The sequence below is a fragment of the Larus michahellis genome, chromosome 2, assembly GCF_964199755.1.
Source record: "Larus michahellis chromosome 2, bLarMic1.1, whole genome shotgun sequence".
Classification (NCBI taxonomy): domain Eukaryota; kingdom Metazoa; phylum Chordata; class Aves; order Charadriiformes; family Laridae; genus Larus; species Larus michahellis.
Genome location: NC_133897.1, coordinates 144,063,115 through 144,135,203, shown reverse-complemented (window position 1 = coordinate 144,135,203; position 72,089 = coordinate 144,063,115). Strand labels below are relative to the sequence as shown.

Here is a 72,089-nt window from a genome sequence, read left to right as displayed (position 1 = left end):
TATGAAATCCCAGCAATCACTTGCATGGATCAGAAACTAAGAAAGTTCTGGAAAGAGATGAGGTTTCAATTATTTTTGCCCCCAGCACAGTTTGTCTTTTGGTTCCTAGGTTATTGGCAGCCTCATCAGGGATGATCAAGCTGCTGAACGCTGCAATAACAGAAATCCCTTGCACTAGGAACCAGGTTTCCTTCCAAAAGGAAGGAAGGGAGGGAGCACTGTTGCCTAACTGGTGGTGCCAAGCAGCAGACCGTGCCCATCAGCTGCTCCCAAGGAGAAGTGCTGGGACCCTTTGCTGTGTTGATTGTCCTCTCTTTATGTGTCCTTTGCAAGCCTCAGGCTGACATGGGCACTGCTAGACTCTCTCCATCTTTGGATCCTATCATGATGGTCAGTTAACTGCTCACTAGAAAGCCCTCTCAGAAGCATTTGCACTGCAGGATGCACAAAAGTCCTGAAGGTGACCTCAGCTCAAATAGAAACAACACTGCTTCTGATGAAGCAGCACTTTTTTTTTACCTAAGTGGCTGAATCCTAAATACCTCATTCCATAAAATAAAATGTCACATGGAAACCTGACACCCTGCAGGTCATCTATTCCTGGAAGGCCACATGAAAAAAAAAAAAAGTCCTAAAGGAAAAAAAAGAGGGAAAGCTATCAACATATCCTACACAGAGTACTGAATATTTACATAACTGATTGGTAAGACAGGCAATACACAATGAACTCCAAGAGGTCTCTGAAGACCTGAACTCTCAGTGCTGATGAGAAGGAGCCAGAAAGTTGTTGAGATGGCTCCAATCACTAATCAGGTGAAAAACAACTTCCAACCAGAAGAAAAAAAATAATGTTGATTTTCTTTTTAGCAACAGCAATTTTTCAAGCCAGATGACTAGACAGAGGCTTTTACCTTCAGTGCAGTCATGTAGACGAGGCTCTGGTGTTCAGTGGGGCTGTACACCGGGCATCTCATTCCCGGCAGGAGGAAACAGCAGGTGTCTTGGACCTGTGGGTAGTTGCAACCTGCAGTGATGGGACTGGTGATACCTTTAGGTGTGCAAGATGTAGACAAGAGAAACTGAGGCTGTGGTTAATGCTGTGGGATGAGAGAGACACGTTCAGCTCTCAGCATCACCACTGAACATGGTTTGATCTCTGCCTTGCGTGTTGCAGCCTTTTTCCTATTCACCCGCCTCGCCTCTGTAGTCTATGGCAGGAATTGCTGTTGCTAGTCCCGTGCCCAATGCTATTCCACTGTTGCCTAGGGCCTCTAATTACAGAAAATAATAACAATCATAATCTTAGAAACCAGAGTTAAAAAAAAAAAATGGATTTCCAGAGATGCTTTGGTCAGCTTTTTACTTGCTCTATACATGCAGCTCCCTCAGTGCTGGCACCAATTCCACATTTGCCCCCGTTGGTAGGAGACAGAACTTTGTGTATAAAAAAATGAGGTTTTCACATAACTCTCTGCTTTTGTACAAGTGAAGTTTAAAAGACTTTAAAAACCATCAGAGGGGAAAAAAGAAAGGAGAAGAAGAACTTAGTCACCAGGATATGAAAAACTGCTTTTTCGAGACATCCTGGTTGACTTCCAAGCTGCATCTGACAGCTAGAGAAGCACAGTCCATCATGGCTCTTTTTCCATTTCCAGTCCTTTCCCTGAAGCCCTTCATTTCTGCAAAACATTCCCTCTCAGTGTCCCCCACACTTCATCCCACTCATGACTGGTTTAAGTGATGCATCTGAAAGATCTGAGCTGTGTGAAACACAGCTTTGTAGAAGTCCAACGCCAGGGATGGATGGAGGGACTCAACGCTTTTTTTTCTGCAGGTGTGGTAATTTGGGAAACTCACAGATGCTGAATCTGTCACACCAGATCCATTAGTCTCTGCAGAAAGCACTGAGTATGCTCGTGTGTGCACATGGTCATATAGAAACGTGCACATACAGGAGAAAAATCAGGAAAAATTGTAGACTATCCATTAACCTGATCTTTCAGCTATACCTTACCAGCCTGAGAGGAGTGGATACCCTAAGCCTTATAGAAAGACCAGCTTTGAGTGAGGGATTTATTTTGCTCTTAAAAACAACATATGTATTTTTTATTAATTCATCTTGTATGTTCTAGCTTTAGCAATAGCCTGTACTGTGTCAGGCTTCACTGAAGACCTCCCATTGGTGTAAGAATTGCTGTCCTCCTTCAAGCCACAATCTGCTTAGTCTAATATCTTGTCTTCAAGACTTGCCAAGATGTTTCAGAGGAAATTCCTGAAAATCCCAGTGGTACTTAAATTACGGAATAATCCATTTCTAAGATGCCACCTTCTTCTTAGCAGTTGGCTTATGTTCTTATTCTTTCTGCTCTCCATTTTCAATATTTATGTCAGTAAACAAGGTCAGATCCTCGTTATCTAAAGAGAGCATTGCTCCAACAATTCCAGTTGACATGCATCAGTTCATACCAGATGAAGATGTGTTTCCCTCTCCTTATTGTGCCCATCATTGCTGTGGTATCGAAGCATTCTCTTTTGAAACAGTAGGATTTTTTGTTTGGTTGGGTTTTGGCAACTGCTAATTTGGTAAAGGACTTCATAGATCTGTCTTTTGGGCTCTAATTTATGAATTATCAAAGTTCATTTTAAGTGCACCATAGGTCCTTTAAGTGGTTCGGGTGCCCCTTCCCAAGAGCTGCCACGCATGGCACCTGGTAGAGACCTCCCCTCACTGTTCACCTATTTCTGCAGCATCCTTGGTGATGATATTATACAGCATGGGTTGCACCTGTTCTCTTTCAGCCTGTCTAAAATCAGTCATTTTTCCTTTTTTTTCTCTTTCTGTCTCTTGGCCCAGTTCTAATCCATGACAGCACTTTTCTTCTTGTCCCATGACTGCTTAGTTTCTTTAATATCCTCTTGTGAGGGATTTTGTAAGAGACTACTTGAAAGCTTTGGTGATCTTCTCCTGAACAGAGGAGAATGACATCATTTCAGAGTCCAACCATAACCTTCCCCTGCCTCTCTGCAAAATCTGCCAAGGAGAGAAGGGCGGAGGGGACTGAAGAGCCATTGTGTGCATGCTGGCTGGCACAGCCTCCTCCATCTGATGGTGCTTTCCATGGAAATTGTGCCTGCATTCACTTTGGCTGAGTTTTGAGGGCTATTTTTGGAAGGCATAACAACCTGCGGAGAGTGATTTGTATTCATATAAAGGATCTTGACTTTCATTTATTAAAAAAATAAAAACATGCCTCCTCTGCTTAACTTTAATTGGCTTTCACAGATTATAAAGAAGGGGGATGGCTGGAGCAGAAGCCAGGTGGGTATGGATCCCTAGTTTGCTGGGATGGCTTTTCTGAACCAGGGCAGGATCACACAGCCTGAGAGGAGATGAGCGAGGGAAAGAGGAGCTGATGCTACCTGTGACCAAAGGGTCGTCAGCAAATGATGACTGGTCCTTTGGATCTTCCACAAGACTTGCCTCCAGGTGAGGGAACATGTCAGAAGAGAAGAAGGGTTGGAAAAGAGGTGTACAGAGGACCAAAGAGGAGAGTTTTTTTAATCTCCTCTACTCAAGTATACTAGGCTATGTGGACACATGAACAGAGAGAGAATCTAAGGTATAATTTTGGAGGAAATCAAGCCTTGTTGCCTTTTTAAAAGTGAGCAACCTGTACATTCAAAAAGTAGGCACTTGAGAGCATGCCAAATTTTGGTTTGATACACAGAGGGATAAATTTGCCACTGTTTGGGTTGGAAGAAATTGATTCTAGGGATTGCATAAGTTGTAAGGCTTTTAAATTTGGGCTGGGCTTCCCAAAAATTAACCAATGGCCTTAGAATCTGCAAAATTGTTGTATTTAAATAACCATTAGTAAGTAGCATCCAAAATCATCTCCAAACCATCCTTTCTCTCTCTTTATAACTTGGAATTCTTGGAATTACTTGATGGTATCTTCTATGGAGATCCATGGACTTTCATCTGCTGCCCTAGCTTCTTGCAGCTGAAGCTTTCGGTCACAGATGATGCCGTATCTTTTTCAATAAGCTCAAGTGTTGGCATGTAGGAACTGATGCTGCCATAGGGGTCTTGGGAAACTTTTGAAGACTTGGAACTAAACTTCCTTTGGCCACAGGTGAGAAGGCAGTGTGCAGTAATCGTCTAGCCAGACAAAGTGGGATTGCTTGGGTATTAGCCAAAAGGTGCGTGCCTCAGTACACTGTGCTAATGACACAGTCAAGAAATGCTACTGCCACTGTTTTCCAAGTTAACAGATGCGAGTGGAGAGGAAAACCTCAGAAAAAAACGGAATCGGTGGGAGTGAGGGATTCAACTGCCATTTTAATGCTGTAGATGGCCTTTCTGTAGTAAATCTAAGCCTCATTGGCGGTCAGGTTGTTTTTCACCTGCTCTTCAAACAGGAGATTTCTATCTCCAGCACTGTAAATCTGGTACTTCTCATGAATCATAAAATCTTTTTTTAAAACTATACAAGAAAAAGAAATGGTCACTCGAGGAACAACTAATCTGATATCATCCCATGAAACAGATAGGCATCTCCCATAATAAACCTTGATTGAGAACATGTTAACAAAATAGATGTGGTAAATCATACTCGGTACAAAAAGATGTGTTCTCCTTTCTAGCTAAATAGCCTTGTTCTGTGTTGTGGTATTTCCTGACTGCACGATTTGACTCATTGCACAAGCAGAACGATTCAGCATAGCTCCAAGAACTTGGAGGCAGGCTCTCTCCTCTGTCAACAGGCAACTTGAAGGGTTTGCCAGATCGACAAGCTACAGACCGTACTTTTGCCTCAGGGTACCAGCACACATGCCAGACCAGGTAACAGCAAACTCCAGGATTAAGCAAGCAAATAAACTACAATGTAAATAGATTGAGGTTTTGAACAAAATTAATAACACATTTGTTGAAGCAACCTTTCTTTTTCTTCTTGACCATTGACAATTTATCCCACCCTGAACTAAATTGCTTCCCTTTCAGATTCCCCATTTTCCTCCTTCTCTTTCCTCTTCCATCTAGCAAGCATTGTTATCCGCAGAACTTCCAACACTGCCATTATGGCAGTAACTCCCAGCATAGAGGTGCAGACCTCACCTCTGCCAGGTAACACAGACCTGAGACGTATCGGTGCTGGTAAGGCAGGCCGGTATTATGAGAGTACAGGTGTACCAGTAATTTAGGCATGCCTAGGTCTAACTGCCTAGGTCGATGAATCAACTGGAACAGCACTCCACGGCTCATGACACTGCCTGACCAAGTCCAGCAGCTGTCTAGGAGAATGGTCAAAACCACATAACAGTATAGGTGATCACAGTCGTTGTCCAGAAGTGTTCCCACCATTTTGATTTTCAGTACAGACTTAGCCTGGATGTCCTCTGTACTCCACAGCAAATACCCAAAGCAAGTGAATTGGTGGTGTGCCAGTCAGGGTGCTCAGTACTGAGGATGTTGTCGTTGTCTACTCGAATACTGCCAGCATGATCCCAGGCATACTTTTACTCTTGATGCTTTGAGGACACCCATACAAAGTCTGGTGGCCAGAGCTCAGGTGGGCTGCAGAGGAAGTTAGCAGCTCTTCTCCAAGGCAGGACTGCAGATGAGTTCTCTGAACTAGCGCCCCAGAAAAGAGGTCAGATCCTTTCCTCCAGCTATGGGAATGGTCCCTCTCTTCCCATCGTGAAATCTGTTACCAGATAATCAGGAAGATTATCTGACACCACCTGCAGTGGAACAGTAGTTGTGGATAACTGTGCCATGTTTTCGTGGGACTGAGGAAAGATGTGTGGATTTTTCCAGCAAAAAATGCATTCAGGTGTGCTGACCTAGTGGTTTGTGGTGGTTTTGGGAATGACACCAGCTTTGCAGGGCAGTGCCATTTCCTTGGATACAGGCAGCACCAGGCACAGACAAGGCCAGCACACACCAAAGCAAGGCAGGGCTGCCAGGGATAAATAGGGAGGAAAAGAGGGAAAAATGGCAGATAAAAGATGTATAAATATTACTTTAGAGATAGTAAAGGCTGTGGAGCAGACAAGACGATTAAAAGATAACACTAATGCAAGAATGAATTGGTATATGAATACAAAATGAGGGTAATTAAAAGGCTGTAATTGTCAGATGGCAGTGAGGTTCTGGCAGGCACTTCTAAAGAGCACAAACTGCATTAAAATGGGGCCAATTCAGTTGGAGAAAGTGATTATCTGACGTGACTGTGAGAGCAGGAGAGCTGCTGCGGTACTTCGAGGCAGCAAGCCCAGGAATGGCCCTGTTTAAATGCCAGGATATAAGCAGTGATATACCCAAGCAAGAGTCAAGTCTCTCAGCCAAAGAAGCTGACAGTCACCTGCTCTGCAGAGACATCCTTTTCGGACAGGCCAGTTTGGGCTGGCTTAGGAGATAAGCAAACATCCTTCATCCAACTCACCTTCTAACGGACTTAAGTTATCATACGTTATTCCCTACATCTATGTATAAGATCGATAAATCTTTGCTTAAGTCCAATTAAAAAAAAAAAGTATCTGGTCAATTAATGTATGAAAACACTGTTGTAATTTTATTTGATCGGTTCTTAAGCTAAAGTGCAACTGACTGCCATGCTCTGTTGGCACATGGATGCTATTCCCACGTGTGCAACCATGACCAGCCCAGAGCCAGCCAGCTTCATTAAGCCGCTCCTTAGTAACTCTAATCCTGGTGTTATATATTCCCCCTGGGACCAGCAGGCAGAACCTCTCCTTTTCCCAGAAGGTCAGTATTTTCTCTCGACTGTTTTCATTTCCATTTTTTAAAGCCCACATGGGGAAAGGTGAGATTAATGTGGCCTAATTCTGTGGTGCATAACCATAAGCAGCCTTTGCTAAAGGTAATGGGGATTGCTTGGGGCTGCAAATGCAGCACTGCATGAGCAAACCTGAATTTGGGCTGAAAAACAAGTATCCTGCACATGCTTGAGCACAGAAGGTCCCTCTGGCCTTAAGGCGTTACCTAAAATCAGAATGGCTGACAAGAACTTTGTAGAAGCAAATTTTAAAAATATCTGAAAACCTGCATTAGTGCAATCCTGCCATTAATGTAATTGATATTCTTTCCACCTGTTAGGCATCTGTTTTACCCACTCTGTGCTGTACTGCAGGTCTATGTGTGTAATGGGGATGTAGGACTGGGAAAAATGCATTCTGGAGCTTCTGGAGGCCCTTGGTCTCCTGAGACAACAGAGGACCAAGAGACCTTTGGTATAACTCATCATTTGCGTTCAGCATGCACCAATATTCCAGCCCATGTGCTCAGGACACATCCCCCCCCTTTCAGGAATTGTAGCTGGATCACCCGTTGTCTGGATCCTAGGAAGACACTCTGCCTTAGTGAAATCACTGTTACTTTTCCAGAAACTAACACACAAACTGTAACAGTTGTAATGAATCTTACAAAAAGACCTGGTGAGTTGGTGTAACACTCTCTGGAGCGAAGGAAAGTTGTGCTTTGCGATCTGCAATAGGCTGCAAACCAATTGGGAAAATTCAACTTCAGGGATGCAATTTGTTAATCTCTTTTCAGATGATTGTCTTGAAAATGTTCAAATGAGACCTCACTTGACCTAGATTTAGGTCAAAGGAGAAATAAGTGCTTCAAAAACTACAGTGTCGCTAATCTTGTGAGCACGACGGTATTTTTGAGCAGGTTGTCAACAACTAGAAAGCCAAGCCTGAGCATGTGCCATGAACAATAGTGCTGAAGTAAAAACCTGGAGCATCTTCTTGTGGGTGTAGTGAATAGTGTAAACTCACGGCATATCGAACCCCCAAATTAGACTTTGCAGTGTCTGCAAAAACTGACTGTGTGCATAGGTGTTGCAGAGGAAACCTGGATGGGAGGAAGTGCTGCACGAACAGGCTCACCAACACCTTTCCAGGCTGGTCCAAAACTCATCCCTCGGCTGTAGTGCCCTATTCCAACATCCCCCACATGGCTGTGAGAAGGACGTGAGCAGGTCCCAGAAAAATACAGCACAGGGGCTGTCTCCGTGGCAATGCTGTAGTGTACCCTCGTCTCTGAGCCAGTTTCAACTGGCTTATGTTTCTTTGGCACAATATGCCATTACTAAGGCAAGAGTGAGCGCATTTTTAATCTTTTCTGACTGGAAGTTATACTATGGTTTGTGACAACACAGTGGAGTTTATCTTCTTAAATAAATTCACCTTTCAGCAGAGATTCCTGGGAAGGAGGCTTCCTACAGGTGCCTTATTTGCTGCAAATGCCACGCAACATTTCATTTCCTCTGAATTTTCTGCAGTGTTTTTTGTCTCTGTAATAAAATTCTCCATAGCAGATGGGTGAGGGTCTCTCTCTTTCTTGCTGCTTTTAACCAGCAATTTCATTCTGGTTCAAACTAGTTTGAGCAGCGGGGCAGAAATCTGGATTTCCGCAGATTGGTGTTTGCCTGCAAAACCCAAGCGTGTTGTCTGACCTGCTCTGCGTCACCCACTGAGGACCTGGCCCATCGTTTGTGCAGGAAATGTTGAACTTGCATTAGGAGAGACTAAACCGTTTCATACAAGGGCCAGGATCACGCACCTCATTTTACAGACAAGGAAACGGAGCACAAAGAAGAAAAAAAAATACATTATTTTTTTCCTTCTGAGCCTGAAGACAGGTGCAGAAGGAAATTTTAAAAACATTATTGTGTTTTGTCTTTCACAAGGGATTGTTTTATCAGCTTGACCTTCAGATAGTAATGGCAGCAAGGAAGCCATGGTTTCAGCAGAATGGAAGATGGAGGATGAAAGTGAAAACTTTGAGCACTTATCTCCTCCAAAAACACAAAGATGAACATCCCCTAATTGTTAAAGGCTACCTATGACTCCCTTTACTTGCATCTGGCTGTGGTTGCTTATATATCCCCGATACAATTTCAGAATTTTTGCAGAGAAATACACAATATTTTCATGAGATTTCAATGAACCTCCTCATGTCAGGTTGAGTTAATTGTGACATGTAATGGTATTTTTTTTTCTCAGAAATTGCTGGTTTGCCAGAGGTAAAACATTATACAGGAAGTGTTGCATTCAGATTTTTCAACATTTTCAAGAGCGTTTTACTAAGTTTTTAAATTATCAAAATAAAAGGTCTCAGGAGTTTTGGTGTCCAAAATTCTGGTTCTCACACCACTACTTTGTTTCAAACTATAACCAAATTAATTTCAAACCCTTTACTCAGGGTGGAAAAAATGCTTCCACATCTGATAACCTGTTCCACACAGTTTTCATGAGCATCAATTACACCATAAAGCAAAGAAAAGTCAGAGCCTGTAAGCAAAATTCATCACTTCTCTGTGTCTTGGGTAGTCAGTTAAAACGGTGCAAAGTGGGTCTAGGTCGTGCGCATTATTATTTGTTTATTAGTACCATTGCTCAGCAGAGCACCATTATTTAAGTAGAAATATGTTCTAAGGAACAGCCGTAGAGAGCTGTTTTTCTACCATCTGGAAAAAATAAAGGAGCCTGATTCTAAGACATATTTGTGACATTTGTAATGTAGATGTGATGCTGTACGCCTGCAGAAAACGTGCAGGTAATGATTTTTCCTTGTGAGCGTATGAGGCATTTTTTGGTGATTTATTGAATTGCTTCTCTGCAAAGGTAAGGAAAAAAAAATTTATGAGGGTCTAAGAAGGGGAGTAAATCTCCCAAAGGTGCTCTCTGCCTCTCGGTGCAGCTCAGCCTCAGTGTCCCACTGAGGTGGCTTTTAGCCTCGGAGCACAGTCGGAGGCTGCTAATCCCCTACTCGTGGTGGTCCAAACCGGCGCCAGGGAAGAGCTGTGCTGGCTGCCCTGCTCCACGCTGAGCGGGATGGAGCCGAGGCCACAGGAAGGGGATGCAAGGAAACCAGACCCCCGGTTTTCTGGCCATGCTGCTGTCAGTCTGAGTGGACAATGGTTAAAAAACAAAAATAAGCACACCAAGGCATATGTAGGGTTGCAGTGAGTGACAAGATGGGGTAAGACCTGGGCAAGTCTGGGAAGAACCCAATTTTTCCCTGAATAACCCCAAAATCATCTCGTCCTCCCTGCTGGTATCTTTGCCTGCTGGGCAGGTTTAGCAGGCATTTACTGTTTCTGCCCTGGAGGCTCCTGACTAAAGTGGTGGTCCTGCTCGCCCTTCTTTCCCCATCCTCATCTCACCCTGGTTTCTGCAACGAAACACCTGGCTGCAAGAAGAGGCACCCGGGGTGTGCGTGTGTGGATGTGTGAACATGAGTGCTTGCTCTCCAACAGACGCAGCTCACCACGGTGGTTTCCTGGCACCTCCACCCGGTGCAGTCAAAGCCACAGGACCAGGCAGCCTGGTGTGTCCAAAACTGACTAAATCTTGATTTCCTCTGGCTCGACTCAGGGAATATTGCGTAGCCTCAAGGGTAACACCACTGGTGGGGTCAAAGCCCAGAGGAAGCTCTCTCCTCTCCCCTCCTGCAGACCAAGCCTAAACCAGAAGAGAGGAGAGGGAAACCCACATGCTTTGCTCACCAGAGCCAGTGTGCACCTAAAGACAAGGCAGGAGTGGTTGTAACAGGGCTTGCTGTGACTTTTGCCGTCTCTTCTGCCCACCCATCTCCCCGCCTGCAGCACCTGCCTGACCTCTGCCAGGCTGCAGGAGCTCACAGCCTCCCTTACAACACCACACCGGGCATCCTGGTACCCAGCCGCCAGGATAGGTGCCTGTGGTTGTAAGCACCCTTGGCCAAATGCACTACCTGACACGTTCAGCACGTTTAGTGTTAAAAACCCATTTCTGTCCCTAATCAGCAGCAAATTTTGCCAACAGCATGCTCAAGTCAAGGGTCTGTCCCCAGCTCTAGGCACTGAGCGTGGGCTTCATCATGCCTATACATCTGTGAGTGTGTTTTCAAGCGCTTACACACTTACGTGCAATACAGCATCATAAAATGAAAGGAAAACACTCATGTGTTCTGTGAAAGTAGACAGACATGGGCATTATCAAATAATCTGGCTGTAGTTATAAATATATAATAATATTTAAATTTACAAATCTGACCGCTTATATCTAAAAGCCATTATTTACTTTGTACATAAAAGCGCTTTACGTCATACACACATAATAAAGAAATGGAAAGTCTGAATTGCTCTACAAACGTGGGACCTCATCACCTTCTAAGATTTAAGAAAGAAAAAGTTCACTTGGAAAATTTAAACTCGGGCTACCAGGGTGGATTCGAGAGATCTAGTGGTACATATCAGAAAACTGAACTCTTTTTTTTTAACAGTACTCTTTGTATAATGTGGTTTATTTCATCTGAATTAAATTATACTTATCGCTGTATTCTTTCAAGTGCAATTCAGAAGTATCTTGTGATAGTTATTTTCAGTGTGAAAAAAATTCCTCTGGTTTACTGCAAGCTTCATGCTTCAGAGATATAAATGATAAAGACAAAATACGATGCACCTAATCCATTTCTATACATACTGATTAATACATTTGGGCTTCAAGAATCATTGGTTATTTTTTAAATCAGTTATTTATAATTTTTAGTATTTGCCTTAATGCTAGACTCATCTCCAAAGTTACTTTCTTAAAGTAAATTCTGTAAATGAGCAGCTATTAACAGGAAAGAATCAGGATACACTTATGTCACAGTAAACCAGCTTACTGACACCATAAAGGAAAGAAAAGCCAGAGAAAGTATTTCTGTAGAAACTGAATCCATTGGCACTTTGGTCTCGTGGATTTCTTCCTCTTGGCCACCTCTGCTTGTGAAACGTATGGGGACATCACGTGCTTGAAACCTTCATCTCTGTCAGATTTGGTTGCTCTACATTCAGGAGGGCTTATAGATAAAGGACGATATTCCCCTCAGTGCCTAAAGATACTGGATTAAAACTGGGATGAATGAGGAAAAGAAAACAAGCAAATCCTGCTTTATAGCTCTAGTTCGTCACTATTTAAGCACATTACCTCTCCTTTGGTACGTTTGTTCCTTGGCTTTGGCAAAATTTCATCATTACCGCCTATGATGATTTTCACAAATGTCAAACAGGTTAATAACCTTGGGAGGGAATGTGAGTATCCACCCCCTCCTCCCCAGGTGAGCAGCCCAGCTCCTCTTCAGCCGATCAATCCGTGGGGAGCAGGAGTCCATCTTCAGAGCCACTAATTGCCCTCCCCTCTCTCTGCCCCGTGACCACAGAGAAACTGCAGACCCTTACATAGACAGCTGGCTTTAGATGCCCAAGGAGGACAGCGTGCCCATCCTCCTGTGTCCACAGGCAGAGCAACGTGCTTTCGCATGTAACTGGGGAGACATTTATGCCTTGAGATTAATCATAGACATTCGTTTTGACATTTTACAGATAAATATGCAAAGTACTCTTAATATTCTAGCACTCAATTGTCAATCAACTGTAAACACTCTCATAATAATCATTTTTCTCTTGTCAGTAAATCAGTTTTACATATTTATGGGCCTTAGTGCAAAGATGTGAAGAATTAAAGTGCACATTGAAGCAGTTATGTAAGAAAAGGTTTTGATTTCTATACTACACATTTTTGCATACACCGATGTCTGTTAGTTTGCAATTTGAATGCAATTTTTTACTTGGGTGTATACATTAGAGTGCCCGATCCCTTTACAGAACCTTCACTCAGCACTTAGAAAATCCACTGAAGCCTTGGTTTTTTTACTTCTAAAAGCTGACCTTAAACTATCCCTTGCTTAGAAAGTCCTGTATGTCTCAGCAGCACCCAGTCTTTTTGTATCTCAAAAATGAAGTGAATTGTATCTCAAATGTGAAGTGAGAGATCCACTGTGTGGCACATTGTTAACCAAGGGAAGAAGAATGAGGTATCAGCCCTTTGGACACAACAAGGAATACTGGCCTAGTTATTTTCCTTTTGCAAGCTTGCATGCTCCTTGGTTGCTGGTGGATTGAGCTGGTCTTCAACAAAGTGTACATATCATTTTGAAATAGGTGAAAAGAGTAAGACATGAGAAGTTGCGGGGACAAGGGAGATAGTATGGATTTCAACTTGTAATTGCTTTGTTTAACCTTTCACAGTCCTGCAACTTGTCCCCCATATTCAAAAACATGATGTATTTCCTCCTATTTATTATTTGCACTGGGCTACTGAAGAAACAAAAACAGTGAAATATGCCTCTGAGTCAAAACGGTCTCTGCCAGGAATAACAGCAAAGCTCTTGCACCAGTGCCTCATTAGTTTATGGAAAACAGGTCCCTAAGGAAATGGTGCGGTGTAAATAAATTTAAAACAGTTTAGCCTTGCAAGTAAAGGGAATGCCAGATTTTTAAAACAGTGGTGGCTCAATGATGCCTTAACACTGTGTTGCACGTATCATAAATTTCAGCTAGGTTCTCCGGGATGTTTATAAGCACCATAGAGTGATAATATTACAGATCCATATTTTTAACCTGTAAAGAGTGTATGTGCTCTATGTCATCTCTAAGTGGTATTTTTACAAGTAGCAACAATACCTTTAGATATATTTGATAGAGACGCAAAAGGATCTCTCTGCCCCTTGACACACCACCCCCACTCTGTTCTGCCAAGCAAACTGACTTGCTTTGTGTTCATGCGACATCCGCAAACACCACAGGGTCAGTGCAGAGTGTGCTGAATAAACATCTCTCTGCATGAGCAACAAAGTTCATACTTCTGGACAAAATCCTACTTCTGGGAGAGACTCGCATGTAGATAGTTCATCCAGGTTTCTGAAGCTCCCATACCTGGAGTCAGCCTAAGAACAGCATCTAGTTCCTCCATGCTAGCTCCATGGATCTTGACTGCTGGTCTAGCTCATGATGGGTTTTCCCATATGGAAAACTCCCAGACTTGGACATCCTTCTTGGAAAGGCTATCAAGATGTCCTGCAGTCTCTCAGAAAGACAGGTACCAACTCCAGCCTAGGCAGTGAGACTTACTCTCATGTATCCAGGGGTCCTTACACAATTTGAGCATGTAATCATCTTTCAGCCAACAGACATCTGAAGATAGATAGAAAGGATTCGTTAGGCAGTCTTTAACATGGAGCTACATAAAATATTGTCTGAAATCCAGTCAAGATCATATGAAATGTTTATATTTGTTTAGGAAAGTAATTTACTAAAAGATAAGTGAAATTAGTGCCTAGAAGTTTAGTTGAGAAAATGTCCAACAGCATAAAAAAATTAAATATATCACCAACACCAGATCCTTCAATGATTTTAAGTCTAGTGGCAAATAAACGTCCTCTATGCAAACCCCAGCCAGGTCAGAGTCAATAAGGGAGAATACACCTTCATTATGTTTCAGATCACTGGAAAAAGGCATCATGCAGCATCACTTAAATGAGCTACCTAAGGCCAAAACAAGTCCGTGATACGCAAACCTCACAGGCTACCACTGCAGTAACTACTCTTGTGTACTCTGGTGAAGCAATAACCCTGTCCTGTGTTATATAGGCAGGAGGCAGTACCTTATTCAAAGGTGACATTCAGGCACACTTTAAATTCTAAGTCTCAGAATACCTGGCAAGTGTATTTCTGTGTCCATTAATAAGATATCTCTTATTGCTCAAGGCTTCAGTGTAGCGGTCTGACAGCAATAGGCCCTGTTTCTACTTAACACGTAGGAGCAAGATTACATCCATCCTGAGCTGCGAAAAATGTATGAAGCAAAAATTCTCCAGGGAAAGCCATAGCTTTAAATAACATTACTGGATATTTACATTTACAGTGGGACGTGGGACTTCCCCATTAGCAGATATGTGAGAGAAAATATGTGAATGCAGCCATCCTCCTCATGCCTGTACATCTGGGAAAGCTACTGCATATCTGTTATTTCATCTGAAGGCTGCAATAGCTGTTTTTACTGGCTCTGGTCTTCACCTAAGTCAATATCAGCACTGAAAGTTTGATTTTACAAAATATTTCCCTGTTTTGAAGATGAGAATGGGGTTAATCCCCACCAGCTCCACCAGGAATAAACTCAATAATAGAGATGTGAATACCTGCAGTAAACAACCATTCAGAGAATCACTCAGACCTCCCACGTTTCATTTTTGACACCCAAAGATGCCCAACACCAAGAATTCCCTAAGAGAGTACGTGGAGCTGTAAAAATTTGGCACCTTTAGAAAAGCCACATTTTTTAGGTGCCAATTTGAGCAGGACAGTTTGATACTAAAGTTTTTCATTGTGACCATGGGCAAGTTTCTCCCTGCCTTTGCTTGATGGGATGCAGGGCAAAGAGACGTCATGCTCCAGGACAGAGCATCACACCATCCCACAGGAGGAACTACGCAGGTTGTCCAACATCACCTGTGGCCCAGGCAGGGCAAGGAGGAGGGCTGGGAAAGTTCTGCTGTACCTGGCAAGGTGGAACCTCGTCAGCTCATAGTTTTTGAGATATTGCAGGGAAGATCTTTCTGCAGGAATAGGCACAGGTGACTCGAGTGTTGCTGAATTAAAAAAAAAAAAAGCATTTGGGAATCTTGACATGCGTCCACAGAGACAGCTCTGCAGGATAAGTGCTTTTCTTTTCTCATTAGGATACACTAGTTCAGGCAGACTGTATTAACGAACATGCATGGCAGCCTCTGTGCATGACTCCAGCCATCCCCAGAGAGGGGCGGGAGAGCCTGGCTATGCCTGTGCTGTTCTCTAGAGGAGAGGTAAAGGGCTAGGAAGGGCATTACTGATAAAGAGGAGGTTCCATAACGAGGGAAATGATACACTGCACGTATCTCAAATGGGGTTTGTTTCCCCTACAGTAAAATGAGATTCGTTTCAGCTTCTGCTGAAAGACAACAATCAAGTCTGATTCCAAACCCCAGACCCAAGAGCCTGAGATCACAAGTGATCCTTAAAATTGTAAGGAAGACTTAATTCAACTCCACTTCATGTCTAAACAATAGTTTGAACCTTCATTTAATAGGACTAGAATAGCCTAATGTATTCCAAGCCTCAGTGGGTTTCCAGTGACTAAACTGTACAATAAAATTGAATGAAAAGTGTTAAAGAGGTAGAACTCATGCAGTATTTGTTCCTCTACGTTTGCTTTTGTGTGTAACCTGGATTTAGCTGTAACAACACTACATAAAACACTGGTGCATGTTCAGCAATGCCTCTGGAACAAAAAAGGATGATGATAGGAGATCTCGCTACAGCTTCTGCTATTAAGTCTTTGGGAGAGCTGAGAAGAGATTGCTCATTAAATAAGTGTTATAAAGCATTCAGCACTGAGAGACTCGTTCAGAAGTAGAAAGTGAAAGGTCAACTGTTCCCACTAGAGAAGTATCCATCACAGCCAAGCAGTTATTACTGCCTATTGTCACAGCGCCCTTCCCAGAAACGTGGGAGAGATCTTGGAGTAGTGACAGAAACTAAAATAACAGTGATTAACCGGGACAGCAGTACATCATGGAGTCAAGCTGACAAGGCAATCCAGAGAGCAGTCCCGTGCCACAAAGAGGGAAATATCTGGAAGCTGCTTCCAGTGTATCCTTGTGCTGCTCACTGGTGAGCAAACAGATGCAGACCAAGGAGGAAAACGGGCCCTGGGTCTGTGTGTGTCAGCTGATGAAACAGACCATAGAAAAATGAGAGTTAGTTTTAATTGCTTCTTGAAGGTAACAAAAAAAAAAAAAGCACATTTCCTACAGTTTCATCTGTACTTAAAATATCTAATGTGCTCTACATCACAGCACACTGTAAATATTACTGAAAAGCAGAATCTAACTCATAAATTATTGGCATTCTGTGCCAGACAGGCTTGTACTAATGTTTAGAGAAGCAGATCACCTGGGAGAAATGTGCTCTACAAGCTGCAGGAGAAACTAAAGAGACAATTAATGGGCATTGGCTGTGCTGCACATATTGTTCCCATGTTGTTCGGGCCAAAGTTGACTGCCTGCCAATAGATATAGAAGTAATTGTCAACAAGATTTACAGTTACTTTTTCATTTGCACAGTTGAAGTAGAAAGGTTGAAAGAGTTATGTGATTTGTTGAAGGTCTGTGCTAACAACTGATAGACCATAGCATCCTGCACCAGTGATCGGTAAAGAACACAGACTTCACATATTTCTTGATTCTGGAAGCTATTCTTCATGGCAGAAAGCTAAGTGCCTTGCTATCGTCAGCAACTGTTTTTCATTTTACACATCCGCCAGAAAAGCCATCCTTCCTGCTGCCAAACTAGGCACCAGGCAAGTTATAATCCTACTAGTGGAGGAAAAAAAAAAAGTATTTCTTAGCAAGTTGCACTTTAATGTAATGAAATGAAGGATGTGGTGTTTCAGCTTGTGGCAGAACTGCTAGCCTGAATTGGACGCTCTTGTATGTGAACATGGACGGCATTCTTTAATTATCCGTGTTAGACTGCAGCCTGATGATATGCATCTCCACTCTGAAAAATATAAAATGGAAGAATAAACCCTATGAAAGTCCAGGAAATTGGTAAAAATAATCAGGTAATGGCAGAAGGTTAGAAGGATCTCCGCAATTTTTAGGAAGCCCTGTTGCCAATAATGTTACACGGGTATGTCTGTGTTTATCATTCAAACACAGAAAATAGAAAATACAAATTACTTTGAATGAACAACCTGGTCCAGAAGCCTGTGACTTTCTTCCAGGCTGCACAAGGGATCAACAACAATTCAGGATCAATCTGGAGATCCATGCAGTCAGTCTGTGGATGTATCCAGGAGGTGCTGGATTGAAGAAGGATTCGTAAGGTCTTCTCTTTGGTGGCTTTCTGGAATATCTCTAGAGCCTTGAGTATATGGAAGGCAATGAAACGCAACCATCCCATCAAGATCAAAGGACATCCACTACTAGACCACCTTTTACAAAAATGGCCGTGCCTCTCTCCTGGCTCCTTCACAGCTCACTCCTGGTCAGCTCCACAGGCTTCTCCTCTCGGCAAATCCTCCCACTGGAGCTCACAGGCATGGCAGAGGCAGTGCCTGTGCTTTCCTTATTCCCAGCTAACACAGCATCCAACAGGTTTTGGCTGGTTTGTAGCTGCACCCCGCTGGCTAGTGTTTGCCTTGTGCTCTGACAGTGTAAACTATGACACAAGTAGCTCTTTCAGCCTTTTCTGACCTGGGTCTTTAGTCCAGGAGAACACAGTTTGTAAATGTGGCTCTGACACAGTTTGGTGCTATCTGCACAGGTTTGTGAAAACATTTCATAAGCCATCTCAGCTGGAAGTAGGCTTAACTCTGTCCTCTAGCAGAGGTGAAGTCCTTTGTCACGGCCAGTGTAAACAGGGCTTAAGCTCAGCAGAAATTAATTGGGCTAATTAAGAGGTAACCCTAGATTTGTAGGATGAATCTATAAAGATTTGTATTCCCATCAGCATTTAAGACTGTGGCAAATGTTACTCGTTAGACTAATTGCTGTGTGACTGTCACAGAAATACTGCGAGCCAGAATCAATAGGCTGCAGCCACTGAGCAGTGCCAAACTCAGAAAGGATGGAAAATGTGATGTATCAAATTAGGGGCAATAAATGATGATGATGCTGAAAGAACATGATAATGGATTTGGAGATATCTGAAGACACTTTTCAGTCTTCAACCCCCATGGAAAGGAAATGTGAAAATGCTAATATAACCTCCCACGTTATTTTGAATAGCCATGGGGCTAAGGGATCCCAGGGCTGGGCTCCCTTGGTTTATATCAAAATAAAACCTGGACTTCAAGAGGCTTTTCATCATTCTTGTACTTTCTGATGCACTTCATTAAAATGAGTAACAGAGGAAAGAGGGGTTCAAGCTTCAGATACAAAAGCCAGCAGAACACAGAACAACTCCTGCATGTTCAGGCTGAGGTGAGTCAAGCTAACTCGGGACTTTTGGGTCAAGCCTGACCAGTTCATCTTCCAGAAATACCACTGGCATGAGGTCAGAGGGAGAAGAAGTCAGAGGGAGAAAATACAATTCATTTTTACTCCACTGCAGAGAAAGCTTTCACCCCAGCTATGCAAACATCGATTCTTAGTCCAGATCATCAGCACTGAAGCTCCATGACTCCATTGCGTCCATCCTCCAAGGCCTCCCAGGAAGGGTACGACCTAACTTCCCTCTTTAAGGAGGGATTCCTAGAGATGGGCTTCTTGGCAACCATGAAATGTGTGAACTTCTCAATCGATGTCATCTGTATACTAAATCTGTATAACTTGGCACGCATCACGCCTATTCACTAATACTTCCTCACCCTTCTACTTTCATTTTCCACACCACACAGTGGTTGCCTAGACTAACAATAGGTAACATGAGACCTTCAGGCAAGCATTAACTCAAAGATGGGTAACACTCTCTCTTAGGAAGGAAGAAACCTTCCTAGGTTTCAAGCAGGGACACACTGTGGCCAAATGCTGGGGAAATAATTTTCCCAGCACAACTGTCTTCCCTTTTACACGGGGGGGGGGGGGGGGGGAACCAACTAAGAATGTTAAGAGGTTTAGAAAACATGACCTATGAGGGAAAAGCTGAAGAAACTAAGTTTGTTTAGTCTAGAAAAGAGAAGACTGAAGGGGCATATGATAACAGTCTTCCAATATGAAAAAGGCTGTTGGAGACAGAGATGATGAACTGTTCTCTGTGGCCACAGAGGAACAGATGAAAAATTAATTTGTAGTAAAGGCAATTTCAGAGTGATGCAGGGAAAGAGTTATCAGTCTGTGAGATGATCAGAGTGAGCAGTGGACCAGAGCTTCAACCTATTGGGGAAGACAGTGCAGATCTTTAAAAACAGACTAGACATATATATCTGCTGTGGAATCTTGCAGTGGTGTGCAGGGGGTGGGACACTTTGTGACTCCTACGAGGCCTATGGCCTTGTGACTAAGCTCTGATACAGATAAGCCTCACGTTGAAGCCAATGGGTTTTTCTGTCAAATGACTGAGCAAAAAATTCAGGCATTAGCCTGGTAACTTCAAAATCAAAATAGAAGGTTGCAAGACATTATCAGATGCCAGTTAGAAACCAATTTTTGTTCGTAACCCTGACTAAATAAGGAATATTCATTAAAGGAAGCAAGAATTGGACATGCTTTATCTTCATGCTTTATCTTCAGAAGATAGACCGCTTGCTGGGTGACAATGCAGAAAGAAGTCTCCTGACTGTGCCTTGGTGAGAAAAACAATTCATTGGCACCAGCAGACCCAAAAAGACTGTGAGGCTGGTTACAATGCTGTAAATCCAAGGTAATGCAGAAGTAATCAGTAGATTTATAGCAGCATAATTGTGATCAGCGTAAAAGCCATTGTATTTTTGCTTGGGAAACAGTAGCTAAGCATTTAGAAAAGGCTCTGTTTTCTCCCATCAGGCCTCTCGTGTGATTCTGTGACACATTGCTGCCTTTTTCCATGCTCAGACATCACTTTTTTTCACTCAGAGAAAGCTTTAGGATGTCAGGGAAAAGACCGTGGGGGTAAACCATGCATCTGTTTGTTCAGGCGTTTTCAGATTTTTATTGTGGTGTGTTCTTTCTTAAGCCCACTTGCAAAAATGATGGCTTGCAAAAAAACCTGGCAGTGCCAGTACACTTAGGGCAAGCCTGGAGGACCTGGAAGGGAGGCAAAGACATTGACCATTTGCTCATCTGCGTTATTGTGCACATGTTCTTCAGTAATGGCTGCCTCCAGATCTGTTTTAATCTCTCCGCCGAATTAGTCCTATAGAGCATGTCTAATTGGCTGTTGTTTGAACACTCCATGGACCCCCTCTTTGAAAAGACCCATTTCAACTCACCTGTTAGTGTGTACCATAGAGTACTGCCATTCCTTTGAACATGCCTGTAATGTGAATAAAAAGAAGAGGCAGAAACAAAAGATATAACCTTAAACAAAAAGGATACTGTTTTCTTGAATCCTAACGTGTCATTAGGCTCCCTGCCTTCAGCTGTTCTCCAAAGGCAGAGTCAAGGGGCTTAGGACAAGGCCTTTGAAAAGGTTGTTGAAAAAGGACTCCATACCCCAAGGAAATCTGAAGTTAGAGGAACACTAGATCCTATTTCCTCAGTTAGACTTAGACAACAGCTACCTCAAGTGAGAGCAGCCCTGCCGAGAAGGACTTGGGAATACTGGGGGATGAAAAGCTGGACATGAGCCGGCAATGCGTGCTCACAGGCCAGAAGGCCAAGTGAATCCTGGGCTGCATCACAAGAGGCATGGCCAGCAGGTCGAGGGAGATGATTCTTCCCCTCTACTCTGCTCTGGTGAGACCCCACCTGGAGTACTGTGTCCAGCTCTGGAGCCCTCAGCACAAGTAAGACCAGGGTGGACGAGGTCCAGCAGAGAGACACAAAAATGATCAGAGGGCTGGAGCACCTCTCCTGTGAGGACAGGCTGAGAGAGCTGGGGCTGTTCAGCCTGGAGAAGAGAAGGCTCTATGGAGACCTTATTGCGGCCTTTCCATAATTGAGGGGGGGGGCTTACAAGAACGATGGGGACAGACTTTTTAATAGGGCATGTTGTGATAGTACAAAGGGTAATAGTTTTAAACTAAAAAAGGGAAGATTTAGACTAGATGTAAGGAAGAAATTTTTTACAATGAGGATGCTGAAACAGGTTTCCCAGAGAGGTGGTAGAGGCCCCATCCCTGGAAACAACCCAAGGTCCGCTTGGACGGGCCTCTGAGCAACCTGATCTAGTTGAAGATGTCCCTGCTCATTGCAGGGGGATTGGACTAGATGACTTTTAAAGGTTCTTTTCAACCCAAACTATTCTATGATTCTATAATTCTAAGTTACGTTGTTACCAGATTTAAGTAAATGTGGACTTGTTAGTTCCATCCTGCTTTTCCCTTTGTCCTATTCACAGAGCTCAACTGAATGAGCTATTTGTTTTATGGATAAGAAGCCATTTCTTTTGGTAGTCTGTGATCTTCCTGCTCTTGAACAAAATAAACAATCAAGACCTTCTTTCAGTGTAACTCTGGCAAGTTATGAAAAATCTACAAGTCCTTCTTGCATCAACAGCATGCTGCATCTAGAAGCTGCCACGTGGATGAACCTAAGCAAGCAGAACCCGCTTGCCACCAGCCCAGCTGGGACAAGTTGCCCACACACTGAAATTCTGCTTATCCTGAAGTCACAAAAACCTTAGGGAAGCATAAGCTGCAGTATCTCTTAGGCCTTCATTCAGATACAAATATTTCCAACCATCAGGACACAAAAATATGTAGGACCTAGAAGCTCAGAAGAGTGTCTTGAAAATTCAAAACTATCTCAAAGATAAAAAATTGCACTCATTTTTTTATAATTTTTTTCTCCTTTTTGAAGCTAAAAAGAGTGTGCTCCAACTTTGTGCACGTGGCCAGTGTAAACTGACCATGTAACCTTAAAAACATGCAGCTGTACTTAGGGCTCACTTGATTGTATTCCCACTGAAGTCATGGTAGTTATCTCATCCATTTCAACAGGCTAGAGGTAACAGTGGTTACAATGAGAGTTTTGGAAAATAACATAGAATGGTAGCTTGATTGCTTGGAAGCAGATTTCCCTTACCTGCTTAATAGGGATTCAATACCTGCCATTTTTTTCCCTGCCAGCCCTCTCACTGGTATTAGTCTGTCCCTCTTTTACCTTTCTACCCCCTCCCCAGTCATTTTCCTGTTGCACCTACCCACAGGAGAGTCACAAATTCCCCCCATAATCACTATAGGAATTGAGATATCCAAACAAACCAAGGAAAGCATAACTTGCACAGAGATGCCAACAGCATTTTTCAACATGGCAATAAGAATGCCAAAAATGTGTTTGGGAGGAGACTTGGTCCTCCTCCCAAAAGTTAATACCTCCAGGTATTAACTCTACTGGCAGGCCATGCATTAGGTTTTTAATCATACCTTAATCTTACATTTATTATTATTTTAATCACATGAAATCAGAAAGATTTAATCTTCTTTTAGTTTCAAAGGAGACCTTCAGCAATTAAAAAAAATTGCTAATTTTTCATCCACATAAATAGGTAAGCATGAGCTACCACCACTTAGTTTCTTAATCATCAAGAAATGTACTTCATGTGTTGCCACTGATCCATCACATGATAGTAGCTGTAGTGAAAAAATAACCAGAGGAAAGAGATTATAAAGTTTGGGTGTTCTGCATGTACACTGGTGGATGGTAGATGTTAAGAGTTCTCATTTCTTTTTGGATTCATTACATTCAGATCCAATTAGTTTGCAAGGTGCATGGCTTTTACAATGAGACAGAGTTCTGTAGGGCTGTTGTAAAAATAATTTATTTGTAAAGGGTTGAGGTAATGTGTGGACCAGCACATGAAGTTTCACACTCTTATAGGAAAGACATAGGGTAAAAACATGGGATTTCCAATGATAGATGCTATGATCATTCCCAGATGGTGTCAGACAATGTCTGTGCAGTGATACCAAACAAGGAACTGATCACTTTTCCATATATTGAAGAAAGAAATAATATGTGCTCAAAATTAACATCAAGTGAATCTTAAGTTTCTCCATGTGTTTGAGCAGTCAGATACATACTCTTTATGTACCCATGGAAATACATGTTGAGAAAAGATAGGCAGGAGGGAATTTCTTCCAGTTATGAAGCTGCTCATTAAACAAATCACACCCAACCTTGTGAGTATGTTAACGAACAAGTGGGCAAACTCCAAGGAAATGAAAATTTGAATGTACATTCAGTATGGTCTATTCTGGAAGGAGCCAGATGAGGAAAGTACTTTTAAATTACTTAAAATACTTCAAGTGTTTTTGTCAGGAGAACACTCTTGTGCCCCTCAGCCTTGCTGAGGTGAAGGCATCAGCAAACCTAGTGCAACTAAGACAATTGTGAGACAAACAATAAATATATCAAGCAACTGAACTTTGGAAAGAGTATAAACATGCAAATGAGTTTTAGTCACGTTTGGAAAAATAATTTTGGCAGTGATTAAAAGATGGTGGAGTTCTTTTTTAAGTTGAAACTTTTTATTGGTTTGGGAAATGTTAGAACATTGGGGTTTGATATTCCCAAACAGAAACTCATCAGCTCTTCATTTTAAACTGCTGTTTCTCTTTTTAACTTGTAAGCCTGCGTGGGTGACAAAAGGGAGTGGACGTAAAGACCACTTGACTCGCATTCACCAGGGAAAGAACTGTGGTGTGAAGATACAGCTAGGGAGCTGTAAGTTAAGATCTGCCCTGTAAAGGAGAAAATGTGCTCATTTAGGCCAGAGAGCTCTACAAAGCCGTTCTTTCAGTATGCCTACACATCCCGAGCTCCATCATGGATTCCAAAGGCTCCATAGTTTTTTAATACTCTCAAAAGTGTGTTAAAAGCTTAACAAAGACAACAAACGTTGCCTTTAAGGTTTTACAGGCCTTGATCACACAGTCTGTTACACAGAAATGGGCCTTTCTGCGCTCATCACTAGTGCACATTTATATAATATTAAGTATAAAAGTGGCCTTAAGAATTTCATACCTGTTGGTGAATGTGGGTGAAATCCTTTATCTCTAGGAATGCAGGAGTTCATAGCAATTTATCGTAATTGGCTTTTTGACATCTGTGACTTTCTGGTATTTTCCCAGATGTTCCATTTCTGAGTTACAGGTTTTTCACTAAATTGTTCTTCATACACCTTTTTATTATGCATAGAAGCAGGTAAGAGTGCTCCCGGAGAATACCACGTAAGCGTTCAAAAGGATCACATTAGAATCATAGAATGAATCACAGAATGTGTTGGGTTGGAAGGGACCTTTAAAGGTCATCTAGTCCAAGCCCCCTGCAGTAAGCAGGGACATCTTCAACTAGATCAGGCAGGTTGCCTACCTACTTACCTACTACTACATTAGTAGGTCAGGTCCCAGTCCTGAAGCCTCCTGTACCCCCGGGAGAGCTCCCTGGATTTCAGTGGCATTTCTCATGTCTGCCAACGTCCTCCTGAGTTACTCAAACTACAGGATCAGGGCCTTGGTCATAGGAGAGGGTCACAGGTTTTTAAGGGAACTGCACTGAAATTTTTGTCATAGTTTTTATGTCTCCAATGCAAGCGTGGTTAAATAACCCATGGACTACAGCCACTGAACATTTCACTTAGCTATCCAGGGGTGAATATTACCATTTATTTGGGGACTTGTCAAAGTATTATTTTCATTACGCTAATAAATACTGTAAAAGTCAAAATAAAAAATGTTATAAGTTCTGGAACATGTCTTATCTAAATCTATATGATCTGGAAATATTTAGCAAGGGAGTTCAGTAATACAAAACAGAAACAGAAAGGGTCCTGGGTAAAGCCTTAGGGAAATGCCAAACTATTAATTACACATTAAGTGGATGGTTTTTATTTTTCTGTTGAAACAGCAACTATTGAAAGTCTATGCTACAGTGCAACAAAAATTATTCTCTGGTATAACTTAGCATAGAAGTCCAAGCTATTTTGATCCCTAGAGTCAAAGTGCTTTAAAAGATGAAATAAAATTGTGTTGGGATTTTTTTAAATTAGGAAACAGAAGAGACAAATTCTGACCCATTAGCACAGAACTTGGCAAACACTAATGATAAATCAAAGCTATGCTCTGCGAATGTTCTTGCAAGTTTAACTGTATACTTGCAAATTCTTTTTCTCACCTAAATGATTTTCCCAACTGGAATTTAATAATGGTAAATATCACCAATACTGCTAACAGTTCTGATGAAGTCAAAAGGACTTTCCTCCTGTGTAAAACTGACCATACACAAGAATGTTTTCCCAATCAAGCCCAACAGCTGTTACATGTTGTTGCCTGCAATGCTGGCCATCCCTTTATATTAATTATAAGTAATGAAGATTATCTAAAAAAGGATCCCAAATACTTCACAAGGCATGGCCATAAGCCTGTTCATGCTCTGTACAAACATGGGAATCTTTCTTTTGTGTGCAGAGCCCCTGCAATACCCAAGTCTTTCTGTATAGACTTGTGTGTGTTTACACAAAAGGCACAAACTGCATCATCAAAACGCAGACACTTCCAGGATGGAGAAGAGCCGCTAATCAGAATATGGTATGCACCTTTGCTCTGGGGAGAAGGTTACATTTTGGAAAGGACGTGGGGGTAAATCCTCCCTAGTATGTAAAGCATCAAGGGATCCTTAATGTCTACGCTGAGCAGACATGACCTCAGTTTTCTAAGGTTTCCTTAATTCCTCAGCTCCCACCTGTGAAAGGTCACAGAGCAGTTCCAGTGTTATTGAATTTGTGCTTTGCTTTGCATTTTTGGGAGGACCGTTTTGGGGTTTAGGGTTGTTTTTTTCATTTGACGAACCTGTTTCCTCCCCAAATTTGTGTGGTCCTCAGAACCATGAAGTCAGTTTCTGTCAGTGCCTCAGAGAAGAGGTAATCTGAAATCTGAAAACAGACAGGACACATCATTCCATGAATCTGTGCTCACCTATCTCTGCTCATCTATGTCCTTTTCAGACTTTAATGGAAGCACCCTGGAAGCTGCAAAAGGAATAATATAAGCACAGATCAATTTGGACAGTATGGAGGGAAACTGGAGAAGTGAATGCTCGTTACCCACAAAATCAAGTGAAAATGAAGATATAAATCTCTCTTAGAGCAAAAAGACCTCCTCCACTAACTATCATCCTTCAGGTATCCTGTTGTGAATGAAAACCTGCATGTTGAACTCACTATCCAGCACTGAAAGGAACTTGGGAGCCCCTGAATGACCAAGAAAGTGGAAGACAACTGGGGAGAAATTTATAAAAGAAATCATCAAAGATTCTTGTTTAGTGGAGACCATTCTTCTTCTGAGGGTTCCCACCCAAGAAAGAGGTACATACCTTTTTGTTCATAGTGATTTCTACCAGCTGTTGCAAGTGAGCAACTGCCTTCCTCTAGGTATGATTAGTAACCTACCTAAGCGTCTGGGGCTCTTAGCACCGTCCAAAGACTGCTCCACAGAAGATGTACCTAAGATTTGCAAAGGTTTATGAAATGTATATGACTACAAATTGGTAAAGGTCCTGTTTCAAAGGAGCTGCAATTTTCAAGACAAACCTATGATCCCTTCCCAGTTATATCCTGAAATCCATAAAACTGCTGCGTGTGAAAGAACTGAAAAGCATGAAGTCCTGCTCAGCAGAGAATGCACTGTAATTCATTGACTTGGACTGGGATGCAAGCTACAGTGACTCTAACGCCCTGAAAGTCTTCTATCAGAAAGTAACACACCGGTGATGAACACTCCTTCCAAATGCACATTCTTACTTTTTTGTGTGTGTGAGCATTCTTCTTTGTGGTCTCCCTGAGAACCTGAGAGAGGATTTTCATTATCCACCCTCACCAAGTCCTCCCTCCACACCAGGATATTATCCACTTGACTCACTAGTTAAGGTCAACATAACCTTGAGGAAGTTATCACAGTAAAGCCACATGCATTTGTCTACAGCAGGAGGAGTGGCCCAGCACTCTGCAGAAGCAGGGGTTTGCTTTGAGGAACTTCACAGACCTGAATTAAGCAAGGTCTCATAAAGTGCCAGGGACAATTTAAGTCCACAGCTGATCTGTGTCCACTGACCTTGAGGGCTACCAAGGGAAAACGGAGTGGAAGTCATTGCATAATTGTGGAAGGGAGGGACTGTCCATAGTAGTTCACCCTTCTAGTTCAAAAAGTCAAAACAAGCTTGCCAGAAGATGTTTTATCTTTTCGCATTCTGTCTTATGTTGACTCTCCTCTGTCTGCCTCCTCCCCCGAGTTCCACTAGTTACATCCTTTTCTTATTACACTAAAGTCATAAAATTGTAAAAATACCTTCGTTTCACCTATTGACCACTCTTAGATCTCATAATCCATAGCTCCTTTAATGATGTCCTTAGGCAACATTTCCCTGTATTCTTATCTGAGTTTGGTAATAAAGCATATCTTAAGCCAACCTCCTTTTACAATATATGAACTTGAGCTGGGCAATCTTTTCATAGCACATGTTTTATTTAGTGGATTAAGCCTTTTGTTCTCTTTGTGAATTATTATGGACAAACTTTGACTTTAATTCATCTGGTTGTTATTCACAATTGTTCAAATAACTGTGTCAGTGAACATATTTCAGCTGTTTAGATTGTTCTCAAGTGATTCACTTCAGTTCTTTCTTTTGCTATTTGTTATATGCTATTTACTATTCAAGGGCTGTATTTGGTTTTACCTACCCTACCTGGTGACAATATTAGCCGACCCTTACATCACTGGAAGGTCTATGTAGAGGAGCAATATCAAAGCGATTTCATAATTCCCTCTTTTCCTACAGTTCTTTGTTCACAACACACATTTCTTACAAAATTTTGTACAAATATATAATAAGTATCTGTGATGATTTTCCATGAATAGCCTTTCAGTAAAAGTGATTAGGTATCCTCATGTTAACAGAAGCCATTAAAAGGTCTAAGAATGCTATCTAATTGGACTGACAGCTTCAGTCAAATATCTAAGATTCCACCTGGAAGTAACAAGGCAATGGGATACCAGACTTCATTAGTTCTGTACCTCACTGCACCTTCTTTTGTTGAAATGAGCATTACTAAATATTTTTGTACAATATTCACCTGGCTTTAATGTGAACTAAGTAGCATACATATCTTCAGATTATCCAGTATAACTGCAGAAATACACAGTATGCTCCTGCAAGTATAAATCCAGAGACAGAATGCATCTCACTAAATCTATTTAAAATTATTTTGATTTTTATACTTCATATAATAATATACTGTGCATATAGTAATAGATCATGCATCTCTTTTTTTGCATTTAAAGAGATTCCCAGAAACTGTAAAACTTTTATCTAAACCTAGATTTGACGTGCAGCAAAATTAGAGTCTACCGGTTCTGGTCCGTATAATCTGTATTATATGCCTCATGGCTCTGAAAATACAGTTTCTGTAATGGTTTTCTCCACACTTGCACAAACAAACAAAGCAATACATATTTGTCAACAAGAAAATGGGCTAAATGGGCCAAATTCTATCCTGAAGTCAAAACTAGAGCTGGAGGCACTTTTTTGTGGGGAGATTTTAGCATCTCAGTTCTCACATTTAAACAGAATATTTGGTAAACTTTTTCTAGGATTCAAAGCTTTTGTTTTGAACACTAATGAACTATGATTCAGTGAACCCAGTAAAAATACCTCGCCAAAATCTCTTCAGGTGCTGCAAATATTTGAACCTGTCTCCTCTATCAGAAGTTCTCACTTACTGTATTATGTGTTTGCGTGTTGTCCTTTCAATCTGTTAAAGTTATCAGCCATGAGAATAAGTTCTTCAGATTTCCGATGAAAAAAATTTAGCTTTAACAGTTACCGAATTTTTGCAGTTTATCGCTTTCTACCCATGTATAACATGAGCTCTTCAATTTGCTTAAGTAAATATTGGCAGCAAATCAAAGAAAGTACTGTAAGTCCATGGAACACAATTTTAAACTAACTATGGAAAGCGTGCCAGGGATAACCATGATGTTAAATGTGTTAGGCTCACTAATTTTCCTATGTGGTATATTCTTCCCTGACCATATGCACAAGGGGAAAACACAACCTATGAAATGTTACATTGTCTAGTTCCTACAACCTTTGGAAATACTCTATTCATTTTCTTTCAAGGGTCATTACAGCACTATTTAGACAGAGCTGGCAACCTGACTAATGACATTTGTTAATCTTAGTATCATATTTCTGTAATATTTTCATTAGTTACATTTTTTTCTTAGGTCTATATTTTCTGGAGTTGTACTATAGCTTTGTATTATGCTTCTTTAGTTACCAGAATGTCGAGCAGACCACCAGAAAATAGTACTGTAGAAGACAATTGGGATCCTGCCTGTGAACTTCTCTGGACTTGCATACATCCACCAAAAGATATTTCCACCAAAGGGTGGTTTGCAACATGCCACGCATAAGCTGTGTTTAATTCTGCAGCAGCGTGGTCAGGAGCCTATTAAGCTCCCTGTGGAGTTACTCTGGATTTATACCAGTGTGACTGTGATTAAGATTTAACTCAGATTGTGAGATGCAGCTGTAAAAATTTCTCTCCTTTGTTTCCAGTGGCTGTAGCACTCGGTGTTCTCAAACTCTTATCTTCTTTTCCATAAATTGCATGTAAACTACATGCAGGTACTCCAGAGCATATGAACACATTTAATACTCAAGACTACGGTGTTGCCCTAAAAGAATTTTAATAAATAATGGAAAACCCATAACTTAACAAAAAAAAAAACCCAAACCCAACATGTAGTAATCCATGATCCACATTTTTCATGAGATCTATACAGAAAATACAGCCTCACTGCAGGTGCAGTTTTACAGACATTGTCATTTCTTGCCTGGAAAACAATCACAATTCATCATAATGATTATAAAACGCATGATTGTGTAAAACTCCATTTTACATTCATAGGACAACTTTGTTTTGGCAGCTCAGCTTTCATTGGCTAGTGTTGGTTTTCCCATGCTGGATATAGCATGGACATTTTTAAAAACAAACAGTAGAAGTAAAATTGAAACTCTTCTAAAACTAATAACCTGCCTTCGGAACTGTACAGGAGCTTGGTGCTTGGGTGGTAGGCATAGACAACTGCTCACACTTCGGTCTGTGTCACAAACAGCAAATCCTCCCAGTTTTTGTCCTGGAGGAAACTTTTTTTCCCCTCCTTGGTTTTTGGATAAATGTAGCCTGTGATAAAGTCAACAAGCACCAGCCAAGTCCCTTCCCCACCCATCCCCCCAGCTTCTTTGTGAAAGTGTTCCCCTCATTGAGATGTCTGCCCACCTCAGCCACCCTCGCTCCTCTCCCATTCCTGCCTCCAAGCACAGCATCTTCTCCTCCCTCACCTCTGCCCCTAGCTCCACTAGCTATGTCTTATCTCTAGGAACAAATCTTTACCTTTCTTTCTCCCATAAGAATCCCAAAATATTGCCAGGTCTCAAGGCTGGGAGGTGAAATGCCAAGGATATGAAGTGGACATCAGTGGGTGCCCTGAGCGGGTGCCAGGGTAGGTGATGATGATGGCCGGATGAATAGCCAGTGTGTGCAGGAAGGGAACGGGAGCTCAGCAGTGCCAGGGACTTGTGGCTATGGATGTACAGAACCTTCAGCAGTAGGGTCCTGTGCCCAAAAGGGGCAAAGTGGGGACAGGGCAGGCTGGGGGCAAGGCCTTCAATTCAGGACAGTGTTTGGCTGGAGGGGCTGCAGGGGACACAAAATGAAGGAGTAATTCGGTACCTATGGGCAGAAAGCTACTTAGGAAAAGGAAGAAAAGGAGAGAATGAAGAAATTGGTGGGGAAGAAAAAAGTCAAGGAAGTCAAAATCAATACTACAGATACACAGATATTATAGGAGTATTTTAGCGGAAGGACACAGCTCTTGAATCTGGTCAATGCCCAACCCAGAATGTTTTATCTTTCTGAAACTAGTATCTCTTGAGGCAAGTTATTTTCTTCCCTGGACAATAACTGTTCAACCCACTACCTTTTGCTCCAGTGGCTCTGCCCAGCAATTGCCAAAACTCTGAGTGAAAGATCATTGCTCCTCCTCCTCCATAAGATCCTTGATCCTCACGGAGGAGCTGTAGCTAAAAATACTTTATTAAGCTAATGATCCAATGCCATTCTTTTCCTCAGTCTTGAACTATGCTGCATTTATTTATCCCTTTGCCAACTCCAGTTTAGATTCCTACCACACGTTATGCCAGGGCCAACTGGAGAGGCCTCACAGAAGCCTGGGTGAAGAAGACGGAGCCTGTTTCAGGGTGGACTTCAGCAGTACCCACAGAACAAGTAGATGGTTATGCCTTGCAGGTAAACAATAGTTACAACTTGGATTGTCTACAAAGAAAAATACTATGGAGCTGGACCTTCTCTCAGATGTATTCCCCAGATAAATGGTATAGAGAGGAAAGGTTCATTAATCCCAACCCGTTGAGATAGACACCATCAGATGCAAATCTGAACTCTAGTCTTGGGCACCTACCACGAGTGTTTTATACAGTAGCCTACTGGATAGAGCACTTCAGCAGTTCTTTCCTCTGCCTGAAAGGTTCAAGCTCCCTACCCTAATCACAAGATATCCCTCCAGGCTCTCAGGTGAAAACCACATAAGCATAGCTGCATATCCAGCTGGGACACTCACCTGGAAAAAGTGGGACTCAGGTTCCAGTCTGTGCTCCAAAGCCTACAGAGATGTTTTCCTATCCGTGAATTATTCAATATGAAAGGAAAAAAACACTCAAAACACTCTTGGAGAAGTGTATCCCTAAAAAAACCTCAAAGCTAACTCCATTAATATAAAAACTAACAAGCATTAAATCACAGAATCACAGAATCATAGATTCATTTAGGTTGGAAAAGACCTTTCATATCATTGAGTCTGACCATCAACCTAACACTGACAAAAACCGTCACTAAACCATGTTGCTAAGCAGACATCTACATGTCTTTTAAATACCTCCAGGGATGGTGACTCCACCATTTCCCTGGGCAGCCTGTTCCAATGCTTGACAACCCTTTCAGTGAAGAAATTTTTCCTAATATCCAATCTAAATGTCCCGTGGTGCAACTTGAGACCATTTCCTCTTGTCCTATCACTTGTTACTTGGGAGAAGAGACCAACTCCCACCTCGCTACAACCTCCTTTCAGGTAGTTGTAGAGAGCGATAAGGTCTCCCCTCAGCCTCCTTTTCTCCAGGCTGAACAACCCCAGCTCCCTCAGCCTCTCCTCAGAAGACTTGTGCTCCAGACCCCCCACCAGCTTCGTTGCCCTTCTCTGGACCCACTCCAGCACCTCAATGTCTTCCTTGTAGTGAGGGGCCCAAAACTGGACACAGTACTTGAGCTCCAGCCTCACTAGTGCTGAGTACAGTGAGACAATCACTTCTCTAGTCCTGCTGGCCACACTATTTCTGATACAAGCCAGGCTGCTATTGGCCTTCTTGGCCACCTGGGCACACTGCTGGCTCATATTCAGCCAGCAGTTGACCAACACCCCCAGGTCCTTTTCTGCCAGGTGGTTTTCCTGCCACTCTTCCCCAAGCCTGTAGCGCTGTGTGAGGCTGTTGTGACCCAAGGGCAGGACCCAGTACGTGGCCTTGTTGAACCTCATACCATTGGCCTCAGCCCATCGATCCAGCCTGTCCAGATCCCCCTGCAATGCCTTCCTACCCTCAAGTAGATCAACACTCCCGCTCAACTTGGTGTCATCTGCAAACTTACTGAGTCATCTGCACTCAATCCCCTCGTCCAGATTGTTGATAAAGACATTAAAGAGAACAGGCCCCAATACTGAGACCTGCGGAACACCACTTGTGATCGGCCGCCAACTGGATTTAACTCCATTCATCACAACTCTTTGGGCTTGGCCATCTAGCCAGTTTTTTACCCAGCAAAATGTACACCCATCCAAGCCACGAGCAGCCAGTATCTCCAGGAGAATGCTGTGGGAAACAGTGTCAAAGGCTTTACTAAACATCCACAGCCTGTCCCTCACCCACTAAGTGGGTCACCTTGTTATAGAGAGATCAGGTTAGTCGAGCAGGACCTGACTTTCATAAACCCATGCTGACTGGGCTTCATTGCCTGGTTGTCCTTTACGTGCTGGGTGATGGCACTCAAGGTGATCTGCTCCATAACCTTCCTCAGCACCGAGGTCAGACTGACAGGCCTGTAGTTCCCTGGATCCTCCTTCCAGCCCTTCTTGTGGATGGGTGTCACATTTGCTAACCTCCACTCAACTGGGATCACCCCAGTTAGTCAGGACTGCTGATAAACAATGGAAAGTGCCTTGGTGAGCACTTCTACCAGCTCCCTCGGTACCCTTGGGTGGAGCCCATCCTGCCCCATAGACTTGTGTGTGTCTTAAGTGCTCTAGCAGGTCGCTCACCATTTACCCTTGGATTATGGGGGCTTCATTCTGCTCCCTGTCCCTGTCTTCCACTGAGTCTTAGTTTCTTTTTAGCACCACAAGAGGAACTGAGAACACCTCTCCAAACAAGAGGGACTAAAGTCTTTTCCTGAAATGGGTGGGAAAAATATTTCTGGATTTTTTTGAGCAGGGGATGGAACTAAACCTGGATTTTCCACATCCTGGGTAAGGGTATTAATCTCTAGGTTTTGAGGGTGGGGCTGGTAAAAGAAGATAAAGGCACAACCTTTGAAAGAAAGGAGGCTCTGTTGCACCCTTTTCAGGATTTATTGATGTTGTCCTGAGCTGGGCTCTGAGAACATCTAGAAGACCTGTCCTGTTTGGAGACCTAGTTCTAGATCCCCACCTGGTTTAGGTGCTAAGACTCAGATGGCTGTGAGCCTGCCTACCAGCAGAACTGCAGGCAACTGAGGAAATATGAGATTAAAAAAGAATAAGGCACCATTTGCAAAATCCCCAAAACTCCTGCTCTGATGCTGCTGCCTCCCTGAGGTGCTTAAAACCCATCTAAGTTTTGGGAACCTAAATCTAACTGGAATGTAACCTTCAGCTGCAGACATGCCGATTTGTTTATGTTATTGAGAAATGCTGACATTTAGTTGAGTGAAAGTGATGTGCTCTGTCATGCTCACAGTAATATAATTCATGTCAGTGCTCACAGGTGGCCATTATGTAAAGACTGGTTGGGTGACTTTACCCAACAACAGGAAAACATATACTACCTCATCCTAGCTACCAGCAAGTGTTTGGGAGACCTGTCCAGTTTCCATGTTTCCTAGAATTATCATTGGGATTGCTACTACAGAGACATGTATTATGTTTGCAATTCCACTTACTCAGAAGACAGAAAATGAGATTAGGTTTATTTCTCGTTAGGTTTATTTCTCTTCATGCTGCTTTTCTGGGTCATGATTCAAGTGAAATTGCAGTAAATTTGTGTTCTTTTTGTCCTGTAGACCTTTTCAGACTGCTGATAAACCCACAGAAGTCAAGAAGAAAAAAGAAAGCCCATAAAAAGATATATTCTAGAGAAAACAGATCTATCATCAATAAACAAACAAACAAGAGAAAAATGTGAATTCATTTTGAATCAGAATATTAATTTAAAGAGTTTCAAAATAACAGCCTGCACTGTCCCAGACACAAGCAATTTTCAAAATGTAAAACAGGTTTGGAAGGTGTCATTCACTTTCGGTGGCATAGCCATGGAAAGCAAGGAGCAATGAAGTAAAATCAAAATTGACATAGATCAGGAGCACTTAGAACTTTCTATCTATAGAAATGTGTGCTTTATTTCCATCACAGATTAATGAAACACCTCACAAATGTTGTGCTTTTGTGGAGATCACGCAGGTCTGTAGGCAGCATACATATTACATAGCGTGCACTACTCCTGTGCATTGCTTTCGAGCATCATCACCAGAGGCTTTTTAAGACTCTGCAGCCATGGAATTAGCTGTGGTATTGCCAGCCAGCTGTGTATCCTCCATGGACTTTGGAACAAGCTATAAAAGTAAAAAGAAAAACATACTTTGCCAGCTCCTCACAAAACAGAGCCAGCACTTTAAAACCAAGTGGGTCCTTTTCCGCCCAGCAAATCTCGAGGTCGGCCTCACAGGTCACCATTCGGGATTACGTCAGGGACCAACCGATTGGGTTCAGGCAGGCTCGGGTTGGTCTGGCAGGCCGTGTGAAGCAAACAAAAGCCAGACCAAGACAAAACGTTGAGGGAGTGGGATAGGAGGAAATGAAGAAGACTGTTCCAAAGGCTTTTAAATTACGATGGCCATGTTGTTGCAATACTATTGGAAAACTAAATGAATTGCTCCCTTCCTTAGCCCCCTCCTGCTGTGGCTATATTTCTTTTAGCTAAGGGCCTGAGTCAGTAAAGATGCATCCAATTTCCATGCTGTCCAAATGCTTGTAATCACTGCAGAAGCCAGATAGAGATTTCAGTAAACTGGGCTTTCATGATAAACAAGGCTGTTCATTTGGTGGTTCTTGGCCTTCAAAGTTTACAAGACAACAGAACTACTAGGAGAAAGTCATAAATTTACCCTAGAAAGGGCTAATTTCCTCAAAATTCTACTCACCTATTTTCTTAAAAGCAGAGGACTTTAAAGAGTTTCTGTTCAGGAACCCAAAAGCTGAGGCACCTTGACTCTACAGTCTACTACTGAAAAAAAGCAGACTATCTTTATTATGTTTTAGTTCACAGTTAAATTACTGGAAAGCCAAAGGTTTTCTAGGCACTGTAAAACCACATAATAAAAGCAGTGCGCATTTTCTGTAGAAGCCAGGGGCTCTGTAACTTCACAATCCATAACACAATTTGCAAGGATGCAGCTACATAGAAACCATTTTTTTTTAATACGCTACAGTAAAAATCATCGCAATTTTGCACGTTCGAGCTTCACCTGGCACAGCTTGCCAGAATCTCATTGGTAGTGTTCCAAGAAAACACTGCTCATTACATACGAGATCTGTCACCCTTTCTTGAGTTGTTCTGTAGCCATTAAACACCCCATGAGTGCAATGACAGCCATGTAAGAGAGCAAGTTCTCTGTACAGCACAAAGAACCATGTTAAAAGAAACTGAAATTGTAGAGCATGAGAAGCTGTGAATTTCATGGTGGGTTCCCCATTCCTTCGTTTGCCCTTCTTCTCCCCTTAAACACTCAATGTGTCTGTTTAAAGAGTGAGAGTTGTTTTCTGTTTTGCATTTTGTTTCCTCTTACTTTACTCAGATAATTTGTTGCAGACTTCAGGACAGTAACCCCTGTAGAATTTGCTAGTGGCCCACAGAGCTAGCATAAAATAAAAAGTTACAAGTCCACATAACCTTAATTTTATGGTTATAAGCTATATTTACTGCTATATCATAAGTTTGAAAAGACTGCTAAATGTTCAGTGTGGGAATGCAGGGAATTTCTCTTAAGTTAGTTTTATGGAGAAATGTGTTGTTAAACTGTAGGAAAGGTTATGGTCCTTTCAAGTCCTCCAGAGCAGAATGCCTATTACGTGTTTTTAGGGTATTTATAAAATACCCCAACCACTCCCTCAGTATCGTTCATTGAAATTCAAATTCAAGACCTTTGCTCTCTTCAAGTCCCTTTGGTTTTAACACTGTAAACTAACCTGAGTGAGAAGGCTATCAAAAATCAAGCTGGGAGAATTTGCTTTTTAACTCTTGCCCACCTGACTTTTTTTAACTTTGCAAGTGTTTCTCACCACAGCACATAAATACGTTGCAGCCCAGTGAGTGTACAACGTACTAAGCTGAGACTTCAGCAACAGGAGAGATGAGAGTGCTCTTAGTACTTCTATCCTCATTTTATCTGATGAGCCCAGGCAGGATACAACTTCCTGAGTGCCTCAGTTTCCCCACCTGTAAAACTACAATGACAGTACTGACTTCCGAACATGCTGAATCCTCTTGTGACCTGCCAAAAAAATGCTAAGCAAGAGGAAGCACTGCTGCTCCACACACTTCTCAGCCTCCCCTTCTCCCCTCAGTCCTTCACTGTCCTCTTCCAAGGCATATGCCCACTCAGTTTGCTGGGTGGACACACAATAAGCTGGACTAAACACTGCCTGCAGACAGAGACCTAACAGGATGCCTGTGTGGTGGAGTCAACCTGATCATGTACAGTAAATCCACTGCCTCCAGAAAGTGGATTGGCGCTACTGTTAAGGGACAGGACTGGCCAGGGTGTGGAGACAGGGTCAGAGGACACTTCATCTGCCCTGTGGGGTAGCTACATCCCTGTCTGACCCCTGGATGTTCTCCTGGCCTGTAATGTTGGGGGCTGCAGGGCTTGGGGCAGAGATGGCAGGAAAGACAGAAACCTGGCATTGAAGGCTATGCACTGCCCACAGATACCTGGGTACCCTGTAGCTTCTTGGTTTGATACACAGCACACCCCTGTCTTTTTAAAAATCTTCTCCTTTCTTACACCCACTTTTTGAAATTACATTTGTCATTCACATCTACTGCAAATGATGAAGTTTCGCTCTTCTCCTTGTTACTCACATCATTTTTACTTTAATTCTGCATTTCATTTTTATAGGGAACAGGTCATTATTTTTTACAGTATGTCAAGAGGATCTCAGCCTGAAACAAGCCTTTGCAATTCAACCTACAGTGTCATTTAAAACAGGAAAATAAATTGTCTGGTAGAGACACTGAAGAGCAAATGCTTTCTGGCATTAGTTTCCTCTTTCAGGCATAAGGGTTTTTCAGAGTGCAAGGAAAAATTCCTTTTATCTTCCAACTACAGAGTTCGCTAGCAGCATCTTTTGGTTTTAAATGACTGATAATCTACTCTCCCAGTGGAGGTCATTAAAATAAATTTTAGACCCGCCAAGCAACCCCGTGAAGTTCAGCTTACATTCCGCCAGCTTGTCCTAAAACACAGTTATGTCACCCTGCAATGCCCTCTGCTGGGAGACGCCACTTGGAGCTGGAAGGAGAGCTACCAGTTCGTGTTCTCAAGCAAGGAACAGATGCTTGCAATGAGATGGACTAGATTTTCACCTTCTATGTGAAATCCTGACCCCGCTGAAATCAGTGGGGTTATAGCTTTTAATTTTCACTTTGGCCTTAATCATTCCCCCTTTTGAAAACAACACTATTACTAACTACACTGGAAAAAAACCTCTTTATTTCAAGTCCAAATGAAAATTTCATTACTGACTTACAGACATGAAGATCTCCTTTAAGCATTTATTGAGCTCCTAGTGAGAGGTTTTATAAGGAAGCTTTTAGCTGCAAAAGACATTGTTCCTCTTGATATTCTTCTAAGTCATTTTAACTGTAGCCTACACAAAAACACACATGCAAATGGCATTCACATTACACAGGTGTGATTCTGTCTAACATACATTTTCACTGAACAGGATTCTTTTACTGAGAAAAGGAAAATGTTATGCAGTAAAACAAAGGAGTGTATGCGGAACCTCATGTGTGAGGCCACCAACCCTGTCAACCGCCACCTCCCACTCCCTCTGAAATGCAGCATCCTGGAGCGTAAGGAAGAAAAGCCTGAATCAGCCCTGCTGAGGAGTGGGATACTAGCATGGAGTTCACACAAACAGCAATCTTCCCCCTCACATGCATACTCACGCCACGACCCCATGGCTTATAGGCTAGTTATTCCCAGCTCACAACTCATCTGGAGAACCATCCCTGAAAAATATTTTCCAGCCTTGGCAAGAGTGATGTAACACTATCGCTGCTTTGGTTTCAGCTCCCGTGTCCCTCAGCTAGGATGGTCTTGCGTGTTGTTTGACTCCCGCTGCAGCTGTGCAATGGGCAGCAAGTAGGAAGGATTTTTCCACAATAGCCCCCAGTCCTCTCTGCTGGACGCCTGCTCCTTGACTGCTCATGTACCACAGCTTAGGTCCTTCCTAGCAGGCCAATTATTTTATATTTACTACTAATTATTCTTTCAATCTTTTAAATGGAAACATTTTTTCCTTGTGATGAGATGTTTCCTCTGCGTTAACCTGCTTTATCGCCATGTGCCTCCCTCTGCCCCACTTTACAGGGACAGACACCCTTGGTGCCAGAGAATGCAGGTGCAGTAAAGCCACACAGTGCCTGGCAACACCATTTTTATTTGAAGTTACACATAATTATCATTGATTTGGAAGTGTGACCTCCTTGATACACAGCCTTACAAGCTAACAGGTTTTTTCCAGAATCAACTTTACAGTGTTTGTTATGCCCTCACAGACATCAAAATGTCATGGTTATAAGCAGTTTTCAGGACTACACCACATTCATTAAAAGGCCCCCAGACAAGTATTTTTTTGCTTTGCATACTGTTTTTGCTTTGCATACCTTCCCTTGGTAAGCACCACAATGTCGCACTCATTTGAAAATGAGCACGTGTGGCTACGAACATCCAAAAGTATGTTTACCCCTGACAGCAAGGGCTCAGGTTGTCACTCTGGACACTTACCTGCTCTTCTCAGGAATATCTTCCTTTGCAAGAGAACTGGGTAGCCCAGGGACCAGGTGGTGGGTGCTCACATACCCTAACCCTGAAATGATTATTTCGAGGGAAGGTTGTAAGTAACTGAAAGTTGTTCCAGTCCTGATGCCAGTCTGGTCCCCCGTGGGTGAAGCAGCTGTGCCAGAAAACCAAACTGAAAATCCACTCTCTGAGCTGGCACCTTTGACGGAAGGATTGGCAGTGAAGTCCAAGACTGAACTGGCCTCCAGCTTAAACTGTCCTCTGATCCAAGGCTGTCTCTCAACATCACGAATAACGTTATATGAGGAATCTTGCACACACTGCTATTTTTGTTGCCAAGCGGTCTTTCAAGAAATTGTCTCTCAATCTGATATCTTTACACAGAATAATTTAATCCACAGAAATGCTTGCTAGTGGTTAAATTTTGGCCAAGAATCTTCATTCGGCCTGAATTTGCTTATATCGATGCATTGTACCACTACTGGAAAATAAGCGTGGTGTCACTCAAAATGGTATCATACTGGAGTGTGACCAGAAAAGGGATTAGAGAAATATCCTGTGGCTGGGAGCAAGAAGTTGAACTGGTTCTGTATTTGCTGGAAGCAGTAGAACACCTTGCTGAGTGGCAGTCACTGTGCTCCCTTCCATACCAGCTTCTGGGGCAAGAGATGGGAAGACAGAAAGGGCTGCAACGTGCTGTCACCATGTCAAAAGGAAGAGTGCCTCCCTGCGTTCCTTTCCCTCCTGGCTGGCAGTGGGTAGCATTAGGAAATGACAGCTTTGGTATCCCCTGGCTCTGCCAGCCTCTATCATTGCCTGAACCCTGGAGAGTTCATCATTCAGAGAAGAGGCCTGAGGAAAGCTCTGCTCAACCTCAATCAAGGCTCTTTTTGGTTCCCAGAGAAAACAAAGGAGGCAAATTAACATCCTGCCCTAGGAAGTGGGTTTTTTGTCTTCATCACTGTGGTGGCAAAATCCAGTTTTATCAATGCCGCTAAGGCTCGCAGTGGTTTGAGGATTAGAGAACATGACGGCTTCCACCCAGGACAGCCTTCCAGCTTCCTGTCCTCTCTTCCTAAGGATACACTGAGAGAGTACCAAAAAAAAACCAAAAACAAACCATCATCATCAGACAAAGTGGTCATTCTGTACTTTTCCAGCCCTCAGCAGTCAGTAACCTTTCTGTTTGCACCAATATAAGTCCCAAGCAGTCAGAGAGAGACATGATTTGCACAAGCAAATGCACTTATTTCCTAAGAGAGGGCAAAATTCAAGGCATGACCTCAACTCCTTTCTCCGGGCCACAGCTGAGCTGAAGGCCCAGTATGTCAGATTCACCTCAGTGTGATTCCAGGGAGTGGTCTGGAATCAATTTGACCCAGTAAGTCTCTTTGATTGCATCAGGCCTTTCAGAAGTTTTGAACAACAAGGATCTAAACAGCAGGCAGCAATCTGCACAAAAACAATCTTTGCAGTTTAAGGAATTTTTAAAGGTCTGTGCCTTTTTTCTTTCTTTCCTTTTTTTATTTTTTTTTTTGTTTCAAATGCTTTCCAACTGAGCAAATGCTGCAACGGGTTCATGGGAGAAGGCCTTGAGGCACCCTGACTTTGGCACCATTATCCCATAGACACTCCATACATTTTTGGCACCTTGCAGCAGACGCATTGACAGCCACAGGATTGATGGAAAGGGAAAGAAGCTGTTTTGCAGTCAAAAGAGAATGTACTCAGATTTCTAAGGCCATTTGAAAGAATGCCAGAATGATACAGGATTTTGGCATTCTTAAGCTCCTTTAAGATGATGCAGCAAGTGGTCTTTTCCACATGTGATGATGTATTTCAGGACAAGAGTTTCTTCAAGATTTTCCAAGCCTGTGGGCTCCTGATCCTTTTTCAAATTACAGAGATGATAGCATACCGGGGAGAATTGTGATTAGCTTAAACTCTCCACAGCTGCAAGAGATGAATGTAAAAATTCCACCAAAAAATCCACTTCTTCTGGATTGAATTTACCTACACGACACCGAGTCCTGACCAAGGGACCACTTAAAAGAGCTGGAGCAGCATCAACACTATTTAGTTTCTTCCATCACATCAACCCAGGGAAGGCTCACAACTGTTCTACACTACACATCTCCCCCATGTGCCATGATACAGGGCTGGGGCACTAACAAAGCCCTGAGATGCACGGTGAGGGAAAATGGTACGATGAAATAACAGCTTAAGTACGAGGGAATTCAAACAGGGCTTGCAACCCATTACTTGGAATACCAGGAGGATTGTAAAACACCTTGTAACCAAGAGGCTTTGCTTGGAGACGTTGAGGACTGCGGCCCCCACTTCATCATGGGCTGACAAATTTTGAACAGTCTTGGCAATGGGGGGGGGGGGAAGCGCGAGCACAGAGCTTTCTGTCTCAGCTGAGCTGAGGAGACGGCAGTGCTTTGTTTTGCTTAACAGGACCTCTCTCTAAATTGCTTCCTTAGGTTTCTAATCAAATATAGTAATGCACAGCCTTCAGCTGCACCGTTTGTCGCAAAGTGTCAGCAGTGATGGCCCTGGCAGTGTGCCCACCCTGAGGCATTTCACCTTCCACTTGTCACTGAAGGCAGAGGAGGCCGCAGCACACCTTGGCTGACCAGTGACCCACACCTCCTACGCCTGCCTGGATACTAACAGCGAGACCCTGTTTTATCGGGCTTTTCTCAAAAATACTAAATGAAGCACACAAAAAATAGCCCGCTTGCTTAAGCTATCTCTTTGTCCAGGAAATGCAGTATTACTACACGAAGACCCACAAACCCCACGAGCAGGCGGGGCTGCAGCCGCTTCCCTCAGCGCCCCAGCTGAAACCAGCCAGAACCGACCAGAACCGGTCATCCCCAGCCCAGTACTGCCGCTCTCTCCCCGACTGCCCGAGTCTGCCCTGGGCTCCCCGAACGCTGTCAAGGATGTCTGCTTGTGAGCGTACCGGGTTTTAAGGGGCCATTCTCTGAACAAGCGTTTCTAATCTACGCAAAAAGACAGGCTTCTCCTGCGGGACTTAGTGAAGTGCAACCATTTCGTTTTGCTCTAAACGGACCGATATACCTCATACTGAGTTATATTACAAATACGTTAGGCATAAACTCTTATTTTATGTCGTTTCTATGCTATAATCCTCACAGTTGTATCGGGGAACGTTTCGCTGACGGCGGCCTGGCCGTCCCCCGGCGTCCCGCTGCGAGGCAGACGGCCGGCTGCGGCAGAGCGCCGCGGCTCAGCCCGATTCGGTGCGGCGGGGGCCCGGCCGGTTAGACCTAGTATGGCGGAGAAACATTGTTTCAACATGTGTAGTCGTGGCCGAGTGGTTAAGGCGATGGACTAGAAATCCATTGGGGTCTCCCCGCGCAGGTTCGAATCCTGCCGACTACGGCCGGAGTCTAGCGGCTCGGTGCGTTTTTTTTCCCTTTTTTTTTTTTTTTCTCTCCTCCTTTCAACCCTCGTCTGCCGGGGCGGCAGGCGGGGTGGGCCGGGGGCCCGGCGGCGGGCGAGCTCCACAGGCTCCCGCACACACCCCGCCGGGCGCGGAGACTCCGCCCCTGCCCGTGCCTAGCCGCGCGGGGCCGCCTTGGCAACGGCCGGCGGCGGCAAGATGGCGGAGGACCTGGACCAGTTACTGGATGAAGTGGAGAGGCGGCTCTGCCGCCTGCCGGGGCAGGGGGCGGCGGGTGGCCACCGGGACGGCGATGGCCAGGAGGAGGAGCAGACGGCGAAGGAGGGCAGGTTAGCGACCCTACGTCGGTCCCGGCGCCCTCAGGCACCTCCCCGCCGAGCGGGCTGTCCCTCCTGTGGGGCGGGAGGGGGTCGGCGTGCGGCGAGACCCCTCCGGAGCCCAAAATAGCCGGGTTCGGGAGCCGAAACGCTGGCTGGCGGTCAGCGAGTATCGCCTGTCTTACTTATTTTTAAACACCCAAGTCCTGGGCCAGCGAGCTGAGTTACTTCAGATAGTCTTTGTCTCTTGGAATTATCCCAACCTCGGATTAAATATGGCGTTAAAAGCTGCACTAATTTGCTCCTGAGTTAGGATCAGGGGTTACTGAGTTCTGTAACTGACCTCGTGGTGCATCATAAAATATCTATAAATCTTACAGTTTATAGCAGGAAGAACTTTAGCAGTACTATTATCAAACATTTTATTCTGTTGATACTTCAGTCATTTATGTATTCCGTTCATACTTTCTCTATTAACCATATCTTCTGCAGTAAGCGCCTAACTTACACTCTACACGGGCATGTATCCACCTCAAATTTCATAATTTTCAAAATGACGGTCTGAATACTGACAGTTTTTGGTCGGGACAGGGTCACTGCTGACGGTACCAACAAGCCGTCTGCCGCACCGCTGCCGGCCCGCAGGGTTCCATCCTGGCCCTCGCTGGTGTCTTTGCCTTCCCTCAGGTTTCCATCCCAGCCCTCCCAGGTGTCTCAGGCTCCTGTTGGAAGGTCTGTGGACCAGAGGGGCTTGGCCAGATGTCTCCACAGGTGGGCTGCTGAGTGCTTACCCAACAGGCATTTCAGAGTCCCAGGCAAGGATCTTGGCGAGCCAAATGACTAACACAAGACCCACAACTCCACTACTTTTGGCCACATTACTGGACTTCCCTGTTGTTGATATAAAGGTTAGATGAGCACCCAAATAGAGACAATCCAATTACAAGATTTTAAAAAATCACACAGTTTTCTTCTTTCTCAGGAGTAGATTTGTTCTTCATTGGTTGATGCAGCAGTACTACAGGCCTCCTTTTCTTTGACAAAGAGCTAGCAAACAGCAGACTTGAGACAAGACTCCTCACGTGAATGAAAGCAAAGTGCAGGTGATCTCTCTAAATGCATACAGTTTGGCAGGAATTCCTTCAGAACCCCTGCAGTTGTATATAGCATGAGGAGAGAATTCCCTCTGACCTTTTTATATTCCTGCTGCTGAAGATTAATGTGAAAAATCAGGGCTGTCCAATCTGGTGCTCAGTAAGTGCAAAATGGGTTATATTATAATTTTAATTCAGGGTTGGAAGTGATTGGAAATGAAAGAAGCAAGCAAAAATAAGACCTGTGATGGGACAGTTCAACAGGGGCTGAAAGGCGTCATCCTTCAGTTTACGTGTGTCCAGTCATTATTTGGATGGCCTACCTTAGGTACTACAGAAATATTAGAGGAAAAAGGCTGTAACTAATTTTATGTTTTAATTTACAATTCTTAGAACTGCTTTGGTTATGCTACAAAATGGAGCCTGTTTTGTTTGTTTTTCAGATCAGCTAAACTGTTAATGAGTGCTGGCAGCAGTGAAGAAGATATAGATGACATTATTGATGAAATCTGTAATGACAGCAGCTTTGCCAAAACACCTCTGGTGAGTAGGAGTCTGGAAAAATGCAGAACAGATGAGGTTCAGCGATGGAAAGGAAAGCACCATAAACTGTTTTAAAGCAAAAAAAAAAAAAAAAAAAAGACCTAAAACAAGCTGTAGGATAAACTTGGAAAATAAAGCAGAAAGGAAAATACAACAATCCTATAGTGAGGAACAGGAGAGATATAAAGAAATGGTCTTACCCAGGCAATAACAGGCAATTAAAGGAAGTGCTAGTTCAAGATAGAGCATAGTGTCAAATATTGCAGAATCATGGAGTGGTTGAGGTTGCAAGGGACCTCTGGAGATCACCTGGTCCAGCCACCTGCTCAAGAAGGGCTACCTAGGGCTGGTTGCACAGGACCATGTCCAGATGGCTTTTGAGTATCTCCAAGGGTGGAGACTCTGCACCCTCTCTAAATAACTTGTTCCAGTGTTTGACCACCCTCGCAAGAAGTAAAGCAGCTTTTTATATGTGTAACTGAAATTTCTTGTATTTCAGTTTGTGCCCATTGCCTCTCCTGGCAGTGGTTCCCACTGAGAAGAGTCTGGCCACGTCTTCTTTATTCTTCCCCATTATTATACGTTGATAAGATTCTTCTGACCCTTGTCTTCTCCAGGCGAAACAATTCCAGCTCTCTTAGCCTCTACTTCCATGTCAGATGGTCTAAGTCCTTAATCACCATTATGTCCATGTCTCTTTTGTACTGGGCACAGCACTCCAGACATGTCTATGAGGCCGTATCTGAGTACTGTGTCCAGTTCTGGGCTGCCAGTGCAAGAGGGAGCTGGAGCTACTGGAGAGAATCCAGCAAAGGGCTATGGAGATGATTAAGAGGCTGGAGTATCTTTCATAGGAGAGGCTGGAAGATCCGGGACTGTTCAGCCTGGAGAAGAGAAGACTCCAGGGGGATCTTATCAATGTGTGTAAATATGTGATGGGAGGAGTAAAGAAGGGGCGAGACTCCTCTGTAGTGCCCAGTGAAAGGACAAGAGGCAATGAGTGTAAACTGAAACACATGAAATTCCATCTGTACATAGGAAATCACTTTTTTACTGCAAGGGTGGTCAAACATTGGGACAGGCTGCCCAGAGAGGTTGTGGAGTGTCTGTCTGTGGAGATTTTCAAAACCCAACTGGACACAGTCCTGGGCAAGCTGCTGAAGCTGACCCTGCTTTGAGCAGGGTGGTTGTCCTAGATGATCTCCAGAGGTCCCTTCCAACCGAAATGATTCTGTGATTCTGTCTCACCAGCGCTGAGTAGAGAGGAAGGATCACCTCCCTCAGCCTGCTGGCAATGTCCCTCCTAACGTAGCGCAGGATGCTGTTGACCTTCTGCACTGCATGGGCATGCTGCTGGCTCATAGTTGACTTACCATCAACCGAATTTCCCACGGCCTTTTCTGCAAAGCTGCTTTCCAGCTGGTCAGCCCTCAGTGTGTTCTGGTGCATGAGGGTTATTCTTCCCCAGCAGTGGGCGTTTGCATATCCCCTTAGTTGTACTTCTCTCAGGTCATTTCTGCAGTCTGCTGAGGCCCCTCTGAATGGCAGTGCAGTCGTCTGGCATACCAAGCACTGCTCCCCGTTATGTATCATCTGCAGATGGCTTCTGTCGTTCAACAGCAGGAGATGGAGATGAAAATAGATATTCATTTAGGTATCATCATTAGAAAATTGTGGTATTTATGCTTCATAGAAAATTGTGGTATTTATGCTTCATAACCCCCTGTGCAGATTCTCTTATTCTCATCAGTGACATCGGTTTTGCTTTACTTGTCTTTGATTTCTTACAGAGTTGCTAAATCTGAACCAACAAATAACACTTGTATGCTACAATACATGTGTCAGAGTGAACGAAAATTATGTCAGTAAATTTGTATAATTTTATCATTTTACATCCCTAGGATTTCCCATTTAGGATCTAGAATTCTAGTATTCTAGAATTCAAATGACCTGTTTTATGTGCAGCAAATAACAAACTTTTCAAAGACACTATCTTTTTTAATAATATAAGTCCTTAATGTGTTTTCGGTAAAACAAAAGCTCCAAAACACTGAGGCAGAAGTTTCCTAATTTAAAATTGCTTTTAAAAGCATAATTAGGGTAGGGCATGAAATACTAAGTCTTGATTGTAAAGTCAAAGTGATCATGTGGTGTTGAATTCCTTCAGGCGGAGCTGGGAATTCAGTATGGGAAGAGAAGGCTCATTCCTCACTTACCTGTTACTTCAGCAGCCTCTGCCTCAAAGAGCCTCACAGAAACCCGAGCAAGAAAATTCCCAAATTCTTAGTCCCCTTCTTCCGTGACTGATATTTTCTGGCTCCTGCTTATTAAAAAAACCAGAATGTTGTTACCTTGCTGTAATGCTACTTTTTATTCTTTAATTGCTTTTTAAATAGAAATTGAAGTCTAAGTCTGCAAGTCTCACACCTGAAAGCAACAGTGTTGTTGTACAGACTCATAGGAAAAGGTAAGTGAAAAGTGTTTTGGCTATTTGAACATAGCTTGATTATAGCTTGGTGTCAGTCGAATAATATTGTTACTGATTAATCTGTGTTGGCATTAACTAAGAAAGAAACTGATTATTTAGAGAAGTATTCTTTTTACAGAAAAACAAAAGATAAACATTATTTTGAAGAATTACTAATGTGCTTTAATGTGGTCAAAATTATTTATTATAAATTTATTAATTATTTAAGTTATTGAACTTCCTTTGCCTTATGGATATAAGCATTTATCAAAAGCTGTAATGTATAGTCCATATGTATTTGGTGTAGAGTGGTTGTCATACAGTTTTTCTTTTAACACCTTGGTAATGGAAATTTTAAAATTCTATAGTTTGTAAACATTTGGATGCTTTGCCTGTATTTAATAAATATTATTTTAGAAATATCATGCTGTTAAACTAAGAGAAGCATTGTACTACTTTCTCCAAAATGTTTTGTTATAATTTAATATTTTTTAATGAAATCCACATAGATGCTGTCCAGTGTATCTGGGTGGAAGCTCTTCACCATGTGGCATAGGAACAAATATTTCAAAAAGGTAGGAAATGTGAAAAAAAAAAAAAGTTCTACTTCCTTTATCATTATTTTTAATCACATCTGTGTTTCTCTGGTGGTACAGAGTTCTGCATTCGAACTGGACAGGGACACCTTATATTCACCTAAACATATGGCTGCCTGTAACTACAGTGAAGTCAGCTGGTCCCTTCCAGTCCTCTGTTGTTGACCACTAAATCTTTTGTTTGCTTGAGCAGTTGAAAGATGTGTGCAAATGAGACACAAGACTCCAAAAATCAAAACCATGTAGTTAAGGAAATTGCTGTTGTAGAATTTTTTTTTTCCCTGCCTCTCTTCAGCTTTCTGTGTGATGGCACATATGTCACTTAAAGCAATGGGCTGGTTTAAATCATCCCAGAGCCTGAACTGAAAATATCCAGAGTGCTTTGGAACTGCAGCTGAACTTAGTAGTACTTTAAACATTTATCCCCAACATCCTATAGAACACTATTACATTTCGATGTGGGATTTTTTGTAGTAAGTAACTATGCACTTGATGCATATTTGGATGCTGATCAGGTGTCATAGCAGTGAGGAGGACCAAAGAGAATATATCAAGAGAATATTAGTTTATTCTGTGTGTTCAGTGAGGTTAGGAACCTGTAAAAATAATACATGATCATATAGTTAAAACACATACCATAATGAATGTGCGCTAAATGTAAAAAAAATAAGATTACAGGGTAACCTTGGTTCTGCTATTTCTGAGTGAGCGCTGTACTTTAAAAAAAGTTACAATCTGTGTAGCTTCTCTGATTGTAATAAGCTCTTGAAGGTTTTTGTTCTTTTTTGACCAGAACTTGTGATCAGCTTCGTTGTACTGCTTGTGACTTCCGTGTGTCACTTTTCAATGGCTACATCTGGGATCAGTCCTGTGATTACCTTTTTTTCAGGTATGTCTGAGGTGGGTTTGATATTAGTATTGTGTTACTGTGCTTTGGGGTTTGATAGGAACAGAAAAGATGAAAAGTCCTGAGCGCTCCTGTCTTACCTAGAAAGGAGCGTGTTGCAGCTTGTTTGGTGGTCAGGTAGGAAAGTCTGCAGGGAAAGGGATGCAGCATCTGCCATAATCTGTGTTCATGCCTGTCCATTTCTTTCCCTATCACTCTTCCTCTCTGTTTTTAAAAAGAATTCAAGTTTCATGGATCAAAAGGCAACTTTACTGCTGAAATAAGCAGATAATCTGTGCAGTGGGTTGGCCTCTGGTGTGCCGTTGCAGAATGCCTACAAAATGAATGCAGACGGTTCAGCGTGTACTTCTCACGATACCTTCAGTCACAGACTGTGATTGTTTCAAGTCAGATTTTCTTTTTTCCAGTATCAAGTATTATGCTGTCATTTTCAGTGAAAATCAAATAGTTTTGTTTCTTACCAGACTTCTGGTTGAAGCAAGGTTTGATTAAATGGAGTAGTGGGATTTTTGTTTTCGTGTTATATTGTGGTGTCTTTAGTTATTTCAACTTTTTTTGAAGACTTAAAATTAAGGAGTTCTTATTTCCAGTTTCTCTAAAACTGTATCACTAAAACTTAGTGAAGGGTAGTGTAGTAGGCATGCTTATAATACAGACTTCAAATTTGTATTCCTTTTATTTTAGTAAAGTCTCAGTTCATGCCCATTAGCTGATGGAGGTAGTGGATGTGTTCAGAGTATGTGGTTGGCCACCAGGGGGTGTGACAGCTGGAGCAGAACAGTGATGGATACATCATCTCCTTTCGCAATATTTTTCTTGTATTAATTACATGTAAGGTTTTTCCTGTATTTCCCTTCCAGTTTCAAAATTTGTGTTTGTCTTTGAGTGCAGATCTTATTTTCCCATTATTTAAAGCAGTAAGAGATGAGTTTGGTAGCTGGAAAGGTTAAATAAAAATAAAATTATTTTATTTAATCAAATATTTATTTAATCAAATATTTAATCATATTTATTACTATAATCATATATAATCATATTTATTTAATCAAAGTCTAAATTATTCTGCTTCTGAGATCTTGAAATTAATAATTTTTTTAAAAGGACATGAAAGGTGTTATTATCAGATAACAGATAATTATCAGATAACTGATAATTATCAGGTAACTGATTAAAATCTGTAATCTTTAGCAAGATATTTAGCTATTTATTTTGACTAACCTGTTTTTTAAAAAGCAAACTTGGAGATTAAACATTTGCCTTCCATTAATAGATGTCTGATCTCTTTTTCTAAAAATTCTTTTGTTGATGTTTGGCTTGTATTTTCTTTATTTAACTGGGCTTGTTAATGTTTTTGAGCAATTCAGTGGCCCGTAATTGGCCAGGAGGAGGTCATGAGAGCAGGGATAGTTAAAATGCTAAATTTTCACTTGTTTTTTGAAACAACTTGTTTTTGTAATAGCCATGCTGATTTTTCATTTGTTGTGGTTGATGCTTGCACAGGAATTATTTGTGGTTTGATGTACATTCTTTCCTTTTATGGCCATTTAATTTCAGTCACTTTAACAACAATCCAGTAACAGTTCCTGATGAAAAGTTTAACTCTGTAGTTTTACCCATTCTGCATAGGGATTCTTACAATAACTTTGATAAGATAAACACATTTTTGGATAATTTCTTAACACTTAATTAACTTTACCTGGTTTTCTTCCCAACTCTTTCTCTGGAGGCTGATACAGGGTCTCTAAACAGAACATTGCTTACAAAAACATCAGATCTCCAGCTGATCTGAGAATACAGCAATTATGTACTGAGACTGCTCTCAGGAAAGAATTGCGTTCAAAACAGAATTTAAACATATCCCTAAATTCATTCATGATAGTGGTACTCAAAAAACGTTCTTAAGAATTGAAATGGCCTTGTGAGTCTTTTTTCTTTTTAAAAAAAATGCATGCTCCTAAACTGAATTCACTTGATTGGCAGGAATAACATGCCTGAGCTCAGTAAACTAAGAGCAAAGATGATAAAGAAGAAAGGAGCACGAGCATATGCTTGTCAGTGCAGCTGGAGATCCATTGATGAACTAACTGACCTCCAAACAGACCAGCAGCTTCGGTGGGTTTGTGGTAAACATGCAGAATGAAGTCCTCCTGTGTGTGGTACCTACTTGTGTGGAAGCAGGTCATAAACTCAATTTGATTCCCATGCAGTTTTCTGAGAACAGATGGAAACCTGAATACTTCTATCTAGAAATAGATGATAACACCCAGACTTCAACCTGAAAACTATTTTTTCAATTTAACTGTATCGCAAGCAATATGGGGAGTTGAATTATTAGAAGAAACAACCTATTTGAAGGCTTTCTGGAAGCTAAATGAGGTTAAAGCTGATATTCAGAAGCGTTAAAAAGAGGAAGACGAAATCGACAGATTGAGGCATGGGGCAAAGCACCTTGAGACTGTTCCTAATATCTAGCAGAGATCCTTATTTCCCATGTCTGCAAAATCTTGGACTGAAAATGGTGACTTGGGATGCAGCCATGACACACAAACGTATGAATTTCTGCATGGAAATTAATACTGCTTTTCTGCTTTGCTCATAGCTGTTAATGAGCAAGTGGTTGTAGATCTCTCAAAAAATTACTGCAAGATCAGCTCTCACCTCAAAGGTTTCAGCACACCCCAAAACTTTACTTTCTTTTACCCACCAGTAGCCAAAAACTGCAGGTGCTGGAAATTTCCTTCCAGTTTCTACTGTTTTCTTCAAAGCATTTTCTGCTGACTAAAGACTTTTACCAGAGTGAATTTCTTGGATCTCCCTTCAGCCTTCACTGCAAGAGGTGAACAAGTTATTGTGCAATTATTAAATATTGTGCAATTTAAAAGAGATTCTGAAGAATATATGACTCTTCTATCAATATTTTCAAGGGAAAAAAAGGCTCAGGCTTTTAAGAGTGAGAAAATATATATCCCCACTGACGTTCAAATTTGGATTTTTTTCAGTTTCACTTAGCTTTCACTTCAGCTTCACTTCAAAATATTACATATTCAGAAAGTGTAACTGTCCTGTTTCAACACATTCCTTTCCCCCAGTAACATCGTAAAAGTACTTCCAGTATCACATTACTTGGTGAATTGTCTTGATTACAGTTAATGTCACTATAGTTTATGAGCTCTTTCTTTTCATTATGTATAAATAACACAGGAGATGGATTTAGGTTTTGGGTGGGCAGAGAGGAAGGAAAGGATTACCAGTCCTGGCAATTACTACTTTGAAAAGTGTCTCAAAATGGGAAGTCTGTCAGTATTTTTGCTATGCAGTGTGTGATACTGTACAGATAAATTCAGAATTACTTACTTTGTGCAATTCTATACAGAGCTATTTCTTTTTTTGTGAAGTTTTGTTCATGGCCCTACACTGTACATTGTCATTCTCTTTCTTTTTTCCAAAACAATTGCGTGCTCTTTCTTATAGAGGTCATCTCTCAAATCTGTCGCCTTGTCTCTACCCCTCTGAAAGAGTAGATCCCAGTAGTAACCAGAGGCATAGTGTACTCTGCATCCTGCTCACGTTCCCCAATCCGTGAGTGTTTTTTTGGAAGGTGCAGAGGACCAGCAGTGTGCCTGGGAGTCCTGGCAGCTCTTACATATGCAGTGCTTCGGTGCTCTGGAGTGCGTGTTCCAGTGCCACATGAGGCCTTGCTAATAGGTTCAGAGGTGAGTTGGCTTTGGAGTGGTACTCCTTGGCATAATGCTGTAGACATATTTAGGGTCATGTATTGTCTTCAGTGCAATTGGTGTTTCAGGCTGAAGTTTCAACTGCTAGAGTCTAAAACTGCAGGTTCAGGAGACAGAGAGACCCAGAAACCAGTTGATTGATGCTCAGTCAGCTCCTGGAAGAGGTCTACTTGCCTTTCTGTCCTTTGTGAAGAGATAGCCCCCGTGTGGACTAAGCAGTAAGTGTTCCTGAGTGTTCTTCAGGCAGGCCTGAGCGATTTCCGTTCCCAAAGAACATTAGTGCTAATGGTAAGAGAAGAACCCAGCAGTAGTATGTATTTTATTAACAAGCCCTAGAGAAGAATAAACCTACTTTCCACTCTTCTTCTTGAAGAGGAATACATTTCAAAAAGTGCTGAGTTGCCTTGGCTTGCCTATTCCAAGACCATTTGAAACTGATGACCAAGTAGCCCCACAGGATGCTCTTTTGGCCTGGATTTGCAGTGGAACTTGTGCCACAATGTAGGGAACAAGTTAGGCTTGCAGCTTGTGAGCCGGAAACAGGAAAAATCCTAACACCCATCTCAGTTCATGAGACCAAGTCTTATGTGACTTGGAAACGGAGCATGTCTCATGTACCCTTCTTTAAACAAGCCAACAGAAATAGTCACCCCTTCTGGAACAGTTTGCACTACCAAGCGTGGGAAGCAAATCATGTGGAAACAAAAGTTCAAGACATCCGTTCTAGTGATTTTTATGACAAGAAGACAGCCTGTAGCACACAAAAGGTGGAGGCTAGGAAGGAATTGAGACAAAAGGACTAAGAGTGTAGGGGAAGTAAAAAGGATTAATACCAGTATCTATTGACACCATTAGTCAGCATTTCTTCTAGGTCACCTGATCCCTCAGTCTTCATAGAATCGTAGAATCATAGAATAGTTTGGGTTGGAAGGGACCTTTAAAGATCATCTAGTCCAACCCCCCTGCAATGATCAGGCACATCTTCAACTAGATCAGGTTGCTCAGAGCCCCATCCAACCTGGTCTTGAGTGTTCCCATGTTTCACCACCTTCATCATAAAAAACCCTTGTATCTAGTCTAAATCTACCCTCTTTTAGTTTAAAATCATTACCCTGTGTCCTATCATAACAGGCCCTGCTAAAAATTTTGTCCCCAGCTTTCCTGTAGGTCCCTTTTAAGTACTGAAAGGCCGCAACAAGGTCTCCGGGAGCCTTCTCTTCTCCAGGCTGAACAACCCCAGCTCTCTCAGCCTGTCCTCATAGCAGAGGTGCTCCAGCCCTCTGATCATTTTTGTGCCTCTCCTCTGGCCCCACTCCAACAGGTCCATGTCTTTCCTGAACTGGGGACACCAGAGCTGGACACAGTACTCCAGGTGGAGTCTCAGCAGAGCAGAGTAGAGGGGCAGCATCCCCTCCCTCGACCTGCTGGCCACGCTTCTGTTGATGCAGACCAGGATATGATTGGCTTTCTGGGCTGCAAGTGCACATTGTTGGCTCATGTCTAGCTTTTCATCCCCCAGTATTCCCAAATCCTTCTCAGCAGGGCTGTTCTCAGTCCCGTCATCCCCCAGCCTGTATTTGTACCACGGGTGGCGCTGACCCAGGTGCAGGACCCTGCACTTGGCCTTGTTGAACCTCATGAGGTTCACATGCGCCCACTTCTCTTATTAGCCTAGAGAGTTGTAGAAAGAGTTCTCTTTCTGGATAGAGATTGTTGTCAGGCAATTGTATCACTAACACCATTAAGACTGCACTCCAAGTGCTGAAAATGTTAGAAGATAATCTTAATTGGTAAATGTAAGTGGAAACCTGTGCATTCCCATGAAATCATTATGTTCATTCAAGTGTAGTTACTTGTTCTGGCCTTGGTCAGAATGGTGGGATATGGCAGCTCTTTGTCCAAGTGAAGTTTTAAACTGATGCAGAAATAGTGCTCATTGTATTGGTTTTTGTTACAGAATTTAGCATATTTCCAGACCTGAGAATAGTTATTATGTCATTAAATACAATTATTTTGTTGGAAATAGGAGTGGTATTAAGTATTTTATTTCCCTCCCTTTGCTTTCTTCAGTTACATGTTACAAACCGCCCCAAAGTCCTCAAATGAAAAGAATGTAAAGAAAGGTAAAATTAGAGCTTGAGTGTTCATTTGATGAAGGTATTGTAAGATTGCACAAGATTTTCAAGATGTAGCCCAGACTCTAAGTGATATTTCCGTGTCGGTTATCTGAGATAGCAGGGATTATGTGAAGAATTTTGTTTTAAGAATGTCATTCAGCTGCTGTCAATCGGAAGTACTGGAGAACAGTTTTGCTAAGTATAAATGTGACCATTGTTTTCCTCCATATTTTTTTTTTGCTCTGGAAGAAATAATACCATTTCTGTTTGTGAAATGGGCAAGGTGAAAACTTGAGACTTTTCATTTTGCTTGGGTGATGTGCTTGCAAATTTTCTAGCCTGCAGCATTAGTCTGTGGCAGATCCCTCAACAAAACAAAAGCACGAAGGGTGACAAGATGCCAATGCACACAAAAGCATTCACTTGGAAATGTAGTCAGTGGTTTAATGTCCTACCAACTTTTCTAAATGTGTGTTCTTGCAGAACTTCTGGATAGGAATCCAATGCAGTTGTACATAGTACATTTTGAGAGCTTCTCTTTATCAAATTTTAATGTGCTGCTCTAACTGTATCATCTCACTTGTTTTACCTGTTTTATGGAGGGTGTCCAACCCAGATGCTGAGTATAGCTCGGAAGAGTAATTATTAAGGATCTTGCCCTGCCGTAAAATTTAACTTACAGAAGCATAATAGCATTACATATTGCAAGCTCTGCACTGCATAAAACTGAATAAAGATTTTGTTTTTCTGAGCACCCATTTTAGTTCTGTACGGAAGGTATCCTGCCAATGCTGGGCACTGGAAGCTGCCGCTTGTTGAAAGACTGCTCGCTTCTCTTGTGTCCTGACATGTGAGTCTTTGGGTCATGTAACCAGCACATGTGGTACTCACACAGTAGGAGAGGAACTATGTTGGGAGCTGTGTAGGCAAATTTTTCTTACTGCCAGGCTCTTTTCGCACAAGCCCTGACCAGTTTTGTCTGTTGTGTGACACCCGATAACCGCAGATAGGCCAACCTGGAAGGGGATGGAGTAAAGCAGTGTCGGGTGCTGCTCGTCTGTGAGGCCACGCATGCTGCCTGGGACTTGGCATGTGTGCTTCGAGGAAAGTGTTTTTCACATGTCGACACTTCAATAAAATAAAAAAGTTGGAACAAATCTGAACTGTGTGTTGTGTAAATTGTATTGTGCCGTTTCTATCCAAGAGAAGCCTTCTGAAAATGATGTAGGACCGTGTTTTCTCTGTCGGAAGGGTTCTGAAATGCCCTTAATACAAAAACATTGTGGAGCTCATAAGAAACTGTAAGTACCATTGTGTGTGTTTTCTCACATCAGCGGGGATGTAGCAAGTACCTGAGAAATAGATCGGCTTTAACATTCTTTACCATGATAACATGAGGAGAGAACATTACATTATAGAGCGCTCATAAAGGTGGATGAATTTACCATGTTTCTTGGATATTTACCTTGGATAAAAGATGGAGCCAGTGCTGTGGGAGGTGGCATATAGGTAAATTTCTTGCAGAGTGGAATGCTGGTACCTTTGTGTGTCAGTCAAGGCAGGTTATCACTACCATCATACCATCATACTGGTCACTTAAAAGTGGGAGATCAATCGAGGAATCACAGCATTTGCTGTCCCCTAGATCTTGTAGAAAACCGTTCTTAGTTCCAGGAAGAAGTTGCTCTACATACGGGAGTTGGACCAAACCTTGTTTCTCCATCATGAAGAAATGCTGTGTGCCGTACACTGGAGTCGCAGGCATAAATATTTCCTAGACTCCGTTCTGAATTGGGACTCCGGGTGCTGGTGCTGTTCAGGCAGTCGTTGCTTCCCAGACATAGTGGGCAGCCTGGACTCGGTGAGAACGTACAGAAAACACCCAGTGACCCAGCAGTACTCCTGACTTGCCTTTCTTAGGACTTGCAGCATGCCAGTGTGCCGTTAGAAGGTAGTGTCCATGTATGTTTAATTTACATCGACCACTTTTATTCTGTTGCGTTTTAAATGTAATACGGGGTAAAATGTGATCATACGATCCAGTCTGCAGAGGGCAGAGCAGCACCGCTGAGTGTTACAGTTCAGGCTTCAGCTTCACTAATACAAGCTCCTACTTCTTTTTTTCTGGAATAATGAAGGGTTACATTCACCCAACTGAGACTACTTGCATTTGTTTTCTAATGGTGTATTTCTAAGTGGCGTAGCCAGATCTGTGGCAACTCCACTTGATTTTTGTGTAATTTCATCCAAATGGTCCTCAAGTGGTCCTTGACCACTACTGAGGCGGGTTAACTTTTTTTAGCTGTCAGCTAAAGAAGCATAAAAAAGTGTGTGTGTGTGTGTATACATAAGTGTATGCATGTTTATCCTCTAACATCAGTGGAAGGACTAAATTGCCTTCGGGATTTACCTTTCACCCTGCCCAAATTAATTTTCCCTGAAAATGTTGTTAAGCGGTTTTGGCAAGTAGAGGTTGTGTACTTTAGGATCTCAAAACGTCCAGTGCAAAATTTATGTAGCACATCGACCAAGATGTGAAAAGATGGCAGATCTTAAAAAGAAAATCACACACACACACAGTCCTCTGGTTCTTTGCGACTCCAGAAAGTGTGAATGCACAAAGCAGATTTATAGTGGATGGAAGTAAATAAGCGGTGAAGTTGTGTCTATTTCTGTAGAAGAGATGAGGTGCTTTTAACTAGACAAACATATCATAGAATAGTTTGGGTTGGAAGGGACCTCTAAAGGTCACCTAGTCTAACCTCCCCTGCAATGAGCAGGGACATCTTCAACTAGATCAGGTTGCTCAGAGCCCCGTCCAACCTGACCTTGAATGTTTCCAGGGATGGGGCATCTACCACCTCTCTGGGCAACCTGTTCCAGGGTTTCACCACCCTCATTGTAAAGAACTTCTTCCTAATGTCTAATCCAAATCTTCCCTTTTTTAGTTTAAAGCCATTACCATTGTCCTATCGCAACAGGCCCCACGAAAAAGTTTGTCCCCATCTCTACTGTAGGTCCCTTTTAAGTACTGAAAGGCCGCAATAAGGTCTCCCCGGAGCCTTCTCTTCTCCAGGCTGAACAACCCCAACTCTTGCAGCCTGTCTCTATAGGAGTGGTGCTCCAGTCCTGTGGTCTTCGTGGCCCTCCTCTGGACCCACTCCAACAGGTCCATGTCTTCCCTGTGCTGAGGGCTCCAGAGCTGGACGCAGTACTCCAGGTGGGGATATCTAAACCATGAAACTTGAGTTTCTTGTTTTACTAGTATCATCTAAATTTAGCCTAGTTACACCATAGGTGAGTAACACTTCATTTTTTTACTTACTTCCTTCCCTGTAATAGGAGAAATAGTTGAACAAAACGTTTTAGTATAGCAAATAGGAACAAGCACGGCTGAGGAGCACACTCTGAGAGGCTGCATATAGAAAAGTTTCGTGAGCACATTTTTTCAGGCAAGATGTAAGCTGTTGCTTTTTGTCTGCTTCTAAACTAAAGAAGACACGCCTGAGTGGAAGAAACAAAAATAGCGTGCTGTAGGGAGAAGTTCAAATGCCCGCAAACAATCTGCCAAAAGCAAGGACAAAACTTCACATGGGAGGTGTCCTTTCTAGGAGTCTTTTAGGATTGCAATTCCAGGGTCTGGTTCGGAAGATGGAGGTGAATCCACCCCCCCGCCCACTGCCCTTCAGTCACTGCCATCCCAGGAACCCGAGCTGCGCAGGGACGCAAAGTACAGGAGGGACTTCATCCTCCGAGGGTACCTGCTTGCTTCCGCCTGAGGATGCTGTGGAACACGTGAGCTGAGTACGCCTTGTTTGGGTTTGGGGCTTTTTCCTCTAAAATTTGTGAGAAGGGTTTCCTGCAGTATTTTGAACGTTGTTTCCTGTGATAGGTTTCAGGTGCAAGAGCTAAGATAGTCAGACGTGATATTTAGATATTATGTCAGATATTATATTTAGTTATCAGAGCTAATATATTCAGGGCTGTTAAAATCCTCTTAGCCAGTGGCTTATAACTGCTATGCAAATACAAGCAAAAGATCTTGAAGTTTTTCATGAGAGTTTAGTGAAACTGAAACCCTTACAGCCTCAGAGCTCATACTAAAGCACTGGGGGGCAGAGAGGAGGAAGGCATTTTTCATACTGGTCAAACAAATGCATAATATTCTAGCTCCAAGTACCTTAAATATATCTGTTTAAAAATGTGGTTGTTTACAGAGGGGAAAAAACATTAACTAGCTCTTGAACGGTGGTAGGATAGTTATTAAGTAGCCATAAAATTGTTCAATCTCTATTTAAAGGCAAGCAATATGGCCTTACTCTAAGACAATGCAATATATGGTATAGTAATTAAATACAGTGAATGTACATCTTTCAGCCACGGCAACGAAGCTCCGGAATACTCAGCAATCTGACCATGCTCGGAAGCCCGTGTCCTGGCCGCCCCGACATAAACAGCATTCACAGGAAGGAGGGAAGCAGCCACCAGCGACAGGAAGGTTGAATTTAGCATCAAACTCCTTATCTAGGCAGAGCGGGGGCTGCTCAGGATGCCGGCAAGAAAAAGTGTACAAATTGCTGGAGCAGACCGTGATAGCTGCCTGGCCCTTCCTGGGAAGACCAGTCACGTGGATGCAATCAGGGTACAATCTTGTGCACGCAGATGGGTTTAGGAAGAGATTATATCCTGGGGCCGGTTATCCAAAATAATGCTTACCATGGCGTATTACCGTCTCGTTCAGTCTTGGATACCATCACTTGCAGGAAGAGATGGATCTGCATGCTGAAGCAGGAGGGTGCGTGCCTTTTAAATATAAAAAGCTTTATCGTAGTAAGAGTTATTATTAGTCTTATTAGCCCTAAAGAAATATAAGCCTTTCCTGATTCCTAATACGCACTGCAATATCTGGTTTAATTTTTAGATTATAGGTTTTATATCAGGGCTGGCACAGCTCTGGTTCCAACACTTTAGAGATAAAAGCTGTTGCAGCCTTGTTTTACATGCTTGCGATCGGTGAGGCTACTTGTTCGCAAGTGGAAGATAAGCAGCTTCAAAACATTCTTTGCAGTGTAATCAGTTGCTCATTAATTTATGATGCCCAGTTTCCTTTTGATTTCTGTGTATATCTTGGGAAATCCATCTGCCCTGAGCCTGTAGCACAGCAAGGCACCATTCAATCAATACGTGCTCCTCAGTGGCTGAAATGAAGAGTTAACAAAAAATTGTCGCAACCTCTGCACTGATTTTCCTATGAATGATGACTGTCGTTTCACCCATCTTCCCCACAGTATGCTGCAAAATTATTTCAGATTTTCTCAAAACTTTACTCAAGCTAAGATTGAGACCTGGAAACATTTTAAAGCAGGCTTTTAAGTTGCATCTTCTCACATATGTCTGAAACACCTCTTTTCACTTTTTTTCCATGCTAAATATATACTTAGTTCAATTCCAGTAAGGAAGGCTGGAAACAATTAAACTATGAAAAAGGAGAGTGGTATAAAAGAGTCTACCCATGTCCTGACCAGCAATAAAATATATCTGTCCTGGGTAATTGTGAAGAGAACATTCTGGATTTGAATTTTTACAAGAAGTGAAGCCAAGAAGATATCGGGGTCCCTCTGTTCTTCCAGCTGGACGTGGCTACCACACGTCACCAGCCTCCTGAGCGCAGGAAGGGATGGGGACGCAGCCATCAGCACCCGCAGCACCCGCAGCACCCAGCCAGGTGCTTCGCGCCAGAGTTGCCAGCGTAAGCTAAAATCCTTCATTGCTCTGCTCTTGCAAAAGCTTTCCCCCCACCCCCAGCAGTATATTGGAAATCCCTCCTAAAAACCTGGAGAGCATTACTTCTTTATAAAGGATATATTTGTAAAGTGGATAATTTCCAGATGTCAAATAGTTTCTCAGACCTTGCACTAACAATTCACTACTCGGGATTCTCGGCCAGCGCTGGGCATGTGGTTACCTTGGGTATTTTCAGGACCCATCGTAAGGCAAATGAGACCTTTAAAGAGGGGAAAAGCAAACAGCCTAATGGGCACCTCACGGCCGAGAGCACCTCATCAGGTTTGTCCCAACACATTCTCACGTCATTGTTCGATAGGGTAACAGGCCATAAAAGAACGAAGCGGCTACTTTCCTTTTCTGTCAGATGTTGCAAGTTACTCATATTTCCTGTTCTGCTATTTAAAGGACTAAGGGCTGAAAATGGGACTTCATTAACTTGTCCGAAATGAAATATTTTCCCATCTTTCTACCGCCACGTTCGAATGAATGTCAGAAACACAGGCCTGGAGGACATGCCTTCTGCCCGGAGAGAGGACTACCCCCACTGGAAGCCGAGGCTGAACCCTGGTGCAGGTTGCCACCAGAAGTGTCCCCCGAGTCTGCAGGGGAGCTGGATGTAGTATACGCCAAAGAAAGAGAGACCAGGAGCTTCCATGCCAACAGTCCAGTGGGTCCCAGGAGGGACAGGAGGAACACCCCTCCCTCTCTCCCTCCTGCCTGATGGGTCGGGCTGTATTTTAGCCAAGAACAGATGTACGTGGGAGAACGCGGGAGAATTTCAATACGCTAACACCAGCGGTACTTGGGCACTGAATCCCTCTCTGTATTTTTGACAGTCTCCCCTTAACTGAGCACATTCACACTTCAACCATTTAAAAATAAAACATCGCTTCCCACACTTTTTTTCTTTCCCGTCAGCTGTTGTTTTCTTTACAGACTTGAAACTATGCTTATTCGTCCTTCAGAAAAAATCTTATCTTGGTCCGGACAGCCTGGGAAAAGCTCGGGGCACGCTTGCAATGCAAACTTTGAGGAAGTAAATTTAGTTTCTCAATGAGTCTAACCAATTCAGCTGTCGCGTTTGACAGCCATCCTTCTGAACTTTTGATGGAGAAAGAACTTGCTGCTCCGGGACGTGCAGTCTAGTGCTGCGGGCCCTAACGTAGCGTCGGGCCCCAGGAGGTCACAGGGCACGTCTGAGAGGCCCAAGAAGGGCAACTAAGAAAAGCCAGTCTGTTGTCAGCAGCCTTAAATTTGCTGTGCTGGAGTCTGTAGCGCTGGCGGGGGGGAGGGGAACGTGAGGATTTACAGACTGGAAGAAAGGTCTGAGAGCAAGGCCACCAGTCGGGTAGGGCAACCCTTGTGTTTTTCAAAACACAAAGGCAAAGTCTTCCTGCAATGCAAAGATGTTTGCAGGAAAATCTTTTCATTCTAATGTATACTGACTCAGCAGCAGTGTGCAAACTATAGCCCACGAACATACTTGTGTACAAACATCCTCAACCGAGTCGCTGCCATCCGGGGAGGTGCGGGTGATCGCTGAGGAGCCTGCTCACTGGAAAAGCACACCTGAGGAGCTCCCCTCGCTCTGCTAATTATACTCTAGGAAGCTTTAACACATGGCACCAACCCATCCTGACAACTACTGGGCTCCATTTTTTGCTTCATGCACCTTAAATGCAAAGAAAGGGGCTCCCAGCAGGAGCTCCTCGGTGGTTTCTGCCCAAAGAGTAGCAATGGGTTTGAAAGGAGAAGGCAATGGAGGATGCTGCCCGGGAGATGAAAGCCAGCAGAGATTCTTCCACACATCCTCCTGCCCTAAATCCCACACAGGTACCAGGGATTTGGGGCTCCACCTTGTAGGCAGTGGGAGAAAAAGAAAAAGGAGCCTGTCAAGCCACCAATGCTCTGGGCCTGAGGAGAGTGGGGGAAGAGGAGAGGGAGGAGGCAGGCCGCGCTTTTTTTAAAGTTTGGGGAGTTCTGACGATGAGTAGTACATGCATTACCTTTTAAAGTCTCTCCGTAAACTGCTAGCCATTGCAAAAAAAAAAGAAAAAATAAAGATCACACCTTTTAGAGAGGAAAGCAAAAAAAAAGATAAACAATCATAGAATCACAGAATGGTTTAGGTTGGAAGGGATCTTAAAGATCATCTAGTTCCAACCCCCCTGCCATGGGCAGGGACACCTCCCACTAGACCAGGCTACTCAAAGCCCCATCCAGCCTGGCCTTGCACACTTCCAGGGATGGGACATGCACAGCTTCCCTGGGCAACCTGTTCCAGTTCCACCACTCGCAGAGTAAAGAATTTCTCCCTAATATATAATCTAAATCTCCCCTCTTTCCATTTAAAACTGTTACCCCTCATCCTATCATTACACTCTCTGATAGAGTCCCTCCCCATCTCTCCTATAGGCCCCCTTTAGGTACTGGAAGCCTGCTAAAGAACATAAGAATTAGGATAAGCTACAGCCACAGCCTTAAACGTGATCCTGACCCTGAGATTTTTACATCTTGTAGCCTTAAGAAATTATCTTCATTTGATTCATAAAATAAATCAACATCAGGAACGTAATAGTTTTGAGAGAAGCTGATGCTAAAACGAGGTATGCGGGCGCTGAAATGCGTCTCAGTGGGATGGCCTGACGCGTGGTTGTGTAATGGGGATAAGTACAGTGTTTCTTTGGAGCATTAACCTGAATTAAAGGATGAAGTGGCTGGGTGGCTGGGCAGGGATCAAGCGACACCCCTCGTCACTGCTGAGGCCTTGATTAGTATTAGAGGAATTGCAAGACCATCATTTAAATACGGCAAATCTCACTGAGGAGCGCAGCAGGTTTTTTGCGAGGGATTCCTTCTCCCTGCAGGACCAGAGGTGGCTGGGGAGGAGGGGGTTCAAGGAGGGGTTCAGCATCCCCACCCCATCACGTCTGCACCCAGCGCTTGGAGGACACGGCTCCGGTCTGGCCCCGCTTACCCCGCGGGCTGCAGTGGCTCCGCAGAGCCCAGCCCTGCTTTCCAGGGATGGCAGCTGGACAAAGCATTAGGGACCGATGCAAAACCAGTTTATTGTGTCTATTATGCAGCTGCGTCGGGAGTTACATACCTAAATCCCCGTGCATCACGGCGGGGGAACGCTCCCCGCGCAGCGCTGCTTGTTGTCACTAATCCTCTCAACTCGCTGCTCAAAATACCGCGTGTGGCAGTCGCTGCTGCGCCACGGAATAAAACATGGTATGCACCAAAGTCACGTAGAGCCTGATCTCCATCTGGGGTCAGGCAAGTAAAGCAGGGCAATGCCTGCTGCAGCCGGTCCGTCCCGCCAGAGGAATTCCTTCCCGTGAGAGTGGAGGCAAGGCCACACACCGACGGGAGGCACCGCTTTAAATCCAGAGCCCTTCAACAGGATTATTCCAGATTTTCCTTGGGGAGCTAAAAATCTGAATTTAGCCAATAGCATGTACACAAATGCCATTTGTTTGAGTTAAATCCACCGGCTTTGCTTCCCTTTGAGAGATACCTCCAAGAAACAAAGCTCTCCACATGCTTTGCGACTTGAAAATGGGTTTTGAGATGCTGCTGCCTGTGTAGGACCTGTAACAAACTGGCGCCCTTGCAGAACTGCCTTGTATCTGGCGAGCACCACTGCTGTCATCAGCACAAACCTAACCCTGTCACCTGCGCGACACCACGCTAGACAGGCTTACTGCAAAGGCTGCCCACGGGGGTGGTACCTGCCTTCAGGAAAGGGAAGGCTGGTCCTTGTGGATGCATATTTTTAAGGCATATTTTCAAATTATAGAAAAATGACAGTCAAAGGTCTTGCCCACTGGATGAGGATTTTGAGGCTCCCAAGCGTTGGCTCACTCCTTTTCCTCACGGCACCCACAGCCCCGGCTCTGCCAGCTTTACCCTGCTGCTGCCGTTAGTACGGACCCAGCGTTTTGTTGCGGTGACTCTTGTGCTTGTGCAGTGGTCCCAAACCACGACAAACTGCTCAAGTTTTGAGCAGGGCTGGCACTCAAACGTCCCCTCAACCGTCACCACTGCTAGCTTCTGTCAGGGGGCTTCTGCTCTCAAAACCAGCTCCCAAAATTGCAACAGAATAAGGCCTGAGTCAAATGGAGTCAACACAAAATTGCACACCAAAAAAAAGTCTTCCTTTGCCACTCATTAAAGGCAACATGAAGACATTTGGCTCACGCGTTTCCCTAAACTGATCCTGTGTCTGAGCACTAGAACATCCTATAACTAGGCAAGGCCAGCTGGCTCTAGGACAGCTTCCCCCTGGGACCGGTTTAACGTGTGCTGGGGAACAAGTGACGGTGCCTTCGCTTGGTTTAGAGCGTGCTGGTTACATCGAAGCAGCTGGGGTGATTTTGCATCATCCCTTTTAGGTCTGTCTAGAGTTAGGGAGCCAGAAATAAGAAGAGTCATCCAGACTTTGATACTCTCCTAAGAACACTAGTTTAAGAGTCATACCTCAGGAGCTTATCTAAATGCAAAATTGTGTTAATTCAACGGAAACAATTAAACTAATTGAAGCTTTTGGAAAACGCTGTGCACGTACTCCCACTTGCGTTTTAACCAGGTGTCTTTCATACCCGCCTCCACCATCGCTTGCTCCAGTGGTTTTCAGAGTGTGGTTCCTCCACGTTCGGACAGGTCACAAAAAATAACTGAGAAAAGCAGTTTGGTGACAGGTTTGAATTACTCTGAGGTAAGCACTGGAAAGTATCTGGGCAAACGACACATTTTTAAACATAAAATAAACCCACCGGCTTCTTTAGTCAGTTAAACGTAATGTAGCTAAAGTCTGGGGATGAAACCCCCCGCTGCCTGGGGAGCGATCTGGCCAGCCGCGCTGCCGCGCGGAGCAGAGGGGCTGCAGCAGGGCACCCGGTGGGGACCAAATAGCCGCAGAATGGCATCCCACCCTGTTGCTTATTTTGCCCATGCTGGGTGCTTTGAAACTAAAAAAACCACAGCCACCCCCCGCCTCACCTCTGCTGCTCAGGCCCGCTGTGATTTCCAGAGCATCCCTGGCCAGCTGCAAACCTGGTCCTTGCTCTTGGGCAGCCAGCCCCCAGCAGGCCCAAGGCACTACGTGGCACTGCCCCTCACACTGTGCCCTGCCAAAAGACGTGCTCTTACGCATAGGACTGCAGAGATGTCCCTGCACCGCTGCGGTTTGGCCTTACAGGGACCCCTCAGCCTTGCAGGCAGGGGGCAATTTGAACCCAGCTGGCTCCCTGGGGGACATTTTGCATGTGTGGTTTCTTGTTTAGTACTTCCCACAGCTAAAAAACAAAACATTGAAGCCGAAGGGTTTAGAGTCTGCGTCCATGCTGAAATGCACTGATTATTTCATAGAATTATTCCTGTACGAAAGCGTACACTTCAGATGTGTAGTGTAGAAAGTGAACACTTCAGAAGGCAAATTCTGGCGTAGTGACACACAGCAGGAATCATAGAATCGGAAGGGACCTCTGGAGATCATCTAGTCCAACCCCCCTGCCAGAGCAGGGTCACCTACAGCAGGTGGCCCAGGAACGCGTCCAGGCGGGTTTTGAATGTCTCCAGAGTTGGACACTCCACCACCTCTCCGGGCAGCCTGTGCCAGGGCTCTGCCACCCTCAGAGTAAAGAAGTTCCTCCTCATGTTTAGGTGGAACTTCCTATGCTCAAGTTTGTGCCCATTACCTCTTGTCCTGTCCCTGGGCACCACTGAAAAGAGCCTGGCCCCATCCTCCTGACACCCACCCTTTAAGTATTTATAAGTGTTGATAAGTTCCCCCTCAGCCTTTTTTTTTCCAGACTGAAGAGACCCAAATCCCTCAGCCTTTCTTCATAAGAGAGGTGTTCCAGTCCCCTAATCGTCTTCGTAGCCCTTTGCTGCACCCTCTCCAGCAGTTCCCTGTCCCTCTTGAACCAGGGAGCCCAGAACTGGACACAGCACTCCAGGTGGGGCTTCACCAGGGCAGAGTGGAGGGGGAGGATGACCTCCCTTGACCTGCTGGCCACACTCTTCTTGATGCAGCCCAGGATGCCATTGGCCTTCTTGGCCAGAAGGGCACATTGCTGGCTCATGGTCATCCTGTTGTCCACCAGGACTCCCAGGTCTCTTTCCACCGAGCTGCTCTCCAGCAGGTCAGTCCCCAACCTGTACTGGGGAAGAAGAAAGGTTTACTGGGGTTTCATCCCTTTTTGTTCTTTAAACCACATTTTCAAATTCTAGAAATCATGTCATGCATCTGATTGGATCCCAAACTAGCAAAACCATTCCCAACAGAGCCATTCTCCTGAAAGTGTTTAACCCTTAGAAATAAAGAGAGATGCATTACAGATATTTTCTGTCCACTGAAATGTCCATTCACTTACCGTACGCTCACCACTTTTTCAATCTGACACAAGTTTTTTAGGAACTGTTTTTGCAGAGGCAAGAAAGAAGCATAAATAATCAAGCAGACTTCCATCGTCTTTACCTGCTTATAAATTATTGGTGTTTAACGACATGTTTAACAACATGTTGCTCCTAGGTACGTTAGTTATAGCTGAATCAATTGATGTGCTTAAGTGTAGCTAAGGAATATGGGAAACGTAGAGGGAAAAATCTATCAAGAAAGAGAAACTTTGAGGGTGTTTGTGTATATACATGCCCTTCTACCAAAGAGGTATTTAGATACCTCATAAAAGAGAGAGTCTGGAGCAAGGATCTCACCTATTCCTGTAGTTCTTTAACATTCATTTAAAGCATCGTGCATTTAAATGGCAAGAGGACCACCTCTAGAATGGCAAGTACCAACCTGCAGATGTTTCCTCTCGTCAGTGAAAGTGTCTGAAGCTCACAAGCTTTTCTCTTGCCATCAGAGCAGGCGGGCATTAGGGCAGGTGAGAGACTGCTGATTTGACACAGAAATAATCTATCAGCAGCTGTGCCGTCACTGCTACCCCCCTTTCACCCGCAGGCACTTGGCGGGGGGAATCCAGAGATGCTGTAATGAGGAAAGGTGACTTTGAGGAGCACAGAGCGTGACTAGCAGACAAGTAGTAGATGGGAGACTGAATGTAACTGATGAAGCAGCTCGAGGAGGTAGCACATTGCAGCGAAGAAGAGCTGAAGTGTGCATGGGAAGTGCAGGAGCGATCCCCCTTTCCAAAGGAAACACAGGGAGGGATGGGGGCAGATATTTTTGCAAAGGAAACAGCAAGGGACAGTGATGGATGCAGCACAGCAAAGGGTGACATAAATGCCCTTGGAGAGGACCACCGTGCCAGGACCATCGGGCAGAAGAGGAGCTGCTTCATGTCCATGGTGGCAGCTCAGGAGGAACGGGCGAAATGCTGAAGCGGTGACTCCTTGGGTGAGGGCTGGCTGTTACATGGTAGCTCCCCACCATTTAAGGTCTCTCGACCCTCGTCCAACACATCCCTCCTCTTGTCCTGGGCAGGGCTCTCCATTTACAGGGCTGGACTTTGACTGTCTTACTACCCTTCCTCTCATTTTTGAACTACCAAAATACAGGGCATTCGCAGTAAGACCTGGAAGACCATCCCACCCTCACTCCGGAGGGTGAAAGAGACATGAGGACTTGTTTGTGTACCATCTGCTGTTTCCTCCTGCATTATACGGATATTTCTATTTCAGTGGCTATCAAAAACCAGGAAGGGGTGTTAGCAACTGCTCTTCTCCAGCTCCTTGAAAGAACTTAGGTACAGGAAGGGAAATTAAGAAAAATTAGGCACCTGTTTCCAAAGTTCCCATCGGAGCTCCCTTCCCTCATTCCAGCAGCTGCACACACACTGCGAGCGAAGAGCATTACTCCAGCGCACGTAGGGTTATACTTCACCAGGACACTGCACAAGTCCAGAGGCACTTCCCTCCCACATCCCAGTTGTTGCTGGTGGAGCTGCAGAAGGGCAATGCACAAACTCTTTTCATCCGGCAAGAGACTAAAAAAAAGGTACTTTTAAGAGTTGCAATTTCAAATTTTCAGACATTTCTTTTCCCTGAAGAAACAGCAGGGAGGATGCATTTTTGCTTCCTATAATCAGTGTCAGCTAAGTCCTCCCATTGTCCTCTTCTCCTCCCTGGGGCCACAAAAGTGATGCTCTGCCTCTTGTCTTTTGTGTGCACCTCTCCTGCTCTCAGTCGTTGCCTCAATGGCTGTCTCCAAACGGTGACTTTTCCATGAGTCTTGTAGCCACGTGGCCTGTACAGAGGGGTCCTCACTAAACCTGACCGCGAGCAATGTGGCACTCAGAGCAGAAAGTCCCTCTAGGACACAGCGGGATGCGTGGTCCATGGGATGCTCTGCCCACCGCTGCTTACTTAGACGCTGACACTGCGGCAACTTTGGAAACAGCAACTGTAGGAACATGCTGGATTAATTATGCACAGGTTTGAGCTATTTCTGATTCCCACTGGGAATACTCAGCTTGCAGAAGGAAAACTCAGGTACTGCAGGAATAAGAAAAGCCAAAACTCCTGAGAAGCTACAGATCTTTGTTCATTATTTTGCCCTGTGCTGCATGGACATCCCATCCCTGCTACAAAAAAAACGGGATGATCAAAAATGTGAGGTAAGTATCCCACTAAAAGACAAAATAAAAGCCAAAGCCTGGGCCTTTAAACCCCATGCGTTCCTCTACCAGGAATGCCACAGCGTTGCGAAACACCGGGACCAGCCGGTAATACCCTTGCCTGTGTAACACCTTTTTCGTTGCAATTTTTTTAAAATTTAATCAAAACCTAAGCTCTGTTCTGCAACATCAGACTGCTGAAAAACACCCTTCAGTCCCACAGGGTGTTGGTAACCAGGCAGGTGGGTGTAAAATGGCACCTGTCACTGTGGGACCTGAAGTGCCCTTCTCCAGTAGACGCTGCCCGCCTACCAGACCAAAACCACCCCCAGACGAGGTGCCATGGAACTGGGGAAAACCTCCTGCTGGGCTGGATCAGGCCCCGCCTCTGGCCGGGGATGCTCATCAATGCCTCTTTCAGAGCAGCAAGCTTAGCACTGGACACCTGAGCAAACATCCCCGCGTTCCCAGGCTATTTGCACATCGCGGGGTTTCCAGATGTTGCTCCCTTGCCTCCGCAGTGCCCCCAGCTTGGCAGCACCTCCCCTTCACACACCACAGAAATGGGAACCACAACTTTATCTACCCAAAACCCTGTGGTTTTGAAGCAAGTTTAGCCTCACGGGTACTGACTGAGCCGGTCCTTGATGCTTCCGCTGCTCTGCTCTGCTCGTCAACACGAGCGCTGCTTTTTTTCACCAGGGAAATGACTGTAGCAAAAGAAAAACAATCATTCCTTTGGTTTTTTTCCCCTCTCAAGAAGACTTTCAAAAAGCAGAGTTTCTGCAGTTTCAGCCTCAAACCCTTCCGAGGTACCTTTTGACCGCCTCTGCTGCCATGGCTTGCGTGCACCATGGGCATTTGGCAGGATGGTGGTTGCCGGTGGGTGCAAGGGGGATGTGAGGTCCCACATTTAGATTCCCATTTTCTGGGTAAGTAAAGACATGGCGAACAAGAGACGTTCCTCTGAGCTTCGTCCCCACCAGCGAGCATCTCGCCCCGTGCCCTGCACTACCCTGAAGTTTTTGTAAATCTCGTCCCTTTGCTGGTGTGGGACGTCGTTAGTCTATATATTAGGAGAGCTGCTTTGGCCGGCTCAGAGGCCCTGCGAAGCACCCGTACAGACGAGTTACCATGGGTGGGTTGCTCTTAGAGAGCTATGGAACTGATTCTTCTTGTGCTGATATGACTTGGAGAGGGTAACATTGGGGAGGAAAGTCTTTGTGTTTGGAGACAAGTGTAAAATCAGATGTGCCTTTGACACGTGTCCGAAGTGAGGTTGGTCTGGAGAGCCCCGAGCATCCATAAGGGCCAAAATGGGAGACCTTATCTCCCCCACTGGAGAAGCTGTGGGGACAGGAGATGCCAGTGAGGGGCAGGAGGCTGCAGCCAGCCGCTCCTCCCCACGCCATGAGTTTAATAACCTGGTTTTCTGTAAGCACCATGAAAGACCAAAGACTGAAGATACGTGCTTGCCACGCAGCCACATGGGTATTGCAAGCTCAGGGGAGCCAAACTGCTACCTAGCTCGGCTCTCCTGCCCTTGTCCCACAGCAGTGCCACCAGGCAGTGCACAGCTGGAGCTCAGCACCATCCCTGTGCCCTGTGGGGACGGGATGGGGACGTGCAGTTCCTCACCCCAAAGTTCCTGGAGGAGGGTGGTGTGGGCTGGCCCCGTGGTACCGTGCAACTGCCCGGGCAAGTCTGGCTCTCAGCCGGCCCCCGTCTTGCACGTGCCCAGCTCAATGGCTGCGATATTTAAAATTACCACCGCCTTCATGCTGAGACCACAGGATCTTCCCTGACACCCAGCAGCGTCCCCTGCGTTTGTAGGTCTGGCTGAATGTGAGCTCCAATGAAGCACGTGCCGTGCCAATTACTGCTAATCACTGTTTACTCCCTGCATCCCTTCCCGTCTGCCCACTTGCAGCAAGTTAAAATAAATGAATAATATTTAAATGAATAGTGCATTTGTGATTCCTAGTAATTTCCCTTGAAGTAGTTATGACGAGCACATTAGCCGCTACTAATTCATCATGCTGCTTGTAATTTGGCCAGGATTCAGACAAGAGAACCTGTTTTCATAGCAGCTAATAAATGGTGGTTTATTGCTGCCCGGCCAGGTGTGCCGTAGCTGCAGACTCCTTCCCAGTGCAGAAGCCATGAACGTCTACTTCTCTTGGCACACGCTTTTGGTTAGAGAGATGATACTTTACATATAGGCCAGGTTGGCTATGATTCATCCCTAACCACCACAAACAGCCTTTCTGTTTCATCAAGGGAAAACTGGGTGGAATGAACATCTACCCATCGGTTCCACCTAACGCTGCACAGCTCAGGAGCATTAAATAGCACCTGGAGCCCAGGGTTGTGTTCATAGGCCTTGCTCTAAAACTCCGTGCAGGCTTAGGAAACGAAATTATACCATGACTTGCTTATGCATCATGCTTGCAGCCATTTCAGGTTACACAGGTGCCCTGTGCTCCTGGGGTTCTCGTTGAGACCAGACCTTCAGTGGGCACCAGTCCAGAAGCACCATGGGCTCCAACCCAGCCCCAGGAGTCGATGGCAAAATGGGGA

The 72,089-nt window shown here is 43.7% G+C and overlaps 1 protein-coding gene and 1 non-coding gene across 2 annotated transcripts; both read left to right on the top strand.

Annotated features, from left to right (window-relative positions):
- Positions 1–43,261: 43,261 nt before the first annotated feature.
- On the top strand, positions 43,262–43,343 carry TRNAS-AGA (transfer RNA serine (anticodon AGA)). The gene has a single exon. It is a non-coding gene; the product is annotated as a tRNA-Ser (tRNA).
- Positions 43,344–43,425: 82 nt separating this feature from the next.
- Positions 43,426–54,075, top strand: CFAP418 (cilia and flagella associated protein 418). Its single transcript, XM_074577475.1, has 6 exons — positions 43,426–43,694; positions 45,220–45,319; positions 47,716–47,786; positions 48,296–48,361; positions 49,176–49,271; positions 51,270–54,075. The coding sequence occupies exons 1-6, from the start codon at positions 43,564–43,566 to the stop codon at positions 51,427–51,429; spliced, it is 624 nt and encodes a 207-aa protein (XP_074433576.1). The 5' UTR covers positions 43,426–43,563; the 3' UTR covers positions 51,430–54,075.
- The last annotated feature ends 18,014 nt before the right edge of the window (positions 54,076–72,089 follow it).

Bases quoted from the DNA above. Each gene is read 5' to 3' on its own strand.
- CFAP418 (XM_074577475.1), top strand. From the start codon at position 43,564: ATGGCGGAGGACCTGGACCAGTTACTGGATGAAGTGGAGAGGCGGCTC. The intron at 43,695-45,219 runs GTTAGCGACCCT...TTTGTTTTTCAG, and splicing joins CAGACGGCGAAGGAGGGCAG to ATCAGCTAAACTGTTAATGA. The intron at 45,320-47,715 runs GTGAGTAGGAGT...CTTTTTAAATAG, and splicing joins GCTTTGCCAAAACACCTCTG to AAATTGAAGTCTAAGTCTGC.